A 60,948-nucleotide genomic window follows, 5' to 3' on the forward strand; every position below is an offset into this window, starting at 1 on the left:
CTTTCCTTAGAAAGCTATCAAAGATCACTGCTTGTTGATCCTCAGTTTGCTGGTGTTTTGTTGTAATGCTTGTTGTGTTCTTGCTTGTATTTTGCTGTGCGTTTGATGTTTGTGTTTCTTATTTTCTTTATGAACCAATATCTTGGTGCTTACGATGAGCCAATGCTTAGGAGCTTAAGCTAAGTGAGACGATCATCATCAGGTTGATCACTTATTGTGATTGTAATCGAGCCGACTACTAATCATATCAATTTGCTTATAGGGGCTAACTGGCGTACCAAGGAACCCAAAATTGCTGCTTGAGGTCCGCATAAATCAATATGGGGGCCACAAATTGTGTCGCTGAGGAAAGGGATCCAGCGCGCGTTGTACGCTCTGTCGCGACGCGACAAGCTTGTCGCAGCGCGACACGCTGTTATTTCGCGCTGGAGTTGGGTTTTCCGGATTTAAACCCCTTCTCCTTCATTTTGCTGTTCGTGCTTCTTTTATTTCGCATTTTGCTCGAAAATCTTCACTTGGCTCGTTCTGCTTCGTTTCTCAACAAAATGCGCTCAATTTTTTTGCAAATCGAAGCTTGTGATCTCTAGTTTGCCGATCTATGTAAGTACTGCTCAAAGTCACTCTGTTTTATGCGAATTTTGTGCATGTTTGCTCACGGTTTTCCGGAAAAACCGAGAATTATATTGCTCAATTTGCTTTGTTTGTCAAATTTTATGCCATGAATTCACTTGTTTATGTTTATATATCACCTTAAGAGTGTTTTGAGACTTGTTTGACTTAATTTGGTGAAGAAATGAGCGATTTTCCATTGTTGAACTCCTTGAGTTCGTGAGAACAATGTGACTTGTTCTTCATGTTTTTGCTAGCTATCATTTGTCACAATATTTGTCCTAGTATTGCAAGAAATTATTTGATTGCTTGAAAATGCTAATTATGCTCGAATTGAAATCATGCCCTGTTTTAGTCCTACGTACTCTGTTTTTAATGAACATCACTTCATACGGCTAGGTGAACCTTAGATACTATAGAACCTTTGATTTACTATTTGCTTGCATAATTAGCATCTCTCGACGACGTGGTTCTTGCTCATGCTCTCGTGGGGCTCACCGAGAGGACGAGCTCATTGATGCCAACGAGGGTAATTCCACCAGTCTGGGGGAGTTTCCCGAGTGGGATGGGTGTACCTTATACTTTGCGCCTTTGTTTCACATTTCGGAGCAAGTCCACCGTGAGATGATTGACGAGCGAATTCGTTGCCATGGCTCGGGCAATGATACTATCGGACAATTGTACGAGTCCTACTTCCTCAACAACGAGGAGTTGTGTGGGCTTTGGGAGTCTTTTAGTCTGACTCCACTGTTGCAGGCCACTCAGGCTCTCTATTCTTCGTCCTCGAGTCGTTTTCTGATTCGAGCTTTGGTGGAGTTCTTTTGGGAAACTGCCAACACTTTCCACTTTCCTTGGAGTGAGATGACTATCACTCCTGTTGACTTTAGTTTCATTACCGGACTCGGGTTCCAGACTGCTACGGTTCCATTTGGCAATGACATCACCGTTTTCTCTCCCAAGGTAGAGGAGCTACTCGGTCCTATTGCTATTCGATCTCGCGGCGAGGCTCGGCCGATGCAGATTAGTAGCCGATGTATTCAGCGGTCTATGCTTGTAGAGGCCTTTCGAGACGGTGCGACCACCCCGGAGCAGCGGGTGCACATCTTTGTTCTAATTCTTCTGTCATGGACTTTCTCTCCTGACAAGGGTAGCCGAGTGCTACTCTACTATTTGCCTGCTCTTCGCGACCTTTCGTATGGTCGGGACATATGATTGGGCCAGCTTGGCCTATGCTGACTTCCTGCTTGGATTGCGACTCGATTGTCGCTATCGTAAGTTTGAGGAGGAGGTCACTCTTTCTAGCTTCTGGAGGGTCGTAGAGGTATAACTTGTTTCTCTTTACTAAGGTTTACTTAGACATGTGTTAGCACTTTATAATGTTTCTCGGTCATTTATAGGTCTAGTTCTATGAGTACTTCCCGTCCCTTTCACCGGCGAGGCCCTCGCCTCGTTGGCTCCCCGTTGTTACTAGTTGGGGAGGTTGTTACAATGACCAGAATGCTATTGCCCATGTTTGAGAGTTAATTTTCTCCGTATGCCTTGCTTAACATTTTTACTTTTTGCTGTTTAGTGGGATCCTTTCTCATGGATGTTTATTTTATAGGGTTTTGAGGTCCAATTTCGGCCATGGGCCGATTTCAACTTTCCTGGACGGGATTTCCAGTATACAGCTCAGCGACGCTATTTCCGGGGGACGTATGACGTTGTGGTGTATTCGGGCGAGAGAGTTGCGATTCAGCACTCTACCGAGTCTTTTGTGGTTCCTGCTCATCCCCCACGGCATATGTTGGACTAAATGGACATGAGGGTCCATTTCGGTGGATCGCCAACAGGTACGGATTGGCAACGTCATATCCATTCGAGCCGGAGTTATGACGAGAGTCACATGCCGCGTTTGGCTCCACCTCCTTGTATATCGGAGGAGGCGCAGGTATATTTCGTGCCTTTAATTTGTTCTCTTGATAGTCCCCTAGCAGATTTTAATCGCCTAGATTTTGTTTTGACAGGCTACAGCAGCGGCTAGGGATTTTGTGCCTTCACCGGTGTCTATCACCTATCAGGGGTCTTTTAGCCCGGTCGAGGAGATGATTCCTCTGTCCCCTGAGCCCTGGAGCTTGATAGAGCAGTCGATACCTCGCTATTAGACCTCAGTAAGTCTTTCATCATTATTTTGTGTTTGCATAGATGTTTTGATTATTTCTGACTTCATTGCTTTGACTGTTTTCTCGCGAGGTGATGACGAGGATGGCGAGAGCTATGGACGCCTTTCATTATCAGCTCGTGAGATTGAGTCACCGAGCTAGGTGTCGTGGAGATGATGGCACGGAGGTATTTCTTTTGACCTTATTGCTTACTTGACTTACTTATTTTGCCATGCTTGACTTGATTTGTTCTTTCTATTTTAGCATGTTCCTCCGACACGCACTCCTACGAGACTTGAGACTCGAAGGGAGAGATCCGAATCTAGCTCGAGGCACAGCCGTACTTCGGCAGGGAGCCAGGGTGGTCGAGCGGAGTCGGACCACACTATAGTAGTAGAGGATTCCGGCTCTTCATCTAAGGGTGCTTCAAAGAGGACGACTGGCCAAGGAGGCACAACATCGGTTCCTTTAGCGGGTGGTGGGACGTATGAGGTTGGCTCATTGTCCCAGCAGCCACAACAGCCTCAGCAATTGGGAGTGTAGGCCCAGGGTAAGGCAGGATGGACTAGCCCCATTCTTTCGGTCCCGGCCACCAGCGATCCTAATGCTGGTGAGGGATTAACTCCACGGACTACACAGTTTTTTGATATGTTTAGAGTTCCTCCACATTTGCGTCCTCCGCCATCATAGTTGTACCTGTATATATTTTATTTTGACTTTGTAAGACTTTGCGTATTTTGACTTCACACTTATGTTGGACACTTCGTATATATCCTATGATTACTATGTCTATTTTATCTTTGCATTTTTATTTTTCATTTTGTGTGCATATAAGTGTGTGAAAAAATGTAACTAATTTTTGCGCTAAAATTTCCGTCATTTTTATTATTAATGGAGGGTATCTGACTTTCTCTCCCAAAAAAGAAAAAATGAAAAATAAAGGCGAATTTGAGCTTAAATTTAATTAAACTCAAAATAATCAAACACGGGATAAGTGTTTGGATAAGATTTGCAAAAAAATAATGTTTGGATAAGGCTTTGAAAATAATCAAAACCGTACAGTCAAAGTACAAATCCGAGTCAAAGTCGGATAACATATGGTCAGCGAAACGCGTAACGCTGGCGCGGAAAAGACAAATCTGTCGCCGCGCGACAGGCTTGTCGCAGCGTGCTGACCCTTGTCGCGGCGGGCTGGGTTTATTTTTATGAATTCTTTCGGGATTCGATTTGCGTCAGCTCTGTTAATAAATAGCCCCAAATTTGTCGATTTTCATACAATTCGAACTGAAAAAATAATCTCCTCTTTAATTTTCATCATGTCTAAGAGTTTTAGCGACTTTACTCGTGAGTGGTGCCAATCTTTGACTACTAAAGAGAGAAAAGAGCTTAACTTCTTTCACTTGCGGGGTTTGCTTGGCATTAAAGGGGTAGATCTTGACATAGACTTTATCCATACTTCCTTAGAGTATTGGGACCCAGACATCCATTGCTTTAGATTAGGTCATGATGAAATTTGCCCTTTACCGGAAGAATTTGGTGCCATCCTTGGCTTCCCGTCTTTAAATCTTGCTGTAATTCCTAAAGTTAATAAACATTTTTATAAAGATTTTGAGCGTTTCCTTAATCTTAGGGATAGGGACTTAAAAGATATTGTGCATGGAAATGTAGTTAATTTGAAAGAATTTGCACGCTTCTATTTTGATAGACTACGCTCGGAATCTTTTCATGTTTATAAGAGAAGAGATTTTCTCTTCTGCATGTTTAGCCAATATCTCCTCACTAGTGGTAATATTCGTGATGGTCAAGCAATACTAGTGTCTTTCATGGAGCAAGTTGAATCAGGGAGAAATCTAATGCCATTAATTGTTGGAGAAACAATGCTTAGCTTAGATGAGATAAAAAGAGATCCAAAAGCACCTCTTCGAGGTTCTCCAATTTTATTACAGGTAGAAAATTAATACTTTTAAGTACAGAAATCAAAAATATAATTTTGTATAGTAATACTAATTTTTGCATTGAATTTTTGCAGCTATGGCTAATGGAGAGACTTGAATAAATCAGTCCTCCTGACAATATTGAAAAATATACACCAAATTGCTTTGTAAGAAGGAAGAAATGGTTCTCCGTAAAGATGGGCTGCCGGGAGTGGAGTATAATCTTTGAAACCTGCGACTTTGCTATCAAGTGGGTTGTTCCTTGGTGGAAGATTGAGAAGATGGTTGGTGTCAATAGCCAACCTTTTTGTCATCTTCCTAGCTTATCCAAGTTAACCTTTTATTACCCTTCTAGAGTGAAGAGACAATACAGACTTGCTCAAACCATTCCCTCCAGAGATCTTCGTCACCCTTATGAATTTCCAGTATCACAAGACATAGAGAGGTTTGATGACTATTGGTGTGCTATACCTTTATGGGAAGTTGTTACCCAAAAGGTTCCTCCTTCTTTATCTAGGGATGTATAGCAATGGTTGATTGGTAGATCTCAAAAGGACAAGAACAAAGACCGAAAGTTGAGCAAGAGCAATGTGAAAGACCGCCTAGGGGATAAGAAAATTCCTCCTAAGGAGCAATTAGGTGAGAAAGTTGAATTCAAGACCCTTGTTATGCCTAAGAAGAAAAGTACTACAAAGGATAAGGAGAAAAGAAAGACTGACTCTGCAGAGAAGAAAATATGGGTTGAAAAGAAGCACGGTGTAATGGCTATTGGAGAAACTATTAACTCCAAGATTGTGTACAGGTCTTCTAAGGGGTCTTTATTGGTGAAAGAGATGGATGATGAAGAAGAAGCAGAGAAGAATTGGAAAAGGGCCAGAAAAGAGAAGACGGATTAGAGAATTGCCTTTACTATCAATTTATTAGCCAAATTTATTTTTAATTCAATTTTATTTTTAAGCCTTTGTTTTAATTCCATCAATAATGTAATTTTATTTTTATTAATGCAATTTTCAGCTTTTTAATTAAATTGACTTTATTACATTGAATTAATTATTAAAGCAATGAAAACGACTTGAATAAATTTCGAAAATTATTCGAGTACGGAAGTCGAAAATTCTCGAAATACACCGAAATTCGCCCAGATCTATGAAAAATTACTAGCGCTGGACTTTTGAACTTGTCGCAGCGCAACGGTCTTGTTGCAGTGCACTGGATCTGTTGTTGCGCGACAGATGTTGTCGTGCGGCGCTGATCCTGAATTCGGCGCGCCGTTTGTTCTGTGTTGACGCACTGATGCAGGGATGCAAGATTTGTAAAAATTAAAGTGGCCGCACACTATAAAGGGTTGCCTACGTATCCTTTCCTAAGGAATTAGGCCAAACGTAGCTCTCTTGAGTATGTTACTCAAGTTATCATGGGTAGAACTTCTTTAGTTGGTCAAGATTTGTCAAGTTTGAGAATTCATTACCATCCATATAAGTTAGTTTTGCGGCACCTCCTGATAGGATAGTTTTGACAATGTATTGACCGGACCAATTAGGCCTAATTTGCCTCTTGGGTCTAGAACATTTTTCCTTAATGCTTTTAACACTAAGTCTCCCACTTTTATGTTTCTTGCCTTGACCTTTTTGTTAAAGTGTCTAGCCATCCGAGTTTGATAGCATTGAGTATGATCTAGAGCTTCCAGTCGTTTTTCATCAAGTAGGATTAGCTCCTCATACGTTGCTCTAGTCCATTCGACTTCATCGAGTTTACTTTCCAACGCAATGCGTAGAGAAGGTATTTCTAGCTCTACAGGTTTTACGACATCCATTCCGTAGACTAGGGAGAATGGCGTATTTCTTGTGGATGAGCGAATTGACGTGCGATAACCCCAATGAGCAAAATGGAGTTTGTCAGGCCAATCCTTGTAATTTTCTGTCATTTTCTCGATGATAGTCTTTAAGTTCTTATTGGCTGCTTCTACTGCACCATTTGCTTGAGGGATACATGGGGAAGAATGATGGTGTTGAATACCATACTTTTGAAGCGATTCTTAACATTCTGCTTGAAAGTGAGTTCCATTGTAACTTATCATTTCATGTGGGACTCCATACCGACATATTATGTTTCTTTCGATAAAGTGTGCTACATATTTTGCGATGAGTTTCATATGTGATGCTGCTTCGACCCATTTTGTGAAGTAATCAATTGCCACTAAGATGTATTCATGACTTCCTGTCCCAGGAGGGGTGCTTTTTCCAATAATATCTATACCCCATGTTAAGAATGGCCATGGTGATGTATAGGTGTAAAGGAGTGATGGAGGAACATGTTGCAAGTTAGCATATATTTGGCATTTAGGGCATCTCTTTACATATTGATGGCAATCCCTGTTCATGGTAGGCCAATAGTATCCTTGACGCATTACTTTTTGGGCTAGCATTTTGCCATTCATATGAGTTCCACATACTCCTTCGTGAATTATTCTCATTTCTCTTTGAGCTTCCTTTTTGCCTACACATAGGAGAGCTCTACCTTTAGGTACCCTTTTATGAAGTTCATTGTTTATGAGTACATATTGGGAAGCCAAAAGCCCTAGAGCTCGCTTTGCTCTTTTGTTAGCGTGAAGTGGATATTAACCTTTGGTGACATAATTGAGGATGTCAGTATACCAAGGTTCTTCCTCTTTTTCTTGTTCCTGAACTACCTCTTCATCTTCTATAGCTTGGATGTAAGCTAGTTTGTGCCTTTTCTCTATTGTTAGAGGAATTTGCTCAATTTCCTTAGGAATTCTAACCATTGAGGCTAGTCTTGCCAAGGCATCAGCAAATTGATTTTCCTCTCTTGGTAGATATGTGTATTCCACCTTTTCGAGTTGATCAGTAAAAGTTTCCAAGTATGTTTGATAAGGGGCTAAGCTTTCACTCCTTACTTTCCATCTTTTGGAAATCTGATTGATGATTAAAGAGGAGTCTTCGAATATTCGAAGTTTCTTTAATCCTAATGCCAAAGCAATTTCAAGGCCTACCACACATGCTTCATATTTCGCAGCATTGTTAGTAACGTCGAAGTCTAGCATTATAGAGATTGGAACGTGTTCTTCTTTAGGTGATACTAATAATACCCCTATGCCACAACCCTTTTGGTTTAAAGCTCCATCGAAGTATAATGTCCAAGTATCATCTTCTGTAAGCATCAAGTCTTTGTCTGGAAAATCATTTTCCTGCATTGGCGTCGAATCTTCTATTAGGAAATCTGCTAAGAAGTCCGAGACCACTGATCCTTTGATAGCCTTTTAAGGCATAAACCTTACATCAAATTGGGCAAAGTTCACTATCCATCTTGATATTCGCCCATTAAGTGTACATTTCTCGAAAAGATACTTTAGTGGATCCATCCAAGATACCACATAGACTGTATGAACGAGCATGTAGTTTCTTAACTTGGTTGTGGCCCACACTAGTGCGAGGCACAATTTCTCAAGTGGTGTGTAGCCCACCTCATACTCAAGCATCTTTTTACTTAAGTAGTAGATGTCATTCTCTTTACCCTCTACTTCTTACGCAAGCATAGCTCCCATGGTCTCTTTAGTGACTGTTAGGTATAATCGAAGAGGAATTCCCAGAAGTGCTGGCGCTAATACGGGAGGATTAGTGAGATAGGCTTTGATCTTCTCAAAGGCTTTTTGGCACTCGTTGTCCCATATCACCGGTACATTCTTTTTGAGTTTCTTGAATATTAGTTCACATATTATGGTTAGCTTTGATATGAAACTACTTATGTATTGTAACCGGCCAATGAATCCTCGAATTTGCTTCTCAGTCTTGGGCGGTGGCATTGACATGATTGCTTTAATCTTGGTTGGGTTTATCTCTATTCCTCTAGAGCTAATGACATAGCCCAAGAGTTTTCCTGAGGTGACTCCAATAGCGCACTTAGATTGGTTTAGCCTCATATTGTATTTCCTTAGCCTTTCGAAGAATTTCCTTAAGGCTACTAGATGTCCTGGACGATCTTTTAATTTTACAATCATAGCATCCACATAGACTTCTACCGCTTTATGCATTATGTCATGGAGTAAAGCAGTCGCTGCTCTTTGGTAAGTGGCACCTGCGTTTTACAACTCGAATGGCATTACCGTGTAACAGTAAATGCCCCATGGTGTTATCAATGTAGTCTTTTCCATGTCTTCTTCTGCCATGAGAATCTGGTTGTACCCTGCATATCCATCCATAAATGAGAGAAGCGCGTGGTTCACTTTATTATCAACCAAAATGTCGATGTGTGGTAAAGGGAAGTCGTCCTTTGGACTTGTCTTATTTAGGTCTCTATAGTCGACACACATTCTTACCTTTTCATCTTTCTTGGGGACTGGTACCACATTCGCAACCCATTCGGGGTATTTGGATACCCTTATAAAACCTGCTGTTATTTGTTTTTGAACTTCTTCTTTTATTTTTAGAGCTACGTCGGGTTTCATTCGACGTAACTTTTGTTTTACAGGTTTCATTCCTGGGATTAGTGGTATTGTGTGTTGAGCTATTTCTCTATTTATGCCTGGCATACCCTCATATGACCAAGCAAACACATCTATTAATTCTTTTAATAGATTTATTAAATTGGTTCTTTCTTCTTTATTAAGAGTTAAACCAAATTTAATTTCTCTTTTAATGGTTGGATCTTTTGAGATATCAACCATTTTTATTCAGTATCTTCAATTACCGGTGTTTTATTCTCAAGTGTTTCCATTGCCTTAATTATTTCTTTGTCTTTTTCATTGTTAGCTAAGCAATGCTCATCATCTTGAGTAAGGGAATAGCACGAGGAGTAAGCGGAAGAAGACATATTATTAAACTCGGGAATCATTACATCAAATAAAGATATGTCCGTTGGGACTTGACCACTAACTATCCTAGGGGTAGACTTTGAAGTAGAAGGGAGAGAAGGAGATATTACTATAGAAGGTTTAGAAGACTCGATTAAAGAAGACTTGAATTCAGACTCAGACTCTAACTCAGACTCGTCGAACATTGGTCCTTGTCTAGTTGTAATGGAGATCCTTCTTCCACTTGGCGTAGTCACCTTCATGGTCTTTCTCCAACCTTGGACTAGTCCTTCTGCCGGAGTAATGAGCTTCGTAGGATCAAAGTCTTCGCTCTGTAAGACTGTCTGAATAAGCGCTGAATTGTCATCGGTGCGCTTAGGCCTGTTTTTTTTGTAGCCAAAGAGTTTCCCATGACATTAAAGTCAAAGCATGGAGGTTCTTTTTCTTTATTGATGGGAGTTGGGATATCATCCAAGAAGTTGCAACCTAAGAAGATCTCGAACCCAGGTTGTCTTATCCCATCCTTGACAAAGGGTTCAGGAAATTCGTAACAAGGAAAGTCCTCACCCTCTCTTATGAATTGTCCATTTAGAGTGAGAGGATATTGATTCATTGGGATTGCTTTCTTTTGGGTACGAGCATTCCTCAGTGCATTAATCTTTTCCTGGGCTTGCTTATAGTCCTTCGGAGTCGGTTCAAAACCAAGTCCAAAAGTATCTAATTTAGGAAGGCTAGGCGATCCCGTTTGTGTTGCTACTCCTTTCTTCTTTCGTAGAGTCATTCCAAGAAAGTGTCCGTGTTTTCGGAGTATACCATTAACTATCATGTTCAAATGGAGGTCGTAGTGAAGAGGGGTCTTCTCATCTTCGTCGATAATAGAGACCTCTTCTACATTAAAGCCCCATAAGTCTTCATCATTTTCATCGTGCTCCACATTTATAATTGGCTTATCAATTGCCTTAATTCTTATTGTAGAATCATCGATAGTGATAGGAATTCCTCCAACTATGGCCTTCACTTGTTGATGAAGGGATGTAGGGATGGCCTTAAGGTCATGAAGCCAAGGGCGCCCTAGCAATAAGTTGAAAGAATCTTTGATATCTACCACTTGAAAAGTAGCACCATTCTCAATAACACCTGCCGTAACATTCATAATGATAGTCCCAAGGGCTTGGCGACGAGTGTTTTCATAAGCCCTTATTCCTTGTGTAGATGGAGACAAATCTTCATCTTTTATCCCTAACATCCTTGCAGTTCGAAGTGGGCAAACATTGATTGTTGACCCATTGTCTACAAGAGTCATTGGGACATTCATTCTCTTGCAAATTACTGTGAGGTTTAAGGCCTTATTATGCTTATCACCTTCCGGAGGTAGATCCTTGTCAGAAAAGGTGATTAAGTTGATAGGAATTGGAAGATCACTCGTGAGAAAATTAGCTAACCACTCAGGAGTGGTTTTAGAATCTATCCCTACTTTGGCCAGAACATCCATTACTGCAATTATGTGCTCACGGGATGTGGCTAGTAGTTTCCATACGTTCATCTCGACCTTAGTATTCTTGAGTTGTTTCACAATATCATTATCTTCAATGATGGGTATGGGGATGTGTTGAGTAGTAGGAATAGGTTGTGTTGTAATGGGAGGTTGTATTCTCCCTGATCTTCTAAGGACATCTATGGGTGATTCTTCTTCATCCCAAATATCGTCTACGGGATAGATTGTGGAGAGTGGAGTTTCTTCCAAATCTTTGAGGTAGACATCCTCATCATCGCTTTCTCAAATTCCGTTGATACTAGAATTTTTTTCTGGGGTTATTTGGACTAATTTCTTACTAACAATTAATCCTTGGACTAGATCCTTGAACTTAAAGCAATGTTCAATGGTGTGTCCCCCAGATTGATGGTATAGACAATAGAATATGTCTGTCCTTTTTAGTGATTCAAAAGGTCTTGGCTCGAGAGGTTTAATCTTCCCATTCCCAAAGAGCTTTTGAAACATGTTTGCATAAAAGGTTCCAATTGGAGTATAAGACTTATTGCTCCTTTTGGGTTTTTCGACTACTTGGAGAGAAAATGGTTTTCTCTCACTAGTCTTAGCAATTGTTGTCTTTTCCACATCGCTCTCGTTTTGAACTCTTTTTAGACGGTCGAGGAGTTCGCGACATGTATCAATTGCCTCCCTCAGCGTGTTTATGAGGTGTCATACCTCTTCTTTATTGGCCGGCAATTCACCTATAGTGTGTTTCTTGGCATCGAAAAATATTTCCTCTTCTTCTTCGATGGCAAGGGTCTCTTTAACTGGTTTAATGAGGGTTGTTGGATCGACATAATCTTCCTCATCAGAAATAGCCAAGGAATCTGAGGAGAGCATTATTGATACTTGGCTTCTTGCTTGCAGGAGGCAATGGAAGCTTGTTGTTATCAATGAGGTCTTGAATGGCTTCCTTTAACTTCCAGTAGTTCTCAGTAGGATGGCCCCTGCCTTGATGGTACTTGCAATGTGCATTAGGGTTCCAACTAGCCGTTCTCTTTTCGACTGGTGGGTACCCAAATGGTCCAATGGGAGTTATAAGACCTTTTACATGTGAACGATCAAATGCGGTGTCATAACTCATGCCAATAGGTGTGAAATTTCTCCTAAATGGCTTCTTCTGTCCTTGGTTGTTCACAGCAAGGACCTCATTCAAATTAAAGGTGCTAATATTATTTGAGTGGGTAGTTTTGGAAGAAGAAGGATTGTCTCTCTTATTTCCTTTCTAGCCATTGTTGGAGTTGTTAGCAGCTTTTTGCTTTGCAAGGTCGTCTTTAATGTTGATTCCTACGTCATAGACGGCCTTGAAAGTATTCAAGTTGCTTTGATATTTGAGATACTTAGAGTACTTTTCTTGGAGATTCTTAATGAACATCCTTATAGATTCTTTCTCAGTGGGAACCTCAACCATTTTAGCGGAAGTTTCCTTCCAATTATTAAAGAAAGAAGTAAAGCCTTCATTCTCCTTTTGTTTCAACATCTCAAGCTCTCTATGGTCAGTTTTGACTTGGACGTTACACTTGTACCTATCTATGAAAGCGTTTACTATGTCATCCTAAGAAGAGGTTTTCTCCTTTTCAAGGGAGAAAAACCATTGTTGGCAAACTGTCTCTAAAGATAATGAGAACAGAGTTTGGAAAACTTTCCTGTCAATCCCCTTGATGTTCATTATGGTTTCAAAGGCCCTTAGATGAAAGTAGGGGTTGTCAATTGGTTTGAACTTAGGGATGTCATTGGCATTGAACTTCTGCGGAAGAAGTTCCTTGTCCACTAAGACCCCTTGTGAGCTAATCCCCTAAAACCTATAGTCATTGGAGAGCTTGGTCAAGATTTCCTCCAATCTCTCCATTTGTTGTTGTTTCGCAGGGTCATTGACTTGAAGAGCAAGGGTCTTCATCATCTCGGTCAAGTTAAGGAGGTTTTGCCTAAGCTCATCGACTTCTTGTTGTGTTGCCATTAGTATGAACCTTTTCTGTGCCTGATGGGCTTATCAAAAAGTAGAACTTGAACAAAGGTGTTGTCCTTGATTAATCGCCCCTCTCTTCTTGACCAAGTACTGTAAATTAAACCATATTTGTTTTAATGACTTGACTCAAATTGACTTTGACTTTATTGGTTTTGAAGACAAAATATGCAAAAATAGGGTGCAAAAATAGGGTGCATATTTTTGGGAATTAAGTATAGGGTTCAAACAACATGGTTAAGTTTGGAGGATTAATATCCGACTTACACCCCTAAAAAATGACGGAAAACACGCGCACACAAGACTCTCTAGACATGGCCAATGTGTAATATGTATATGAAGTGTGTGCTTTAGAAGTGAATGAAAGTGACATGATTTGACTCTTGTGTATTACCATGGGACTATGTGCTTAGACTCAATTAAGGACCCAATACGGTTTATATCATTAATAAATTGATTAAATAGACTTGGCATGAGGACTCAGGCAGAAAACTGGACCATCGCTAAAACGACGGAACTGTCGCGATGCGCCAGCTCTATCGCGGCGCGCCATTTCTGTCGCGTTGCACCAGAAACTAGTGTGTCGCTCCACAGACCAAACTTCAGCGTCATAACTGAAACGTCATTCTGGGTCTATTTCCAGTGTTCTATCTTAGAGGGAAAATCCTATAGACATACTAAGTCAGGTTCGATCAATTTATTTAAACTTTAAAAACTCATATTAAATGGTTAATTAATTAAGCAAAGTCCTTTAGTCATTAATTAGTTTATTTAGACTCAAACACAAGTTAAACAAATGGTTAGAGTAAATATGCACAAACAAGAGATGCACAAGCAGTCAAGTAAGCACAATATGATGCAATGAGTTTGCAACCTAACCATGGCTCTAGTTCTCTAAAGTTCAAGGATAAGGGTTAGTCAAAGAAGGTCCATGGTTATGAGTCCGGATGCACCGCGCGAAAGCCTTACCTTTGGAAGGGTTGGCGCATGTGGATGGGACCCCCGCAAGTTAAACTTGCTTCCATGGTTTGGTGAATTCACCAACTCGGATCTACACTTCATTGCCATAAGCATTCGATTGGGTAGATGGAGCGTGAATTATTAGAGGGTTACCGCCATATGTAGAACACATATGGGTTCAGAAAAGTGAGAAAAACTCAATCATGAAGTAGAATCGAGCAAACAGTACTAGAACTGGTCGAAACAAGAAGGTAGATTTCTGGTTCGGTATTGGAAGAACATAGCGCGAGACAACAGAGTCTGTCACGAGACGATGACTCTGTCGCTACGCGACATTTCTGTCGCACTGCGACAGGCTCTGTTTTCTCAGCGCCAGTTCCTACATGCCTCAGCAGCTTTCTTTTCATTGAATTTTCCAGTTTTTCGTAGCGTTATTTTGATCCTAGTTGTGAAAGATATTTCCCAAATTTCTTACGTGTAAAAATCCTATGTTTTTTTACGCATTACGGATGGTCTATCCAATGCGGACCTTTTTTATGCTTATGCCAATAATGTCAATCAAAATTATGCACATGAATACTTAGAATGTTTCGAGTCTCATCTACTCATTCTAAATTATTGCCAAAATAAATTTTAGGAATTAAAATAGAAATCCTTCCTAGTGGAGTCGCCAAAAAACTGTAGGGAATATTTCAAGCATCCCACACTTGAGCCCCACTGTGATCATACACTTAAGCATGGTGGCGTCCAAAGGGAAGGAAGCTAGAGTAAAAGAGTCGCCAACAAGTTTTAGGAACTTGTAAACCGTTCATAGAGTGAAGGTTACACCCATTCACGATCCATGAGATCGCTAACTCCATAGTGGTCTGGAACCATGACTGGATATTCGAGGATGAAGGTACAAATCTAACCTAAAAGAGATTGAACCTACCCTAAAAATAGGCCTCTACTTTATTCTTCTGATATTCATGTGCGCATTTTCTGACTAACATACAATCACTACATTAATCCTAAACCTGTTTAATCTATGTTGGTTGAATATTAATGCACAAACAAATCTATTATTGGCGATCACTTGAATTAAAATCATATTAGCCTATACAAGATTATTAATTATCTTATTAAGCGTGATTACAAGTACATATTCCCTTTAAACCTGCAAGAGAGGGCGTGATCAAGAAATAACAATAATAATATCAAGCAATAATAATATTATTCAACAAATCATCATAATAATCTCAATCTCAAAGCAATAATAATATTGCAAGATCCTAGACATGATACTAACAAGATTAATAACAAATCCTAGCATGTCACTAAACAATAAAGATCAAAGCTTTATCCCTAACATGATACTAACACGATATAAGAAATAGGAAGTAACCTAAACACGATACTAGAAAGCAATAAAAACATCCTAACATGATACTAGGAATTAAAATAATCTAAGCATGATTTTTATATCAAAAGAATAGTTAAGCAATTAAATTACTCACTTTGATGCTTCGTATCTCTTTCTATCGAAACAATACACACGTTAGTAACTTCAAGGAAAATATTATATCAAACAATTAATTTAAATAATTGAAATAGGGATTTAGGACCAAACCCTCAAAAATTATCAACCTTTCACGTCTAAGGCGAATGCAACTTCGAGCTTGGCTAGGTGTGTCTAGAACTCGTGAATGCGATATTTTTCTAAAAAGGGAAGGCTTAGAAAGAGGGAGAAAGAAAAGCTATTAGCTTGAGAGAGAAGAGAATAGAAGATTGATGATGATTATTGATAAATAAAAACAGGGAAATACGACCCTACTTATAAGAAAATAGCCCGGAAACGATCAGAAAAAGACCGAATCCTATTAGGAATAAAAATGCCTCTGTCGCAGAACGACAGAGTCCAGCGTGATGCGACATCCCTATCGTTGTGCGACAGGCTTGTTGTTCAGCGCCAACTTTGTCATTCCGCGCTGATTCACGCGTTTTCTAAAAACTCGTACGGAATCCTTAATCTAATTAAATTCAATTAACAACGTCTGTACTTATCTTTGAAAATCAGATTTAATCTTTTTTAAAAACACTTGTTTTAATCCAAATAGAATTCTTATCTTCATAAAAGGTATATTTATTATTCTTAATCTCATTAGAACTCAAAATAATCTTCTAGAGTATTCTAGAAGATTAAAATCAATCCTAATAAATTTAGGAATATTAATTAATGAGCCCTCCACTAGATCATTGGGCCATATAAAACCATTTTAGGCCCAGTTTAGTATTTTGGCCATAACTTCCTCATTATTCATCGGAATTGGGCTTTTAATATGTCGCTGGAAATCTCTTTTCGAGCCCAATTCAACTAAAACATTATTGGACCTTTATTAAGGACCAAAATAAATTGGAATGGACATTTTCATAAATAGAGTTCTTTTTCGAAAACAGAAAGAAGAGTTATTTTTATTAAAACCACCGCATCACAAGACTTTCCACACTTTCACCTCATTCAATAATCAAATGACGTGAAAGGTACTCATCACTGGGTTTGGTTTTGGGGAGACACAATTAGGTGTCTACACCTTCTCTTTGGCTTTGAACATATGACTTCCCACCTCACTCTTTTTTCCTCATATTCCTTCATTTGCCTTAGAGAAATTCTCAAAATTCTTTCAATTTTCTCCCAAATTTCTTGAGAGTTTGAGTGTTTCAAGTCACATCGCTCGGATTCATCAAAGTTCATCAAGATCTTTAAGAGGTATGTGAAAATTTCTAACTTTTGATTCATCCTTTGTAAATCCGAAAGCATGTTCGAGGTTTATGTACTTGCAATTTCTTGAATTTGCGTTTAAATTTCGGGTAGGCAGGCCCGAATTTATGAATTACTGCCTAGTCGAGGGATTTTTTCATTATTTTTATTTGTTTGATTTTCGGGTAAGGTGATTTGAATTTCGGATTTTTGTGTTTGAATTCGTGTTTGAACATAGCTACGCTGAATTTGGTGTTTAGGCATAGCTGAGATAAGTAGGAAATTATGCTAGGCGTAGCTGGGGTATGATAGGGTAAGCTGCTGAGAGAGAGCCGAGAGAGTAGCCGAGCGCTCGGATTGTGGATGAGGAGTATGCCGACACCCGAGAGGGTAGCAAGACAAGCCTAGCTAAGGGGATAGATGCTTTCCCGAGTTTAGTTAGGTCATGTGAGTGGAAGATGCGGGGCGGAGCGGAAGGATTGATTGAATGCGCCCTCAGGGCAGGTGCAGCTAGGCGCATGGCTTGCCAAGAGGGGCAATGCCGAGGGGGTATGTTGGGGTGCTGGTGCACCGAGGGATGTGCTATGTCATGCTGAGGGCCTCGTTGGGCCGAATGCTAGGCTATGCCGAGGAGGTAGATTGGAGTGGGTGAGGCTAAGGGATGTGCTTGCTTGATCCAAGCGTTTAGGACATTACTCATAGATGCTGAGTTCTACGGGCTAGAGTATTTTCATACTTATCTCTCAGCCTTGAACGCTTTAATAAAACAAGGCATGGGCTCGGCCTTTTATTTTTTGCCGAGGGCCTGCTACCCTAAGCTACGAGGTTCGACTTATGATGCCTTGCAGATCACTCGTGGGGAGTGAAAGCCGAGAGCTTGCCGAGTTTATTTGGTCGAGCGCTCAGCATAAATGTGTATATACTTGACTGGATTTTTATTGTTTGAGCCGAGTTGCGAGTAAGATATGAGAGTTTAGCATAAACTTGACGATGTGACTATGTTAGGCTGAGTGATGCGCGACTTGATGATGAGGGTTGCTGCTAGGCTGGGCGGGGGGAGTGAGAGCCTAGCCCTCAGATCTAGGTACTCAACCCAAATTTTTAAATTTTTAATTTGTTTTGTTTGTTTGTTTTTTTTTTTTTTTGAAATGCTGGAATGCCGAAGGGGTTACAGCAGTAGTGGGCCAAGGGGATAGCTGGGCGAAAAGCTCAGCTGTGCCGAGGGACTAGTTAGGCCGGCTGTTTGTTGCCGCACAGGGCCGAAGGCCTATCATTGTGCCGAGGGCCAGATTAATACTTTCGAAGGTTTAGCTTGCTAGCTGGGGATGCCCGGCCATGCCGAAGGGATTGGAAAGCGTGGTGTGAGGCCTAGCCGAGGGAGTAGCTGGCCAAGAAGGTGAAAAGGAAGAGCTGGTAGCTTGGTGCGAGACAAGGCTAGCTGAGCGCTCAGCCATGCTAAGAACGCGCTAGGTCGAGGACTTATCTGATGGCCGAAGGCCTTCTTGTCAGGCCGAGGGATCGGCAAGTAGAGTTTTTATTTTGAGTTGTGACTCGATGAGGGACCGGCTTGTATGAGAGTCTTGCACATGTAAGTTATCTCCACTAGGCTTGATTTTTGAGATTTTTCTAACACTTTGCATTTTGTTGATGTTGTTGGAGTACCTCAGCTCAAGGTGCACTTGATTTGCTTACAAGAAATTCTTCCGGCCTCTCTAACCACTTGGTGAGCGTTTGATACATAGTTTTTTTAAATCCTAAGCATCATATCTTCATGTTTAGTAATTATTTGCCATTTTTTCCTTGTATGCTTGAATGTTCCTTGGCTGCGCTATTGATGTTGTTTAGCCATAGAGGTACGCTTGTTGTGTCTTTGTATGTACATTAAGCATTCTTCGGGGTAATCTTAAGTTGTGTTATGCATGTGTTATGAACAACCAAGCGACTCAAGATTATCCAGATCCTCTTCCTGGCCCTGCATCTTATGACTTGTCAAAGGAAATCTGGTCGGAGTGAAGACTTGTAGTAAATGTGATTGGTAGTAGTGTTGATACATCTATTCCTTTGGGTGTGCAATCTTCTTGTGTGTCGTCCCCTTCCCCTGAGTATGATTTAGGCTTTAATTATTATTTGCCTCCTTCCCCTTGGGAAGTTTCTCTTGCATGTAAACCGACTACTAGGGGTTGTTTGAACAGATTGCTTGTTGATGATATGGTGACTATGTCAAGTGAGGATGGTACATCTACTTCTTCTCTTGGGGCATCGGTGCCTTTTAAACCACCTATTAGGGGGATTAGTCCCTCTACGTGTCACCCCTCCCCTGCTTGGCTTAGATCTTTTTCGGAGGGCACTAGACACATGCAAACCCAATATCATATTAGGGAACCTTTTCTCATTTCTTCTCCTGGGGGTGATAGCACTGTAGTTAACCCTCTGCCTGGGTGTATAGTTGTATATAAAGATTGTCTGGATAATGGGTTCAGGTTTCCGTTGCACCCCTTTTGTTGAGGAATTGTTGATAGATTATAATTTGAGTATCACCCAGCTTGTTCCTAACTCCTGGCTGACAATAAAAGCCTACATAGCCACTTGAAGTTTACTAGGCAAACCTTGTACCGTAACCGCTTTAAGGAACACCCGTAGGCTTCAGGAGATTCCGGGTAATGTAGATAGCCATGGGTGGTATGCTTTCCATGATAGGGAGTTCTACCTCACCACACGTACAAAGCCCTCGAGCTAAAAGGGATTCTGCCATGCTTTTCTTATCATTTTCCATGCTGGGTGTTAGAGGATACCTCGGGATCATAGCGGCTTGCCTAGTATCGGTTTGAACTACAATGTCCCTACCATGAGTGTTGATGAAGTCGTGGGGCCTATTTGGTTACAATCCTTTAAGGGAAAAGGATCGAAAGAAAAGCATCCGACCATGTGAATTCTAAAGGATAGGCACTTCAAGAATGAGCGTTTTTTTAGTGTCGTGGGCCTGAGTCAAGCTTATGATAGGGGTAGGAGTTCCTTTTGTTTGTTTAAAAGTTTTTTAAATCTTTACATGTTTCTCCCCGGGTTTTGTGACTAACGTGTTTACTTGTAGGTGTTACATATAGCCAGCTGAAAGGCAAGCTTCAAAGAAAGATATCAGGAGTAAACTTCTGTGCTGGGAAGATTAAGGCCTCATTGAACAAGGGAGATATGAACATTCCACCTCCTCCCCGGTATGCCCCTTTTCATAGAGGTGATTCTTTTAAGTGATTGTTTGTTTTTCTTGATAACTTATTCAATTTGCACTTTGACTTTTCAGAATCCGAAATTCATGAAGAAAAAAGCGGAGAGGGTTGAAAGATCCTCTCAAGCTACGACCATGGAGGTGAAGGATCAGGGGTCACTCCACGTCTCTCCAGCGTTATCCCAGCATATTGAGGGTTTTGAAGCTGAGGGTAGCAGGTATCAGGGAAAACGTCCTCGCATGAACAGCGCGGGTGTGGATAAGGATGGTAGTGGCCGTGAGGGTAAGGGTCCCCAGCCCTTGTTCCCTGAGTCTTTATTGTCTTTGACTCAGCCGGGGCGCAAATCCATGGTGACTGATCTCTTGAAACGCTTCTCTAACTTGGAGGATGTAAGGGCCGTGAAAAACAACCCGACTAATTTTCTCAATTCTTCTTTTGATGGCATTATGAAGGTACTTTTTGTATTATGTAATTGTTTTCCCTGTCCTTGGGGACTTACACTAATCGTTCATCTTTTATGCAGGTCGACGTAACTATGAGTGTGCTGGCTGAGGAATTTAAGAAGAATGCTCTGCTAGATGTTGAAAGGTTGTAGACAGAGCTATCCGAGGCTTGTACTCAAATTCATGAGCAAAAAGTGGAGCGTGACTCGGCCAAAGATGCACTGGGGAAGGCCCAGCGGGAGCTTACTGATGCTAAAGAGGCTGGTAGTACTCCCATCTAAGAGCTTGAGACCAAAGTCGCTGAAGCCAACGAGGAGAAAAAGAAGATGGGCGAGCTGCTGAAGCAAAAGAGGAATGAGCTGACGGCGATGAAGAAGGATTTAGCCGAGGCTCGGAAAAGAGCTGAGCGGACCCAGGAGGAGGTGATAGCTGAGTAGAAGCAGTCTCCGGCTTTTACTGATATACAGGCTAAGGTAGGGTACGAGGCCTTCGAGGCAGGCATTGCTGATGTTCAGGGCCATATGGAGGAGGTCATTGCTGTTTTTGGCTTGCAGGAGTCTTATCCCCAAGTGCAGGATAAGGTTAGGGATCTTATTACTGCCGCCGAGGGGAGGAACGAAGGAAGGTCTTAGCTGAACAGGGTTAGCAGAATGAGACCAATGAGTAGTTATTTTAGCTTGGCTTTTGTATTTGACTTGCTTTAGTTATTTTCCTAGGTTGTACTTAAACTTGCAGCATTTTGTTTCTGACTTGGTGAACAATCTGACTTTTAACTTCATTTTATCGACGTATGGCCTTGCTTGCATGTTTATCTTCACCTTTCTTTTGTTGAGTTAATTCACTTTTCTTGATGATTTCTCATGAACTTTATAACTCTAGGGGCTAAAAAGCCCCAAGTAATTGACTTATTGACTTTAGCATGCCATTCTTGCTTTTCTAAGTATGTTGAGGGCTAAACGAGCCCTATGTTATTGGTTTATGAGAAGGGGTGTTGCTTTGGTTTTTATTTTGCGTTTTTAACACACGCTGAGGGGCTAAACGAGCCCTTAGTTATAAATATTATATTGATAGACTATTCGATAATAACGATAGGCTAGGGGCTAAAACGAGCCCCTAGCCCTAAGTTGGGATTTGTATGAGAGCTGGGCTATTCCAACTCTTGGAATATGTAGAGGACTAAACAAGCCCTAAGTTATTAAGAGTCTGAGAACTGAGCTTGCCTCTCCTTTGGGGTAGGCTAAGGCCTAAACAAGCCCTAAGTTATGTGTAACGAATTAGCCAGGACTCTATCTCAAATGTTTAAGTATAGGCTAGAATCTTTCCCAACAAACGTGTTATTACTAACTCAGCAAACCGGAATGCCCTATATCGGGCATGCAGTGCTATTAACTGTTTGTCAGCTATGCTAATAAGCGATATAAAAGACAAAAATTAAATTTCAAGTAAGAAAATAACAAAGAATGCAAAACATAAGGGGAAAACATCCCAACTGAGAGGGGGTTTTTTCATTATATTAACATAAAGCAAAAGTATTACAATGATGCATAATAAAAAATTAATCTCCTCGTATCGGCTCTTATTGCCCCTAGGGCATCATTGTAAGGGAATGACATGCTTACACATAGAACCTGCGTAGGTTGTCCGCATTCCATGGCCGGGGGAGGTCCTTGCCATTAGGAGTCTACAAGCGAAAGGTCCCCAGGCGAATGACTTCTAAGGCCTTTCCCAATTTGGGCTCAACTTTCCCAATGCGGGGGGCTTGCCAGCAGCTTCACATTTTCTAAGCACCCAATCTCCCTCAACTAGGGGTTTAGCCTTGACCCTATTATTGTAGTCACGAGTTACCCTTTGTTTGTATGCTATGGAGCGAAGCAAGGCATCTCCTCTTATCTCTGGGAGTAGGTTTAAGGCCAAGGGCTTCAATTCAACATTTTGGGCGAAGTCATAGAAGGTGACCTAGGAAGATGGAATTCCGAGTTCTACTAGGAGCACAGCATTGCTTCCATACACTAAGGCAAAAGTAGTCTGCCCTGTAACCTCTTTGGTAGTGGTATGAATGGACCACAAAATCCCAGGATAGTCATCCACCCAAGAGCCTTTCGTACCCTCCAGCATTGTTTTTAGCCCCTTCAAGATTGTTTTGTTTGTTGCTTTGGCTTTCCCATTTGGTTGGGGTCAGCATACAGCCGAGAACCTTGTTTGAATTCCAAATCGCCCACAATACTCCTTGCTTGGCCTAGTGTTGAACTGACGGCCATTGTCTGAGATCAAGATGCGGGGCACCCTAAAGCGGGTGATGATGTTTATCCATATGAACTTCTGGATTTGCTTATCAGTGATTGTTGCCACCGGCTTGGCCTCGACCCACTTGGTAAAGTAGTCAACAGCCACTATCAGAAACTTTCTTTGTCCCAAAGCCACAAGGAAAGGCCCATGTATATCTATGCCCCACCGATCAAAGGGTTGACTGATTGAATGCTTGTGAGTGCATTGGCTAGGAGATGAGGGAAGTCAGGGAACATCTGACATCTTTCACACTTCTTTACATGTTTCATGGCATCATGCCTTAGGGTTGGCCAATAAAACCCGGCCCTTAGTGTCTTTCCTGCTATGGTTCTTCCACCCTGCTTCATGAATTTCTCTAAGGACGTAATTTCCCTCCTCCGAGGTGATGCACTTCAGCAATGGGTGAGTAAAGGATTTCTTGTAAAGGATCCCCTCATGCAGCATGAACCATTCAGCACGTTTCTTGATTGTCTAATAGCCGGGGGTGTCAGTTGGCAGTTCCCCTTTCAAGCAAAGAATGATTTGGTTCATCCAAGTATCCCCTCTATCGATTTCCATGATGACGGGTTCATGAGTACTTGGTTTTTTTAGGACCTCCCACATGATGTTTCGAGGGGCTATCCCCTCGGCTTGCTGATTCTCCAAGTGGGGGATATGCTTGATCTCAAAGTTTTCAAATGCTTTTGCCAACCTCTCGGCCTTCTCAAAGTAGGCCTTCATGTTTTCTTCTTTCACTTCAAATTCTTTTGTCATTTGCCTCACAATAAGCTGGGAGTCTGAGCATACTTTGAGTGACTTGATCTTCATGAATTGACACAAGTTTAGCCCCAAGATAAGAGCTTCATACTCAGTTTCATTGTTTGATGCATGGAAAGCGAACTTGACAGCATATTCAAACTTCTCTTCCTCCGGGGAGGTGATGACTAGCCTAGCCCCACTTCCAGCCTTACTAGATGACCCATCCACATAAAGGGCCCAGGGGGCGGAGGTGTCCATTGGAGTAGGCCTGTAGGCACATTTGACTATGAAGTTAGCTAAGGCTTGTGCTTTTATGGCTTTGCGAGGCTCAAATTCAATTCCAAAATCAGCCAATTAATTTGACCAATCTGTCATCCGGGAGGAGTAATTTTTGCTTTCTAGCACCTTTTTAATGGGTTTGCTGGTGAGAACTTTGATTGGGTGTGCTTGAAAGTATGGTTTCAACTTCCTGCTAACCATCACTAAAGCGTACACCACTTTCTCAATGAGAGTATATCGTGTCTCAGCCCCCCTTAGGGCATGGCTGACAAAATAGACGGGAATTTGATCTTCATCCCTCTCAGCAACAAGAACCGCACTCAGGGCATAATCGGATATGGCTAAGTACACATACAATATCTCCTCGGCCAGGGGGTTAACCAGCTTTGGGGTATTCATCAAGTGCTCTTTCAATTGATAGAAGGCTTTCTTAGCTTCCTCATCCCACATGAACTTAGGTTGCTTGAGGGCCTTGAAAAAGAATAAGCTTTTATCAGCTGATCGAGATAAAAACCGTCCAAGCGCAGCTAAGCAACCTATAAGGCATTGTACTTCTTTCACATTTAGGGGTGACTCCATGTCAAGGATTGCTTGAATTTTGTCCGGGTTGGCGTCAATGCTACGCTGATCCACCATAAAGCCGAGTGACTTTCCCCCTTATATCCCGAAGACACACTTGCTTGGATTGAGCTTCATTTTATATTTTCTAAGGGTGGTGAATGTTTCCTTTAGGTCTGCTATATGGTCTAAGCTCTCTTTGCTTTTAACGATCATGTCATCAACGTAAGCCTTAATGTTTCGGCCCAACTTCCCTTCAAAGATTTTGTTCATCAAGCGCTGGTATGTAGCCCAGCATTCTTCAAGCCGAATGGCATAACATTATAGTTGTATACCCCTTGGCTAGTGATGAAGGCGTTGTGGGCTTGATCTTTTTCTGACATGGGTATTTGATGGTACCCAACATTGGCATCCATGAAGCTTAGGAGGGCATGACCAGCGGTTGAATCTACCAACCTATCAATTTTTGGCAAAGGATAATCATCCTTTGGACCGGCTTTGTTCAAATCTGTAAAGTCCACACACATACGCCAATGGCCGTATGGATTTTTTACTAACATAACATTGGATAACCACTCGGTGTATTGGCATTCTTAAATGAAACCCGCTTCGAGAAGCTTTTTAACCTCTAATGTTGCTGCTTTGTTTCTCTCCAGCCCGGCATGCCTGAGTTTTTACTTGACAAGCTTGTAGCCTTCCCTGATATTTAACTCGTGCATCTTGACATCGGGGTCTATGCCCAACATTTCATCTGATGTAAAAGCGAAGATATCTTTAAATTTTCTAAGTACTTCGATGATTTTTCCTTGAGCTGGGGGTCTAAGTTCTTTCCTACTCTCACAGTCCGAGCGGGGTCATCCCCCGGGGGTATTCTTTCATCCTCTTCAATAGGCTTAGGCCTACCATATTGCTTGGGATTCTTATCCATGTAGATGTTCATTACAGGGAGCTGGGGTTCATCTACGTCCATTACCTTCCTCTTGGACCCCTTATCCTCTTGATTTACCGAGGATTCGAGTTACTTCAAGCTGTCTACATAGCATTTCCTCCCCTCAAACTGATCTCCATATAACTTCCCCACGGAGCCATCATCAGTCTCGAATTGAAGGAGTAGATGATAAGTTGAGATTGCAGCTTTGACCTTGTTGAGTAAGGGTCGACCAATGATCATGTTTTATGGCAGAGGGGTGTCCACGACTAAGAATGTGAATACTAATCTTCTCCCCTTCTTATTCTCCCCCAGGCGGATTGGTAGCTTGATCGTTCCCAGGGGTAAACATGTTGCCCTCCGAAGCCGACTAATGGCTTGTCTAGGGATGTGAGGTCTCCTCTGTTGAAACGCATCTGTTCAAGGCAGTTCCAAGTAATTATGTCAGCTGAAATCACACTATCCACCAAGATCTTTTTGACATTGGCATTGACCACCTTCATGTGGATCACTAGAGGGTCATCATGGGGCCTCTAGATCTTCTTTGCAGCGTCATCACCGAAGACCATGAGAGGGTCCCTCGAGGTGGATGAGAGAGTTCCAATATCGTAGATAGGCTCCTCAAGCGACCGCAAATGACTTTTACGTGCTCTGTTAGACAAGCCCCTGGAGGTATATCCCCCGGCTATGACATAAATACTCATGTTGGTGTCAGCTGAGCTATGAGCTTCTTGCACCACTCTAGAAGCCTTGATCCTTTGTTTGTCTTGTGGGGGGGCTTTGAGGTATCGGTTAAGCTTGCCTTCATCCGCTAGCTTATCAAGCGCTCTCTTGAGTTCCCGACAATTCCGGGTGGTATAGCCACACTCCCGATGGTACTCACACCAGAGTTTTTTGTTCCTTTACTCTATCGATGTGTTCATTGGATTCGTCTTGGGAAGGAGAGCCTTGTTTTTTATGTCCACGTAGATCTCGTGCCTATCAGCATTGTATTCAAGTCCTTCAGCGTCACTGTTAGCCTTCCTCGGCTTTCTGTTCCTATTCTCAAGGTAGTTATCTTCGTGCTTTCTTTTCCCCTTGTCCTTAGCCAAAGGTGCCTTGCACACCTCGCTTGCCTCAATGATTCTTTCAGCTCTTTCTATGGCTTCGAAGAAGGTAGTGACTTTATCAAGCACAAGCTCAAATTTCATCTTGTTAGACTTGAGCCCGAAGAAAAGGCTGGGAAAGCAACGTTATCCTGGAAGTCAAGGATAAGTTGAGACTCAGTGTGAACCTCTTGATATAGTTTTTAAGACTTTCATTCTCTCCTTGCTTCACAGTCATCAAGTGAACTCTAGTCTTTGTTTGCCTACTCCCAGCGATGAAATGCTTTTTGAATTAGCTGGCTAGCATGTCAAATGTTCTGATGCTTCCTGGGGTAAGGTTGTTAAACCATGTCTTGGCCATTCCCTTGAGAGTGGTGGGGAAGAATCTACACCAAGAGGCTTCGCACCTGGTTTGGACTCCCATTTGTGCCTTGTAAGCGTTCAAATGGTCTGTTTGGTATGTCTTTCCATCATATGGATCTAATGTAGGGATTTTAACCTTCGGGGGAATGGGTGTGTTCATTATCTCCTGGGGGGAAAGGGGTGATATTCTTGACAATCCCAAGCCTCCTCGGCCCGGGGGAGAGAGGACGCTCGGGGCTTCTACTTGTTGGGCGAGTGCACTGAGGAAAGGTCCTTCTTCTTTGTCTTAAAGTAGCTGAGTTAACCAAGCTATCCCGGTATCTTGTTGATCCATGCTGAGAGGGAACTCTAGTTCGACTTCTCTGGGGTAGATCATTTTCTTCATTTGAGTTCTCCCGCCTTGAGTTGATTATCTGACGGGCATCTAAAGTTCCCTTCCTCAGCCTTCGGTCATTAATTATTTCACTAGCATCTCTTGGTCGGCTTGGCTGGCTTGACTCCCGCTGGGAGTTGGGAGATTGATGTGGTTGTGAACGACGGGACTCCGGGCGCTGAGGCCGGGAGGAGACTTGATGGAGGTGGGAAAAGTGAGGCTAAGGGTTAAGCAGTGGAGCATTCCCCAACCTACCTTGCCCCCCGCCCTGATTGACAATTGACATTAGGCTTTCCTCAAGATTTTTGTTGATTTGGGCTGCCAGCTGATCTAAATCCCGGCGGGTGACTACCTGAGGTCTATTCACCTCTCCCGCAGGGTTGCTTCGAGCATGGGGTACTATTTCCTCGACTATATGGGGATTCTTAGCCGAGAGAATCGGAGCCTCTCCAACAAGATCTTGATATGTGTTGTGGGGACGCCTAGTGTTCACCATGGCTTTTTGTTAGTAATCTCCATAGACGACGCCACCTGTTTCTGAAAACAGAATGCTCCTGGAAGTCTTAGTGTAATAAGGTATATCAACATGTCCTAGAGCTTGTCCGATTGTCTAAGTGTCCTTCGGCTCCGCCTAGCAAAGGGATGTCTGAGAGCTCCGCTTGCTCGTCCAAAAGCTCAGCCTGCAAAACAAGGAAAGTTAACTGCCCCGGGGGTGTCACCTTGGAAGCCCCTCCAATGCTTAAGTCAGCAACTAGATAAAGAAAGTAGAGAGAGAAAGTAGAGAGAGAAGGAGAGAGAATTGGAAAAAAGTTACCATCATTAATAATTGGAGAGCTATTTATAGTTGTACTTTTAGGTGGCAAAAGTTGTACTTAATTGGACATATTAAGGGTAAATATGTACTTTGCAATGATTAATGATGGGCTGGATCATTGATCCAAGATCAAGCAACCCACTTAGAAGCTCCATGGATCAAGAATCGGTTGCCCTTGTTCTAGAAACTCTTGAATTTAGCCCATTTGCTCTCAAGCCCGAATTTGTCACTTTGCTCACTTGGGAGATCACTTGAAGCCCACAAAGGAGTGTTATCTATGTGAGCATGACCTATTTACTACTTTGGGCTATATAATTAAGTTTGATTTAACTTTTATTTAAGTTGTAATAAGGCTTAGAGGAGTTATACTAACTTCCTCTCTTATTAAGCCGTAAGTTTATGTGTGATTAGGAGTTATTGTAATTCTTAATTGCTATTTTGTAGCTACCCATTCAAATAGGTGTTACAAAGAAGTGAATTAAGAGTTAGAGTTTCATTTAGTTTTTGTAACCGTTGAATTAATGTCACGGTTTTAGGAGATGTTAACTGGTAACTTTTTAGTTACCTTGCTGCCCATATTTCCTATAAATAGGGAGCTAATAAGAAGAAAATGACAGCTTTTGATTATTGATAAAAACCGAGTGTTTTAGCATTTTGCTTTGAGTTTATCTCGAGTTAAAGTGTTTCCTTATAACTTTGAGTTTGTTCTTGTGTTATAAGATTAGGGTGAACTTTGAGTGTTTCTTGAGTTCTTGCTTAAGATCCCAGAACTTTGAGTGTGTTCTTGAGTTTTGGTTGTCTATCCCGTTTCGTGAGTATTCTAGTGTAATTCGAGAGTAACCCGTTTTAAAAAGCTTAATCCATCAACCTATGTTCGGGTGGGTGTATTTAGACTTACATCATCTGGTATCAGAGCCTTGGTGATGTCTTATTGAAGAAAAACGAGTTTTTGGTGGTTTAGAAAAACGCTAGAATTCGATCAGTTTTTTCTGTCAACTTTGTGTGACGATATCTTGGTCGTCTGGAAGCCAAATTGAGTAATTCTTTTTTTTAATTTGGATATTTTTCTTTTTAGAATACTCACATAAAATTTCAGAATTTTTGGAAATGTTTTTATATTAAACTGGGCAGATTTCCTAAGACAGCGCAGAAAGGAAGCCGTTTCAGCACATCAGATTTCAATCAAGGATTTCTCCTTCATCCGGAAAGCTTTTGAGGACTTTCTTTTTTTCAAATTGATTGCTTTAATCTGAATTTTCTGAATCTTTAAGCCTTTGAGAGTCTTAAGGAATTTCCGTATTTTTTTTTCTTTCTGTTTTCAGCAATATTTCGCATTTGTAATTGTAATAGTCTAGCAAAATACTGAAAAAAAAAATAAATAAATAAAATAATTGACTGGTGGAGAGGAGCTTGCTAGAATGTTTCAAGCAATCACTGAAAAATTGGAGAATTTAGAGAAAAAAACAGAAGAAAATGAGGAAGAAAAGGCTAGGCAAAACACAAGGATGAATACTATGTCTGACATGCTTTTACAAGCCAATAGAAAATTGAATGAGTTGGAAAATGAGGATGTGGGTGGTAACAATCTTAGGCAGTTTGATGAAGATAGGGGACTTAAGATTGACTTGCCTGAATTTGATGGGGAGCACGATAGCGAGGCCTTTCTTGATTGGGTTACGCAAATTGAAACCGCATTTGAGTATAAGGGCTTCGATGATAACAAAAGATTCAAAATTAAACTTGCTGCCCTATGGTATGAGGGAAAAGAAAAAATTGACTCATGGGAGAAGTTGAAAAAGAAAACGAGGGATAAATGGGTAAATAAGGAGTATGAACAAGAACAATACCTAAAATTGACCCATCTTTCCCAAGAAGACATGAGCGTAGAAGATTACATTAAGGAGTTTGAGAAGTTGTGTTTAGTTTGTGACTTGCAAGAGAAGGAGACCTTTACAATCGCTCGTTTTGTAAAAGGTCTTTCGAAGAGTATTAGTCAAAAGGTGGAAGTGACTCACTACACCACCTTTAGTGATGTTTGCAAATTGGCTTTCCGTTACGAAACTCAATTAAAAGAAGAGAGGCCCAAAACCTCTTCTTTCAAAAGCCCTATGAAATTTACTCCTACTTACTCAAAGGGGAGTACGTTTCAAAATAAAACAGGTGGTTCCTTTCAAAATAAGTCTTCTTCTTCTGGTTCTAAGTTTGATAAGGGGAAAGAAAAGGTTGTAATCACACCTAGTGAACTTGCTACTAGGAGAAAGTGTTTCAAATGTCATGGTAGAGGACATATAGCTTCCGAGTGTCCAAGCAAAAATGTGTTGACTGCCTCACAATGTGCAATATTTGACGAAGATGAAAATTCTATAATTTTGTTGCACAAGAGGAAAATGAAGAGTTTGATGAAAAGTATGATAGATGAGGATATACCTCCGGAGAATGAAACGAATATGATGATGGTTCGAAAGATTTTGTTTAGTGAGCCTGAAATCGATGAAAGGCAATGAAACAACTTGTTCCATACTAGATGCAAGATAGGTGAGAAGACTTGTAATGTGATTGTTGATGGAGGTGCACAAACCGATGTAATCTCTTCCGAAGCCGTATACTACTAGAAAATCCGTCCTTTTATGAAGCTTTTTAAGCTTTTTAAGATAGGAAGTGAAAATAAGATAGATTCAATGGGTAGTCTAGAGATAGTTTAACAATCCAATCAACCAATTACTTTAGTCCTGCTATGGTTTACTACTTGGCAAAAAAATAAATAAATAAATAAATAAAAATAAAATAGAAACATTAACATTTCAATTTGCTAATTATGGTTCCAACTCAAGAAAAATGAATTAACCTACCCAAAAATTAGTGGGTATTATCAAATGAATTTTGCAGGTGAGGCCTTTACCTGACGACAAAATTTGAGTTCTATTGTAAATTTTATAAATTAAATTAACAAAAAAATTCTCAATTCACCAAAACAAACAGAATTAAACCAAAATGAATGGAATTCAGGTTTTACATTCTCAAATAATAGAAAAAATATGTATACAAGAAGTAAATTAGATGCGAGAAATTACTCGAAAGTAAAGGCGAAGATGAGCAACCTTTGGGTCCGTGTGTGAACAATTGAAACTTCACAATCACAGCTTTCTTTATCACTTCTTCCTCCATGGTAAATTAAGAAAAATATATCAGGAAAAAAAATCGAAATCGAAAAAAAAGCATTAAAACAAAAACCATTAAAATCAAAATCTAAAGAGAAAGGGGAGAAAACCGAAAAACATTTAAAATACATACCAACCAAATAAGATGAAATCAAACATCCTTAAGTTTAATTTGTTAATGGGTTTGCAATTTGGAGAGCGGTGAATTGATGAGAGAATTTTAGTGGAAGGCTAGGGTTTATTTATTGGAGAGTACAGGAACGGTTTTGATATTTTCCCCAAATTTTGTTTGAGTTTGCAAGTAGGAAACATGTACTTAGCACGTGATTATTATTCTGGACGCTTTTTTAAGTCCACAATAATTTAGGACGCTGAAAAGCGTCGTGAAAATACGGAAACCCAATTTTACATAGACGCCCTATTGGCAGCGTCGAAGGCATAGCGTCGAAAATCAGTGGGTTTTGTAGTAGTGGTAAGTAAGTTGAAGCTTACTACTAGATATCATGATGAGCCTTACAAGTTGAATTGGTTGAATGATGGCACAGGAATAAGAGTGAAGAAGCAAGCTTTGGTGACCTATTCCATCGGCGGCTTTGAAGACGAGAGATGATGTGACATATTGCCAATGGATGCTTGCCATTTGTTTTTTGGAAGACCATGGCAATTTGATCATAATTCGAAGCATAAAGGTATATCTTATAATGTGTATATTGTTATTACTAGAGATGGTAAAAAAAGTTAGATTATTTCCTTTACCTCCTAAAGTTGCTAAGAAAGAAAAGGAGAAAAGAAACTATCTTGTAACTTGTAATGAATTTGAGAAAATAGTGGAAAAGAATGGGGGAGGGTATGCTTTGGTTGTGAGAACCAAAGATGATTTTGGTACTACTTGTAATAACTTATCCGCACTAAAGGAGTTATTAGAAGAGTACAAAGATGTGTTTCCCGATGACTTGCCTAATGGCCTCCCACCTATAAGGGGAATTGAGCACGCCATTGACTTAATTCTAGGAGAACCTTTGACCAACAAGGCTGCCTATAGGTGTAATCCGGAGGAGAGTAAGGAATTTGAGAGGCAAGTGAATGATTAACTGAGAGAGGCTATGTGAGGGAGAGCCTTAGTCCTTACGTCGTCCCGGCACTCTTAGTACCAAAGAAAGATGGTATTTGGAGAATGTGTGTTGATAGTCGTTCCATTAATAACATAACGGTCAAATACCGTTTCCCTTTGCCTTGTTTGCAAGATAAGCTAGATGAGTTGAGCGGTCCCTTAGAATTTTCCAAAATTGACTTAAGGAGTGGCTACCATCAAATGAGAATTCGAGAGGGGGATGAGTGGAAAACGGCTTTCAAAACAAAGCAAGGGTTGTATGAGTGGTTGGTGATGCCATTTGGGCTTTGCAATGCCCCAAGCTCCTTCTTGAGATTGATGAATGAAGTCCTCCGTCCTTTTCTTAATGATTTTATTGTTGTTTACTTTGATGATATTCTTATATATAGTAAAAACAATGAAGATCATGTAGTTCATTTGAGGAGGTTGTTTGAAAAATTAAGGGAGGTGAAGTTGTATGCACTACTAAAATTCGGCTAAATTGCGACCGTTTTTCTACGACCGTCTGGAAAACGGTCGCAAATTATGAAATTTGCGACCGTTTTTTATGCGGTTGTAATATTACGACTACTTTGACAACGGTCGTAAATTTGCGACCGTTTTTAGCCTTTTAGACGGTCGCTAGGATGTTTGAACAATTAAAAATAATTCTAAATTAAATTAAATCGTTTGCGACCGTCTGTAAATGTCATAATCTGCAACCGTCAAAGAGACGGTCGTAAATGACATAATCTGCGACCGGCAAAGACGGTCGTAAATGTCATAATCTGCGACCGTCAAAGAGACGGTCGTAAATGTCATAATCTGCAATCGCCTCTAAAACGGTCGCAGATTTCTAATTTGGCGACCGTTTTAGCAGTCGTAATTTTTTTTTTTAATTTTTAAAATAGGGTATAAAAGGGATTCCAACTTCCAACTCACACTAACCCTAATTTTTTTACACAGCCGCTACTCTTCCTTCATTTTCCTTATCTCCTCTCTTTCCTTCTCTTCCTTCTCACGTTCCTCCTCTCTCTAATTCATTCTCCTCTTTCACTCTCATCTCCTATTTTCTGACTTTCATTGCCAAGAAATCAAACAAAGCAAACTTGTTCTCTTTCTCTAAATTTCCTCCTATTCTCCCCCTCGTACTCTTTCCTCTTCTCCTTCTCGTTCTCTTTCCTTAGGATTTTCGCTCCATCTTTGTTTCTTTGTTTTTTCTTCATTTTATCTTTTTCTTAGGATTTCTGTCAACTAATGAATTGTGGTGTTGTATTTTCGTCAAAGTTTGGTATTAATGGTCAAATTCAACCATAAAAATTCCAGATCTAGAGTTTTTATGGTCGAATTTGACCATATAAACCTAAAGAGGAAGAAGTTTTGTGAAAGGTATGTGTTTCTTCTCTGAATTTTTATTATATTTTTGTTTATTTTAATTTTTGCTGTTTTATTTTGTTCTCTAATTTCCATGATTGTTCAATTTTTTTTCGATTTTTGTTTGTGTTTTTTTTTTTAGTTTTGGTTCGATTTTTGTGTGTTTTTGTTTGAGTTTTGGTTCGAATTTTTGTTGATTTTGTTCGAATAGTGGTTCAATTTTTGTCGAAATTGTGTGATTGTTGTTCGAATTTTTGTGGGTTTTTTTGAGTTGAGTTTTTGTTCAAATTTTGCTTAGTGTTTGTGGGTTTGATTTATGTTCGTATTTTTTGTTGATTTTTTATTTAATTTTTGTGCATTTTATTTGTGGGTTAAATTGTTTTGATTAATTTATGTTGCTTTTTTTTCGATTTTTTGTTTGATTTTTGTAAATTTGTTCGAAATTATATGGGTTGTTTTTGTTGGTTCAATCGGATGTTTTTTTTCGTTAAATTTCTAGGTTAATTTTTTTTGATAAATTTATGTTTTCTGGGTTAAGGGTGGGTGGGTGGTGGTGGGTATTGGTGGTTGAAGGTGGGCGAAGGTGATGGTGGGTAGAAGGCGGCGGCTAGTGGTTGTTTAGGGTGGGCAGTGGTGGTGGTTTGGGTGGGATCTAGTTTCGGTGGATCTGGGTCAAGGGTGGGTGGGTGATGGGTCTGTTTTCTTTTTTTTTTTTGTTTTTTTTAAAACTTTTAGCGACCGCTTATGACGGTCGCTAATTTCAAGATTTGCGACCGTTTCATAAAGCGGTCGCAATTATTGATATTTGCGACCGTTTTCTTAACGATCGTTGAAAATAGTAAAAGCAGTCGCAAAAAATCTGCGACCGTCAAACGGTCGTAATTTTTTTTTTTTGCAACCAAGAGAAAAACGACCGCCATGTTACGACCGTTGACGGTCGCAATTATGTTTTGCGACCGTTTTTGCTATTTTCTGCGACCGTTTGAGGCAGTCGCAATTTGGCCGAATTTTAGTAGTGATGGTAAGCTTGAGAAATGTGTATTCATGACTCCTAGTGTCGTATTCTTAGGGTACATTGTAACTGGAGAGGGGGTACATGTAGATCCGAAAAAGGTGCACGCGGTTCAATCTTGGTTAACTCCAACCAATGTTCACGAAGTTAGGAGTTTTCATGGCCTAGCCTCATTCTATAGTCGGTTCATAAAAAAATTCTCAACCATCATGGCTCCTATTACAGAATTGACAAAGAAAGGTGATTTTGAGTGGAATGAAGTGGCACAAAAGGCCTTTGAGAAGGTCAAATATCTTCTTTGCAATGCTCCTGTACTTGTGCTACCAGATTTCAACAAAGTGTTTGAGGTGGAGTGTGATGCAAGTGGGATTGAGATAGGTGTTGTTTTGATCAAGAGAAGAAGCCTATGAGTTACTTTAGTGAGAAGTTGAATGGGGCAAAGTTGAATTATTCAACTTATGACCGTGAGTTCTATGCCATAGTTAGAGCACTTGATCATTGGTCTCACTACCTTAGACCAAAGCCAGTCGTTCTTCATTCCAATCACGAGGCTCTAAGTTTCATACATGGACAACAAAAGCTCAACAAACGACATGCTAAATGGGTGGAGTTTCTCCAATCATTTACTTTCAATTCCAAATATAAAGATGGCAAGAGTAATATGGTGGCTGATGCATTGTCTTGTCGAAACTACTTGCTTTCCATGGTAGATGCTAAGATTTTGGGTTTTGAACAACTCAAGGACTGTTACAAGGATGATCCCAACTTTGCTAGTGAGATAGAGAGTCTTACCAAGGATTTTGTGTGGCAAAATGGTTACCTCTTTAAATGTTGCAAGTTGTGTGTTCCGGAGAATGGAGTACAAGAGTTGTTGGTGCGGGAAGTCCAAAGTGGGGGTTTGGCCGGACAGTTTGGGATTCAAAAAACTATTGATATTTTATGCGAACACTTTTATTGTCCTAGAATGATCAAGGATGTTACTCATGTGGTTGAGAGATGTGCTACTTGTCAAAAGGCTAAAGGACACTTCACTAAAGGTCTCTACACTCCATTGCCGATCCCAGGTGCTCCATGGGAAATTGTTAGTATGGATTTCATTGTGGGGTTGCCACAAACACAAAGGGGAATGGATAGCTTCATGGTAGTAGTAGATAGATTCTCTAAGATGGCACATTTTGTAGCTTGTAATAAAACCAATGATGCAGTGAAAGTGGCCATACTAACTTCAAGGAAATTGTCAAACTCCATGGCATTCCTCGAAGTATAGTATCTGATAGGGACTCCAAATTCCTTAGTCACTTTTGGAAAACCCTATGGAAGCTTGTGGGTATGAAGTTGCAATTTAGTACCTCTCATCATCCCCAAACTGATGGGAAAACGGAGGTTACTAATAGAACTTTGTGTACATTGTTGCGTGGTCTTGTGAGAAAAACGCAAAAAGATTGGGACATTAAACTAGCTTGTGCAGAGTTTGCTTACAATAGGGCTCATTCATTAACTACTTCACGTTCTCCTTTCGAAGTAGTTTATGGCATGAATCCTTTTCCTCCTATTGATCTCATTCCTTTGCCTAAGGGGGAAATAATGGAGAAAGATGCTAAGAAAAGTGGAAACTTTTCAAAAAATTTGTGAGCAAGTGAAGAAAAGAATTGAGGAGATGAATAAGAAATACCAAGAGCGAGCCAATATGAACCACAAACAACCTATTTTTCAACCAGGGGACTTGGTGTGGTTACATTTAAGGAAAGAAAGATTTCCTAAGTTACGCAAAAACAAGCTCATGCCTCGTTCTGATGGTCCTTACAAAGTTCTTGAGAGGATCAATGATAGTGCTTATAAAATTGAGCTTCCTAATGAGCTGATGGGTGTGAGTGCTACTTTCAATGTTAGGGACTTATCTCCTTACTTGGATGATGCAAGTTTGAGGTCAAACTTTTCTCTAGAAGAGGAGAATGATCCAAGATCAAGCAACCCACTTAGAAGCTCCATGGATCAAGAACCGGTTGCCCTTGTTCTAGTAACACTTGGATTTAGCCCATTTGCTCTCAAGCCCAAATTTGTCACTTTGCTCACTTGGGAGATCACTTGAAGCCTACAAAGGAGTGTTATCTATGAGTGCATGACCCATTTACTACTTTGGGCTATATAATTAAGTTTGATTTAACTTTTATTTAAGTTGTAATAAGGCTTAGAGGAGTTATACTAACTTCCTCTCTTATTAAGCCGTAAGTTTATGTGTGATTAGGAGTTATTGTAATTCTTAATTGCTGTTTTGTAACTACCCATTCAAATAGGTGTTACAAAGAAGTGTTTAAGAGTTAGAGTTTCATTTAGTTTTTGTAACCGTTGAATTAATGTCACGGTTTTAGGAGATGTTAAGTGGTAACTTTTTAGTCGAGTGTTTTAGCATTTTGCTTTGAGTTTGTCTCGAGTTAAAGTGTTTCCTTATAAATTTGAGTTTGTTCTTGAGTTATAAGATTAGGGTGAACTTTGAGTGTGTCTTGAGTTCTTTCCTAAGATCCCAGAACTTTGAGTGTGTTCTTGAGTTTTGGTTGTCTATCCCGTTTCGTGAGTATTCTAGTGTAATTCGAGAGTAACCCGTTTTAAAAAGTTTGAATCCATCAACCTATATTTGGGTGGGTATATTTAGCCTTACATCAATCATGGAGGGGTATTTTCGTAATTCCAGGTCAGTGAGCTTAGGATAATGGACTTGCCCTAAACAAATATGAATATCCAATTCAATAGAATTTTACTTCTATACAAATAACCACGTAATTATAATTATAAATATGGTCATATATCATTAATTATAGTACATTCTCTAAATAAAAACCGGTCTCGCACCTAGGTCACGAGACAACGACACTTGACATTCTAATTTTTCACCAAGTGACGCTCCATGTAAGCCACAGGTATTATTGTGATTAGATTAGATTAGATTGGATAGGTTTATTTAGGATTAAGAGTATAATTTATAATTTATTTGAAAAAATATATCTTTTTATTGACAATAGAATTTTACTTATAACAACACACCATATATTATAAATAATATCAATATCCAATTCAATTGAATTTTACTTTTATACGAATAACCACGTAATTATTAATTATAAATATGGTCATATATCATTAATTTTAGTACAGTCTCTAAAATGGGTATCCGGGGCAATGCCCAGGGGCACGTACTAGTATATATATATATAAAGGAGAGTTTTTTCCCAAGTTTTTAGGGAGCCACATAGGATTTAAGTTTCTTAGCCCGCCATGTATGATTATAAATTTCAGTTGTAGCCAATTAAATAAGAGATTATTAAAGACCCGTATTCGATCCCCCGCAACAACAATTGGGAGGGACTGGAACCTAAGCACCCATAACTGATCCCCGAATCCGGATTAGCCTGAAGGATGAACTGGGTGGAACACCGAAAGAAAATTATTAATTTCTTTTAGAATTAAATAATTCAAAGGCCACATAAGTAAAATTGGCGAATGAGATTTTTAAGTTTAAATTAATTAAATATAAAATATTATCTTTTGATATTAGAAAATTTATCTAAATATATAACAAATTTTAGCACATAAAAAATAAATAAAAAATAAATAAAAGAATTCAAACAAATTGTGTATTGCACGGGTTAATCTAGTATTTTTGTATATTGCTCCTCAATCCTCACTAGTGAACCTCTCCTATTTTTAATATTTTTTTTATATTTTCTTTCTTCCCACTTTTAAACATTTTTGTTTTTTTCAAAATTTTAATTCCATCAACCTACCCCACTTACGGAGGGAATATTAAAAAAAAAAAAATGTTTGAAGATGAAAATCCATTACCATGGGAATTGCAATGTTAATTTCCTTACTAATTACATTTAAAATTTACTCCTTTACCACCATTTATTACCGACTATCAAATGGATAAGAGTAATGAGTATTTAGTGTAAAAGGAGACACTTGAGTATTTTCACGCAAAACATTATAATATTTGTGGAACTCTTAAATTGATAACGTCGGGGGAAGTATTAGTATATGTCATGAACATTGTACGATATAAGTATCAAGAAAATGTGCAATAAATGAGTTGGCAAGTCCCTGAACATACGAAACTTTTAGCCATTGTCCATTTTGTCCTCTTTAATTCTGAACATAAGTACAAAATCTGTTCAAACTGCAAACCACAGACCCAACTTACAAGCTACAACTACACCAGCTGATTCCAAAAACTGGCTCCAATCAATAACAGTCTGCAAGAAAGTAGGATTTAGCTAGCTTGGTCTATGAACTACTTATCTCTAAACAAACAAGAGGACGAAGATTCCTAGGATTACACAAAAATATTGCTAAAATTTCAGAACAGTCTCATCTGCCCCAGCATTGTAGCCATTGCTCATCTTCTCCATGTCTTCCTGCGATAAAAGGGTTCTCTTACCAGTGGCGCCAGTCTTATCATATGGCTGAGCCATCTTTCGGAGAAACTGCAACACACAAAAAATTCTCTTATCCACATAAGATATTGCAAGGATTGTGGCAATAATTTTTGAGATTATGTTAGTTACTCCATACAACATATGTAAGTAATCAATCAAAATGGCACCTCTCTTGCTATGTGTAAAGCCATATCAGTGCTCAAATTAAGGTAGGCATCACGTAGGTGAGATAATATCCATCCAGGCAGCTTGGAGCGCTTATCATGCCGACTATATCTGCAGAAGAAACCAACAAAGAATTAATTATTTTAAGACTCAGAAAAATTTTAATCATTTTGGCACACATCCTAGACAGCATACAACACCTACAACCACATCACACTAGAAAACATTAACACCTTGTTTGGATAGAAGGAAATGAAAGGAAAAGGGAAGAGAAAAGGAGGGGGACAAACTCTTTTGTTTGGATAAGGATTGGGGAAAGGAGAGGGAGGGATCCATTTTCCCTCTCTCTTTAATAAGCATAATCCCTCCAAAATTGGAGGGATTTGGAGGGAAAATGGAGCTCACCTCTCCCTCCTTTTCTTTTCCCTTCCCTTCCCTCCCTCATCTTTCCCTCCCTCATCTTTCCCTCCCCATCCTTTCCTTCCTTATTTCCTATCCAAACAAACCGTAAATCACAATTAACAATGCACTGTTGTCAACAGCTGCTTAATGGATTTTAAATCTGCAAGATTATGGAACATACTCGTTTTGATCTAAGGTGAAGATTGCTTTGAAAAAAAATATAGACAATTTGAATGCTGTAATTTTGATGTCAGAGAGCCATTGTATTTAATTTTTTGATTCCAAGCATAAATTTCATGTAGCCAACCCCACTAATGGGATTAAGGCTTTGATTGATTGATTCCAAGCACAAAATTAGGTTAACAACATTATGACTGTATTTTCCTTTGAACAGACCATATAGGATTTTAGGTATCTGCTGATCTTCAACAAAACAAAACAAACCAAATGTCTAATTGTTAGTACAGTAGCAAACCTTTTGTCAGCGAATATCATCATTCCATAATCAGCCTTTGAACGAATTACTCTGCCCACACATTGAGCAGCTTGTCTCTGATAAAGAACAATTGAATTAGTCCAACAGCTAAAAGCAATCAATACACATTGTAATAATTAAAAACAATAATTCACGAGGCAATAGCAGTACCAAAGCATCAAAAGTCAAAAAATCCCCTTCTTTTATCTGAAAAGTGTCCCGCAAATATTCCAGTCGAGCAAGCAATATCCTGCAATATAAAGATCCAACAAGCTCAGATTATTTGACCTCAATTGAGGACTATCAATGCTACAAAGATGACATGATCCCACAACATGAAATTGGTAATTGCAACTGTGAAAACAATTCCAGCTACTCAGATATTGTTTGGTTCTCTCAAAGGTAAGGAAAAACCCGAGATAGAAAAGTACGAGAAAAGAAATAAAGAAAGGTAATGTGATTAGTTTGCTTGATTGGAATGAATTCATTCCCTTCTATGCCAGCAAAGTTCAAAATCATGTATAAAATATGAATTTCAGCATAAAATACATGGATTTAGGAAAACTTAGATGCCAGGCTTGTTTGGGTTTGCAAGCAATAGAATTCAAATCCCTAACGCCCAATCATTTTTGTCAGAAAATAAAAAAAAGAATAAAAAATATCCTCATTCTCACTCCAATTCCCTCAATCTTTCGTGTTCTAATATCCCTCATCCCACGTAAAAGCCAGTGTGTAAACCAACACCAACTTCATCCATCGCCAGGACCGTCTCACAACATGTAGCACCGACCTTTTTCTGCTCACCCCCTCTCTTCCTTCTTTTCCATTTCTTTTTTTCTGGCACCAACCCTCCACGTTCCTGCATCTACTCCTACTTCAAGCTTATATTATTTGACGGTCGATTTTCACACAAAAGTTACAGATTTATGACTTCCATGGCCATAACGATAGCTAACATTTTAAATCTATTACAGATTATTTTAGAGAATTGATGGCTGCTATATGCAGTGGTGATGTCGGTTGTTTTGAATATTGGTTGGTTCTGATGGTTTGTTTTGCGGTGAGGTAAGGGCAAGTGATGGCATGGGAGAGGACATGAGTAAACAAGGAAGGTGATGGGGGGAACAAAAGGTGGATGATGGGGCTAGCACAGGCAAGAGCTAGTTGTGGCGGTGTGTCATGGCGTACAAGTATATAAGAATTAAAATAATAAATACCAAATTCAAATTCCCATGGAGTTAGGTTCAAATCTTAGGGCCTAAGGGGTTTAGATGCTGGGCCTCACACTTTACAAGCCTTGCATATTTGCAAAACAAATCACACAATGATCTCAAACACAAGTAAAATAAAAAACTTTGGAGCCAAATGCCCCCTTAAAATGTTACGCAGTAGTTCCCAACATGAAAGACAATAAATAAGTTCCTTGGTATTTTCTCTATTATCTCTCTCATCATCTCTTCTATTTTTCCAATCATCCAAAAATTAGTCCATCTCTATTTGTTAATCACACTTTTATGAAATTAAAAAGTAGAGAAGAAAAATGATTGTAGGAGAGGGTGGGCTCAATAACACTAGGAGAAGAAAAAGAAAAGGAAAAAAATGGAAACTAATAATCCCACCTTTGCTACTTCTGCTCAAAACATTCCCATCACTACTACATAAACTAGCAAAAGCAATGGTCAAACGCAACGGTTATAGCTAACGCAACGGTCCAATGCAACGGGTAAAGCTAAATGCAACGGAATTTTTTCCTATTGCAACGATTTTAAGATAACCGTTGCAGTAGCTCTTCATATGCAACGAATTTTCTGCCTATTGCAACGGCTTTGTAATGGTTGTTGCATTAATTCCTCCGTATAACTTATTAGCATGTGCGACTGTGCGTGCCTTTCTTAATCAAGCAAAATTAGTGTACCCAAAATTTCGTGAAAAGCTCACTATCTCTCCTTTGAAGCTTTCACTCTTCATTATCTCTGTACTTCCTTCTCATATCTCTGTCCTTCTCTCTCACCCTCAACCTCTCATTTCTTAATTCTCATCAAACACCCCCATTGCATGCTTTCTCCTTCATCATTCACCGGGTAAACTCAAATATCCTAAAATCAATTTTTAGGGTTTCGAATTTGCTTAAAATTGAAGCAGCTTTATAGAGTTTCGCTCCTCGTCCCTCTCGCCTCCTTCACCAGGTCACACGCCTAAGCTTCGTTGTTGGTGTTTTGTAATCTCCTCCTCTTTCAAGGGTAATTTCTAGATCCGAACTTCTAAATTTCGCATAATCTCGCTTTTAATTGCTAATATTTATGCTGATTTTGGTAGTAATTCGTTTAATTATCAATTATTGTTAGATTTAGGGTTTCGGATTTCAAATTCAAATTCGTTGTTATCTTGTGAATTGCTATTTTGTGTGCTGTTTCGATTGTAATTTGTTTGATTATTGACGTATGTTAGATTTTAGGGTTTTCGGTTTTCACCAACTATTTCCTTATCATCTTCTTTGGAATCATCATTCTATGCATATTTGATAGTGATGCATGTATTAATAGCTGCACATGCTAATTGATTTTAGGTTTGTTTTATAGGCTGCTTTATGGGTACTTACTCGTGCTTTGTTGCCTGTTTTACAGTGAGTCAATGTTGTTACTTCTTTCACCCAATCATGAGATTTACTTTTTGATAGTTATGTGTGTTTTATATTTGGCTAGTTAATCTGAGGAAGAACAGAAAGAAAGTGTTGTAGTATGAGCTCGGGAGAATTTGAATGACTTGAATAGAATTTGAAGTGTGCAGTTCCAGTTTGTAATGGTGAAATTCATCATATGTTTGTTTAGGGACCAAGCAATTTGAACAAATGCTGTTTGCCGAGATTAGAGGACAAATAAAGAAGGATGACACCTTTACGGAAAGGTAACTACTACTACGAAGAGAATGTTAAGGCTAAGAAGTATGCATACTATTGCATTGATGCTTTTAAGGTAAGCTTGCATCTTCTCACACCTCTACCACTATTAGTTTTGGTTTCTGACCTCATTTTTTGGGGTATTATATTCTTGGTTCCTAACAAGAAGCTGATTGCATATGCGGAAGATAGTAAAGGATATGAGATTTATACCATTCACGTCACTGATTCTGAGACTCTTGAACCCACTGAAAAGCCTCTGTGACATGTGATTATGAGTGAGCAGGTGATGGAGCTTTGCTGTACATTACAATGGAGCTGGCCTGGCAAGGTTAAAGATGTTACTGCCCTGCCGAGGCTGCTATTGCAGCTGACCTGGCAAGGCTAAGGCTGCTGCTGGCCTGCCGAGCCTGCTGCTACAGCTGGCCTGGCAAGACTGCAGCTGGTCTGGCATGGCAAGACTGCAGCTGCAGCTGGCCTGGCAAGGCTGCAGCTGATGCTGCCCTGCCGAGGCTGCTGCTGCAGATGGCCTTGGCAAGCCTGTTTAGGCTGCTGCTGCAGCTGGCCTTGGCAAGCCTGCCGAGGCTGCTACTAATGGATAACATATTTACTTTTTTATTTATGGATTTGGCTGCTATGATTACATGAAGTAATGAATTTTGAGTTTTTTTTTTATGTTCAAGTATAATCACCATTTGGTTGATTGCTTGGATGCTTTCAACTACCAAAATCTAATTGATTATTCTTGTTGTGTGCTTGAATTTAAGGTAGTTTCTTTGAAGTTTTGATCTGCACTCGTGCACTTGGCATTTGAATACGTGAAATGTGACCAACTTTGCAGTATTCACAGTGATTTGCTGCGATTAGTTCTATTGATGGCTTATAAATTGTGGATGCCATTGTTTCGGGTAAAAAAAATAAGCCATTGCTGCTGGTGCTATTTCTGCTCTGCCGGAGCTGTTGTTGCGGCTGCTGTTTCTGCTCTGCTGGAGCTGTTGTTGCTGCCGCTATTTCTGCTCTTCCAGAGCTGTTGCTGCCTGCCTGCTACTGCCAGCTGTTGCTACTTCTGCTGTTCCGGAGCTGCTACTACTTGAATTGAATTTTTATATTCTTTTTTTTTTTTTAAAGTGTAAAGTTACAAGTTATTAGAGAAATTATACAAGTTTTACGTATTTTGGCTTAGGAATTGTTTCGGTGAAGCAGTAATTGCATAATCATACTATGTAAATTAAATACAAGATTTTTTTAATCAAAATGAAATGATTGTTATTCAATTTTGTTTACCTCATTTGAAAATTATTGAAATTGTAATAAGCATATAATAATAATAATTATTATTATAATGAGCAAATGCAACGGTCCCAACATAGGCAATATGTGTTGCATTTGATCTATATATGCATTGCATCAGCTCTACTGCAACGGTCTATGAGATTTTATAATGACCGTTGCATTAGGTTTATAAGGTCGTTGCATTAGGTCCTAATGCAACGGTCCATGAGAGATATTATGTGACCGTTACATTAGGTCAAAAGAACCGTTACATTAGACCTACTGCAACGGCTTCAAATGCCACGGTCCAATAACCATTGCAATAGGTCTATAGCAACGATTTTTGCCCTATTGCAACTTTAGGGATTGCATTTGCTAATTTATGTAGTAGTGCATCTTTTCGAAATCTAAAACAATCCCACCTTTACCTCTCATTTGCTCAAAACGATCCTTTTTACTTGTAACCTACTCTCTCCGTCCCTTAATACAAAGCCTCTTTTGGTTTTTACTCGGGAATTAAGAAAGTTGTAAATTCTTTAAAACTAATGATTAAAAGTATATATGTGCATGTGGGGTTAGAGAGAGATAGAGAAAGAAAAAGTAGTTTGGAATAATTGAAGAGATAGAGAAAGCGTTGGAAATTAATATTAAAAGTACAAAAAAGTAAAGGAAAAAAGATGACAACTCATCAAAAAAGAGGGTAATAATGTCAAAACATACAACATTTAAATAGAAAGAGACATTGTGTTTTGGTTTACCTAAAAAGGAAATGAGGTTTTGTATTCAGGGACGGAGGGAGTATTTAACAATTTAATTTTTTTAATTTTTATTTTAATTTCTATTTCTTTTATATCTCTTCTTATCTCCCACCTCCCCAACCCATTTCAATGGTAACCCACTATAGTCACCACCACGGACCTCCATAACCACTGCCATTACAACCGCACCTCCAAAAGAAAACAAATATAAGTATATGACCAAATAAGGAAATAGAACAAAGGCATGAGGTTAGTATGAGGGTAAGGCTAGCAATTTATCAAATAACCATCACCCTCTCCCCCTCCCCCTCCCCCTCCCCCCAAATAAAGAAAAAAAATCCATCAATTATGATCTTCAAGTACTATCTAACCTGTTAGTAAGGGGTTAAGGTTAGCAATTTACCACCTTGGGGTAAAAAATAACAATCTGCTGGTATAGTTGCTGTCTTTGTTTCGTGCGTGGTGGGGTGGGGAAGCTGGTAACACTAATCTCCAAACCCATTTGTGAGCATAAAAACCCTAGTTTTCTCTTCTGTTTCTCTTGTTTGTTACACCTTTTTTTTTTCTTAATACCAAAAGATCTTAGGTAAAAAAAGATGATTGGGGACAAATCTTGCTACCACTAGAAAGCTTATTTAAAGGACAGTAGTCATACTTGTTGACTTTCTTGGAAGGTTGTGCTGTTTGGATGAATAACAAGAGTCGCGTATGGATTTCATAAACTTCTAGAATTACCCTCAGTAAATGAAGTGCCGAAGTAAAATAGGCCACTATGAACTTATGAAGTAATATCAATGTACCTTTTGTTCATATCCTAATGCACCAGTTCTCTATTGAAAGTAAAACTTTAAAATCTTGGACCATAAATTCTCATTAATAGATAAGAGAAAACATAGTCAAGAGTGAATTAGAAACCTCTAATATGTCTTTTCCAAGAAATCAGCTTTATATAATTTTGTTAATGCTTAATTAAAGATGTTTATGGTAAAATTAGTGTCCAAGACAGTGAAAAAGCAAATGGTGCAACTGTTTTGAAATGGGGAAAGTGGTTAGTTTTGACAGTGTGAAAGACTAAAAGCTCTGGGGTTTTGCCTAGTAATTTTAGCACGGAGAAAAGGTGGAGGTTATGATTAGTCAAGTGGGAAATGTCTAGGACACATGTTGGACAGCTGAGATAGATGGGTTGTTATTGGCTGGTTTTGGTGATAGGAGGTGGTGATGTAGCAGAAGAGTTTAACCTGAATTTTGTAGAACTGATATTATTTTTGTTGAAATAAAGAGCATGTTCTTTTCACCTTACTTTAGCTGAATTGAATTTATTTTTTCTGAAATTAAATATATTTACTTAACTTCTATTATTTTTATTAAATAAAACTCATTTCACTATTCTCTATTATATTTATTCTTTTTAATTACTAATTTTTATTTATTAAAAATTATTTTTGCAATTACTTTGTCTAAATATTATTTGAATAAGGGCCTTAATTATTTTTGCTACACTTAAAATAATTTTTACTAAACCTAAACTATAAATACCAATTAGAACTTGTAATTACTGATTCACTATCATAATTGTTCCTTTAAAGTTGTTGATTCTAAAAAACTTTTTTAAATGAACTAAGTTTAATTTTGCTGAACTTAACTTAGTTTTGCTGAACTAAACTTATTTTTGAACAACCCATCCATCTCAGCTGTCCAACATGCAAGTAAAACTTACTACTTGACTAATCTTAACACGTGAGTAAAAATTAAGAACGTCTGATTAAAACATATTGATAAAACTTAGAACATGTGAATACGAGTAAAAATTTAGAACATATAATTAAAAATCTTGAACACAAGATATGAAATTTAGAACAATTAATTCAAATTTAGAACATGTGAGTAATAATTAAGAACATTTGATTTAACTCATTTAAGATTTAGAACATGTGAATAAAAAATTATGACATACGAGTGAAAATTTAGAACATAAGAGAGTAATCTCTCATACAAAAGTGTTATCTAGTAGAGGGATTCTCACGAGAGTCTTCCCCTATAAATATATTGAGGGATTCTCGCAATAGCCTTCCCTAGTAAAGAAAATATATGCAATCTGTGCTGTTGATGCATGCAAGGGGAAAAGCTTTAAATGCAATAGGTAGTAAGACTAGTAAAAAGTTAAAACACAGAAGGGAACAAAGCCACTCACTTGCTCAATGTGTACTGGAAAGGAACCCCATACATGATCACTAATCTGCCATAATGTCGATCAAAATCTATACCTTCAGCTACCTTTCCCCTGCAATAAAAGTGAAGTATGCAATAAACATCTCAAATTTTATAATAACAACTCAGGTCATTGTAAACTTCTCAACCTCTTGACTCTGCAACAGGACATACATTAAACAATATTTTGAAAATTTTCTGATACAATACCTTCCATAAGTAATTTATATTCAAAAGTATTCCCTACGTTCTTTTTTGTTCGACTAACTTGCAATTTGTTTGGCCTCCAAAGCAGGTGTTTGACCAATAATATCTTTAATTATGTAATAATGCAAATTATGAAAATAAAATTTGGAAACTATTCATTGAAAAAGACTCACAAGATCACACAAGATAATTTTTAATTTGTACAAAAAAAGCCATAGACGGTCAAAGTTTTTTTAGTTTGTCCACATGAATAGTAAGTGAGTAGAACAAAAAAGAACAGAGGTAGTACAAAATCAAAGGTGATTAATGACAATCTTTCCAAATAAATTTTAACAGGCAACATTTTTCTTCTCTGTCATATATTCTACATGTAAGCAAAAAAAAAACATGACAGAACAAAAGCCACACGCGCACGCTCACACACAATCAGGATTCAGTAAGCCTGTGCAATTTCCTATGCAAACTGCCAAATGGATGCATGAGTTTGACGCAAGATTTCTTAGTCAATGTGTACGAACTCGTTAATATTTATGGTCATCCCCGATCTGAACTTGCTAAACAACCCAATAAAAAAGCCCTGACCCTCTTCCCCAGCCATAAGCAAAATTTTCAAAGTATCTGATATAAGATGGAACAAAAATATTGATCCTGCACCACTGTAATGATGTTACGAAAATGCAACAAACAGCAATTCCAAATAAAGCCAGAGGATGAAAATCATGAAATATATATGCCTTACCATGATGGACATTTAATATTATGATTGTTTAATAAGAAGAAAAAATTATTAGAGTTAGAAAATCATCAAGCACATCTTACCTTGCAACAGAGAAAAAGACAGCACCTCTCCCACAATCACAAGCCTTGCGGTAGTTGTCTAGAGCCAATGTAGTTTCAACAACATCTTGAGTTTCAATGAATACAAGTTTATGCTGCATTATATCCTGCAATAACAAGGGTTTGAGAATCATTTCTTTCATAACCAAAATTTTGAATCCAGAAGACAGTGAAAAGGAGCAAATATAAATACCCTCAAACACAATGTAACACACTAACACAATACTGACATTTCAGATATAGGCCACCCAGTATCAACAAATCAATTCACAAATCAAATCAGCAGAATAACTAGATTGAGAAAGAAATATGATTATGCGATGTATATTACAAAATTCGATGCTCGGACATCATCTATACCTTTAGAATACCGGTTTCATTCCAAGTATTAACAATGGCATCCATGTATGAATAACTGACAAAAAAACACACAATTCCATCAGGAACAACAGAAACCATTTCTAGTAATAGCCTTCCATAGTTCCTTGCAACACCTGGATCACTTCTCATATCATACTTCGTGCTGACTGGAAGTTGATCACTGAAACAAACATACAAGCCATATATGTCAATAGCAAAAAAGGCATCTACATGTTAACCAGACTTATATAATGATAACTCAAAATTTTAACTGAGGGTACAAGGTCTTTAAACTTCACACAACATTCAATCAGAAACTTAAATACGAAAATAAAATGAAAATCCAAGATTAAACTTTCACCTTCCACGTGTTAGGACCATTGGACATATGCAGTCCCTTGTCAAGGACATAGTAAAACTTCGACTGACTACAGGATTAAAATTCAGAAGGCGTGGGTACAGATCTATAGGGCTCAGAGTTCCAGAGGTGATTACAACTGTTTGGAAGCGTTCAAATACAGGCCTAATAGCAAGTGAAGCATCATGACAACTCAGCTGAAAATTCAATTTCAAAGCACAAACACGTATTATAATGAGCAATTGATGAGAAATTAATATAATAAAATCTAAAAGTAATAATGATACAAAAGGTAAGCAAATATATATTAAAAAGAAACAGCAGACAAAAATTTGGGTTGTCAAACAATAACAGAAGCAAAGAGAGGGGAAAGAAAAAGTCTTTTTACTGTTTATAACAAGCTGTTAGCTATATATCATATCAGAGTATGTCAGTCTAAACCAACCTGCAGTATGGGGTCAGGGATATGAGGCATTCTCTCATCATAGGGTTCAATAATAATTGAGAAGCCTCTGGCATATGTGCCCACTAACGTTGCAAAATCACAAATTGTCTGAATACTTAAGAACTCATCTGTATCGGTTATTTCAAGGGTCATCATAAGGGAATGTAGGCGATCATAACAAAATTTCAAGGTTTTTTGGTCAAGTCCCACTTGTTGATTTAGGGACGCTACAAAAGACACAGGCGACTCCTTTTCAAAATTCTCACTTTGCAACCGCCCTTTGATATATTGCACCAACCTACGCAAAACAGATAGAAAATGCTCAGCTCGGCGAATATTCCCTGGTACCGCTTCTTTCAAAATATCCTCAGGCAGAGCTGGGTTGGAAAGCCAAGTATCGCCAACTGTAAAAGAATTTGCAGAAGATGCATAATGAATTTAACGAAACTTAAGAAACTGCCAACTCTAAGCAGAAAAATTCAAAATAGATGCCTATATAGCACAGACATACTTTGTAAATTTCCCCTTTGGGCCAACCCTTCAACAAGGCGATTGTATTCTGCACGTAGTTTCCCAGCATCTGTGGCCTTGAACCTACCTACCACATCAAATGAGTTAATATTAACTTATAAGAAATCAATCACGATGCAAAACTTTTTCAATGGACACCATCAAATGCAAACATGCAATTTCAACAAAGGAACCTACAAGGAAATTTAATAGAAAAACATTTGTTTATTCAAATATTACCAATATAACAACCACTTACCAATATAATGGTAATGGTTTTTGCAATACGTTTTCAAATTCATTTTAGGATATTGACGCTATGTTGTTTAACATGCCAATTTATAAAAAATTTGCCTGATTGTTGCCTAGATGGAAGCGTAAACCAATGTCTGGGAGTCAATTTTCTAATTTGGGTACATGAAGTGAAATTAAGAATACCTAGCAGATATTTTCAATAACCTTTCGAGGGATATATCACGAAAAAAAAAATCAAAGAAAATGAAGCAGATATAAAAGTACCTTTCGATCTCTTGAGACATCCTAGAAATATTTCTGGTCGCACCTTCAAGAGTTTGCCTTCTGACACTAACACTAAGAGCCTCAATACACACATTGTCAATGTTATGAGCCTCATCAAATACAACCACAGACTCCCGCTGCATCTCTTTTGAAATAATCCCAGCAACTTTTGGATCAAGTAGATACTGGTAACTGTAAACCACAACATTTGCAAATTGCACCATATGGCGTGCCAGGAAATACGGGCACCATCCTTTCTGCTTGCCAAATGCTCTCAGGTCCTGTAAAGTATATACACCTGGGGTCAAAATTGCCTCTGAACCCGACTTCTCGTAATCCTCAAAAAATGAGCAAGTAGGGATATTAGGATTTTCTACAGCTAGAGCTCTAGCCCAGCTTGCTGTAAGCTTCCTACAGCCGGCATCAACAGAGTCTCTATTTTCAGCAGAGACAACAGCTGGATTAATACAAAGATTCTTACGGGAAGAAAGCCCAAGAGCAAGGAGCCGAGCTGAGGGACCCAAGTGGCAAACCTGATAGTCATGGAGTACCTTTAGCTCAGCCAGTGTTTTTTCCATTTCATGAACCGTACGAGTGCAGTAGATGAGTTTAATAGGATTTGAGGGTTTTGAAAGAGCATAACTGGTAATGAGAGATAAAAGTGCAATAGTTTTCCCAGTGCCAGTGGGCATCTCCAGCAAACAGTGGCCCTTCGTATCAAGGACTCGTTTGAGTTCAACCATGTAGGAATACTGTTCCGGATAAATGTTATCATACGGGAAGTAGACTGTAATGTCTTCTATTTGGAACTTCATGCTACCCTATGAAAGCAGTGGCAGCTCCAACGTTAGTTCCACGGGGTTCTACTGAACCCCAAATCCCAAATCTGATAATTAAATTAATTTGAATCTGAAATAGGTAAGCAATAAAAGAATATAAGACAAAGATTATTTATATGACTAGTGATTGTGTTTGAAGTCAAGAAAAAGTTTGGAGGGATGAAGTGACAATAGTAGTCAACGGCCGGAAAAAAAAACGACAGAAATAAACTGACTGCGAATAGGAAAAACAACATACATTTTATCATTGTTCCACAATAATAATAATAATAATAATAATAATAATAATAATAATAATAATAATAGAAAATCACTTCCAACAAACAAGAAATAAGACCCCCTCTGCTGTTTTTAAGTGACACACTTCCCCTTATTGGTAACATTCTACAATATCTTTTTTTTTTCTTCTCAAAAAAAATGTGTTGTTTGCTAACTAAAGACTTAAAAGAGACTTAGTTTCAACCAGCTAAAATTAGATTGAAGATGGATGTTTTCCCTGACTCTTCATATCACTACGATGAGTCAGTCGAGCAAAACTTTTGGCACACTGCGCAACATGATCAATCATATCCCAGGATCTTTAAGTTGTCTATCAAGTTACAATGGGAAATTTACATTATACACTACAACTTGCAAACATAATCCCCATTTCAACAACCTATTAAAGGTACCAAGTAATTGAGTTTTAAGAGTATGGTTGTATATTAACTGGCACAGGGCGGCCACCCTAGGCCCAGGGAAAAGAGATTTAATTTTATATTCAATTATCTCGAAAAATACATAATTTTAGGGATAATTGATTCAAATTACGGTCATAATTTTCTTTTCTTTTGGTTATGATGTTTCATAATCTAAGAATTTACGAACCCTAAACTTAAAGCACTGATAATTAAATTAGATTAGATCAAATATAAACCCTAGATTGTGAAATTGATATGATGATGACAACAACAAACAACTTACCTTAGAGGCTGCTTCAATGGTAGATACAAGAATAAGATTCAACGGAGAACGCTTCAATGGAGAACGTTGAGTGTGCTTCAATGAAATAACAGCAGAGAGGTAGGAAATAGGAATGTAGGCCTTTAAAGCCATGACCCGCCATAATTATAATATGGGTTAGATCCGTCTGATAAATAAATGGGGCAGGTCTTTATACGATCGTCTAATTATAAGACATGTGGGCTTTATAAAGGTTTTAAGTAAAAACAAAAAAAAGTAAACCTGCTTTAAATATTGGAAAAATTGATAACTTTATTTTATATAGTATTTTACCCCCTTCCCTTGGTCATAATTAGTAGTGCTTTTGGCTCTTTAGAGCCACTTTTATTACTAATATGTGTTTTCTAGTGTTTTCGTAGTTTTGGTTGAGTTTTATAGGAAATTACACTCTTGGAGCATTTTTCCGGGATTTTATTAAGCGGCTACGAGCATTAGAGGAGCACGACCATCTTTCATAGCCCAAGATCGGTTAGAGTCATCGAACCGGTGATTAAGGGCTCGACTTATGAGAAGATGAGGCACTTGACCGAATGATTAAAGCCCCAAGGAGGATATTTGGTTTGGGCCGAGTTACAAGCCTAAACAAGGAGTCCAAGTAGCCCGAAGGGTCTCCGCCCGATCGGGCGCGAGAAGAGAAGCTCACGAAGGAAAAAAAGGCGAGCCCGATCGGGCGGTGCCTCGCCCGATCGGGCGCGTGTTTCTGAGGAGAAGTTTAAGCGTCGTTTAAGTTGTTTTAATTTAGGATTTTCGAGCTTAGTTTGAAATACACTTTTGTTAAGCAAGTTTAGTATTCTTTTTTCTCCCTTCCCTTACTCTCTCTCTCTTTCTCTCTCTAACTTTTATCTCTCTCTCTCCTCTTAAACTTTAGTATTATTTTCTCTCTCTGCAACTCTTTGTTTAATTCCATCTCTTGTTTCCTTCAACTTTGGTAACGATTTCTTCTCCTTTAATCTCAGCTATTTATTTTATTTCTTCCATCATGACTTATTTAATTGCTTTGTTTAGTTTATGTTCGATTATGTCTGAGTAGTTTTCTTTCTAGGGTTTATGGGGATCCATAAATAATATGAAGGGGTAATTTATTGTTGTTGATTGTCAAAGCTTGATTAATTTCCTATTGATTGATTTAATGCTCTGTGACTAGATTAGGTCTGGTCTTTTATGCATGAGTTTGACAATATTGATTCGAGATTCGAGAGATGAGAATTGAAGTTTAGGTCTAGTTTCAATAGGCAGGTTAATTTATAAATGGTTCGAGATTCGAGAGATGAGATTTAATGCCGTTAGATTAATTCTGTGATTGTAATACGTAGCGAAGCCCTTTATGATCTGATTAATTGATGCATTGATGATTGATTATTATGTTTTACCCTGGAATATTATTTATTGGTGAACCTATGCCCTACGTCTTTTATTCCTTGATTTTCCTCCTACTTTTATTCCTTTCCACTTTTACTCCTAGTAGTTTAGTTCTCCTTTATAATAACAAATTGGTTACTTGATAATCTAGATTATATAGATTTATTAGGAATAAATTGACTTGTTTCCCTGTGGTTCAACCCTTCTTCCCTTTCTACATAGTTAGTGGATTTAGGTATTATTTTTTATTAGGTGATTACGACTTTAGCCTATCAAAAATACACTTTAATAATCTCAACTATAGGTGATTTAGTTCTAATAATCCCAACTAAGGTTTATTTTTTAATAATCCTAACTATGCCTTGAGTTTTCCTCCAACAATCCCAACCAGTCAACATAAAGTCAACGATCTGTTATAACAGGTACCATGACACGTGTAAACACGTGATTGATCCAAAATTTTAAAAAAAAAATTAAAAAAACAAAAAAAATATTAAAAAAAACCCCTAAAAATTCCCAACCATCTTCTCCCAACGCGAAACCCTAGACGAGCACCTAACCTCGCCTGCAGAAACTCGCCAGCCGACCCCCTTACCCACCGGACATCGCCGACCTGACCTCTACTACCCCAACTGACCCAACCCAGACCCCCGAAACCACCTACCTAGCCACCCCGATGGACTTTTGTTGGACTTGTTGGTGGTTTTGGGAATCGGGGTGGCTGGGAAGGTGGTTTCGAGGTGCAGGATAGGTCACATGGGGTCGTAAAGGGTCGGAAGGCTAGTTTCGGTGGTTATTGGGGACCTACGGCCAATTTCCGGCGAGGGATTAGGGTTTCGCGATGGGGGGGAGGTGGTTGGGTGGTTTTGGGGGTTGGGAGGGCCTATCGACCATTTTCAGGGTGGGGGAAGGTGGCAAGGTGGTTTTGGGGGTTGGTCGGCCGGTTTCCCGGTTAGCTGGGGGTTGGTTGGCGGTTTCCGGTGGGCTGGGGTGGTTGGGATGGATTTTGTTTAATTTTTTCCTTTTTTTAATTTTTTTTAATATTAAGCCAATCATATGCTAACATGTGGCGTTTTTAAAAAAAATTACTCTTTCAGTAGGTAACCGGTTTTTGGGACCGTTGGAGAAAAACTCAAGGCATATTTAGGATTATTAAAAAATAAACCTTAGTTGGGATTATTAAAAGTAAATCGACAATAGTTGGGATTATTAAAGTGTATTTTTCCTTAAATATTCTCATACACCAAAGGTTGTATCAATTCTTTGCAAGTTTTTTACATTTTTTTTAAAAAAAAAAACATCTGAAATTACATTAATTAAACTGGGTTTACAACAAATGAAAGAACAGTAAAGTAACATAAGTTACTATTGGCATTAGAATCCCTTACATAATACCAATTAAGATCATTAACAACACTTACCTTTAAGCTATTACAACAAGTAAGGACAACGCATTTAACGCTTACCAATATACATTTAAACATGCGATGGGACTATTAATAGAACGAGGGAAGTTGGTGATGATGTTTCGTGTTGTGCAAGGTATTATCTAACATACAATTAAAAGTCTATGAATGTTGCTGAAATGATGGAGACAACCCAAAATCAGTATGTCTTACCCTAAGGGACCCCAATAATTCAAATGGATAAAATTTTCTTGAGATCTATGCTTCATACATGTCAATCACATTGTGTTTTTTTCACAGTATTTAAGAAATGAGAAGTAGAAAAAAGCTAGACAAAAATTAGACAAAAGTACAAGGCAGGTGGATAATTTAAGGGGAAAAAAGTGAAAAGTACAATTATAGAGTATAGACAAAAGTTAGAGAGAGAAAGTGAAAAAAATACAATGCAAGTGGATAAGTTAAGAATAAATTTGGAAGTTCAATGAATAAAGTAAAAAAAATAATGGTATAAAGGTCTTTACATACCATTCAAAAATAGAAACAGGAATAATATTTTGGGTCTCTAAAATAGGAAAATAGAAACTATATTGTGGGACGGAGGGAGTATATATTCTCATACAAGGTCATGATGTTGTAATGACTTTTACCATCATCACATACAAATGGGTTTAATAGCACCTACTACCATCCTCCTTCAACAAGAGTTTATGTAAATCTGAAATTGAAATTTTGCTACATCTCCCAACAAACATAAGTAGCACCACTTCCATTAAAGGAACACATTTTTATTAAAACTAAAGAGAGTAAAAAGGGCAATTACAAGAGTCAAACGACTCTATTTCATCCTCCAATTCGACTTGTCTTCACTTTTAAATCTATTATATTGGGTGTTTCCAAAATCTAAGTTTTATTTTTAGAAAAATTCACTTTAAATTATTAATCCGAACTTTTAGCGATTTACTCTCAAAGTCTCAATAATCCCAACTTACATTTATTCAGGAGCACTATGAACTTTTGGGTTGAATTTCTTCTACTTTGTCGATTTACCAATAACTTAAACAAAAGGTGATTTTTATTTTGTAAAAGCCATGTGTGATGTGTCGCAACATAATTGGTCCAATTTTTTTTGTAAAAAAAGAAAAAAAAAATTAAAAACCCTTCCCAGCCAGCCACCATCCTTCCTCCCCGTAGCCGCTTGACCGAAATTTAACCGCCCGGCTCCCCTAACAACCGATAACAGCCGGTCGGCCCATCCCTACCTCTAAAACCACTCGGGCGACCCACCTACACCATCAAGATAACCCCCCTTCCCCCATCCCCAAAATAGCCCCTCCCTTCTCAGGTCGATGAAGCCGCCCCTCCTTGTAAGAGTTTATAGGTACTATAAGCGGAATTTCATGAATCATATTCATAAGCACCTAAAACAAGATTACATACATAACACACAAGACACATAATTATACCTTTGAAGCGCGATCTCCATATAGCTATTTAATCGGCAAATCAGGGAGATAATAGAGCCCAAGTGTTGCTCCTCTACTTAGCCCGCGGGATTCGAACGAGCCGTCCACCAATACTAGATTGGTCGAGTGAAGGAGAAAACCACAATCACCACCTTTGTGGACAACCGGACCACCACGCGAACCACCACTACCACGAGCACACCACTAGTGCCGAGAGAGGAGGAGGAGGAGGAGGAGGAGGAGGAGGAGGAGAGAGAGAGAGAGAGTTTGAGAGGCTTGGTCTTGTGTTTTCTAATTAAGGTTTTAACTTAACAGCAAAATAGTTATGTACAATTACCTAGGCACCTAGTCTACTTATAATCATATTATAATTAGACTAGGTTAGGAAGCCCAAAACCCTCCGAACTCCTCATAATGGCAGGTCACCTAGGGGATGAGGCCCATCATGGGCCTCGTCCTCTAATGCTCGATCTAAGCCCTTTATGTGACCTTATAGGATCCGTCCAATTGGGCTTTGGTCTATTTTACTAGCTTGAAGATCGTTAGTACCTCTAGCTGTGATATAATGACGACCCAAATGTATGAACTTAATTATCTCCATAATTTGATCCATTTATATATCTAGTAATTGCACTTGACGAAGACATAAATCCTTCAATCTCCCACTTGTTCGAGACAAGTGTGCAATATTCAAATTCCTTAACTCAATATGTGTCAATTTGATAATATGATTGCATCACATGTCGAGATCATATTAATCTACAAATCGTTTCTTGAAATCTGAGTTAGAATTACACAACCAAATGATTACTCAGTAATACATTTGAACGCGGCCACGTATTTTCTGAATTCTCCCACTTTAAGCGGCCATGACACATTCCCTAAGTTAATAGGTAGATTTAATCCAACCTTGTGGCAAACAAGGCTCCCACTCAACTTTGGAAGTAACCAGGAAACACCCTTTATAATCTCCATTTACGAGAAGACGTTTGAATGTACCATAGTTAAATCAATCATTGAACAAAATCAATGTTCCACTCATGTCAAAGGAATCCATTAATATATTCGAAAGTTCTATACTTGAATTTCAAAGCAGGTCAATAGTTCGATCATGCATCATTCATGCATATCCGTGTGATTGACCGAGCATCATTATGCCCCTATAGCCCATGAAACTACGCTTCCAATCAATCTTACATGCTAGCCCATATATTGAAATCATTAATGTCCAATTTAATGATTTCGAACTAGGAACTTAAATAATATATGAATTTAGTTCACCTGTGGGGTTTCATTCACCAGATCATCAACCTGATGAGCCCATCAATTTGTAATTATTTTGGACATTTTATTTAATTTCCAAAACCATAATTAAATAAGAGAAATAATAATTTTTGTTTAAACATAATTCTGCAAATTGATGTATTACTTATGTAATGTGTTTTCTCAAAACATACACAACTTAAATTACATAACTTGCTTCAATCCTAGACCTTAATATGACTCTCATACCTTAGTCTATGGAAGGGTTTAGTGATATTCTTGCTCACAATAAAACTATGCAGATCATGACATCCCGTTGGTCAATGATCTCATAAACAAGGTGATATCTCATATCTATTTGTTTGAATTTGTGATGTGACCCTAGCTCCTTTGTTTTAACAAAGGCACCCTTTCAGTCACAGGACAATTTAATCCAAACCTCATCTCTAACTGCTTTTACTGCAACTAAACATTCATATTCTGAATTTGAGTATGCAACAGTGCTCTGCTTTGAACTCTTCAAGCTCACTGCCCTTCTCCATTCAAACATAAAATGTATCCAGATCAACATCTAAAGTCATCTCGTCTGTTTGGAAAACTTGCATGCGTATAACCTTTTTGATAACTAATTCACTTTTGCCACCATAAACTAGAAACATTCCTTTAGTCCTTCTCAAGTACTTAAGGATTGGTTCTTAGTAGCTTTTAATATGCTTATCCTATATTTGCTTGAAACCTGCTACATATGCACAAGTCATATGTAACATCTTTCTTTGTACATACCATGGCACATACAATGGACCCTTTTGCAAAAGCATGAGGTACATTATCCATACGACTCAACTCTATTGGCTTTTGAAGGCATTGAGTTTTATTGAGTGTAATTCCATGAGACATGAGAATATATCCTTTCTTAGAGTCTTGCATCTTGAATATGTCAAGAACCTTATCAACATAAGTCTCTTGATTAAATCCAATCATTCTTCAAGATCTATCATATGGATCTTGTTTCCCAATATGTACTCAATATCTCCTAAGTCTTTCATATAGAAATAACACTTCACCAAATACTGGTGTGTCGTTCTTTATAAGTTGTATGTCATCTACATACAAGATTAAGAAGACCAATTGCCCCCACTAAAATTCTTGTCTACACAAGTTCCTTTTTCATTCTTTAAGGAGATCAAACTGTTTGATTGCCTCATCGAAACTAATGTTCCAACTCCCTGATGCTTACTTCAATGCATAAATGGATTTCTAAAGTTTGCAAAACTTTCTAGAAATTTCCGGATCTTATACATATCCTCCATCAAGAACATTTCAAGAAGGTGATGAGTGTCATAAATGGCACTCATTTGATGAGTTTTTAGGTTGTTTTTACCTTCTTTTAATAGCTTTCTTTCTTAATAAATGCTAAGTTTTATGCATTTTCTCTTTAATTTCCCTTTTCTCTCTTATTTTGTGTTTTTATGGTTTTTCTAGTGTTTTCTCTTTTATTTGTTCTCTTTTCGTGTTTATAGGTATTGTACGAGATTCAGGTCTTGATATTGGTGGCTTACTAAGTTGGAAGATGCCTTTGGAGCAAGCTTATAGCATAGAGGAAGCTCAAGATGTGAGAAAGTGGCATGCTTCAAGTTCTAGCTCTTGCACTCTCAAGCCGCGCTCTTATGAGATCATGGTGTTGAACCCACCGTCAAGTCCATTTGAATCTGCCATGCTTAGTGACTATCATGAAGACCTTGCAAACACATACGAAGACTCATTAGCGAGCGCACGAAGCTACGAGGGCACGAAGAAACCCAGACGAGCGTGGGCGCGCAGTCCCCATACGCGGGCCCGCAGCCCATGCGCGGCAGCGTCTCCCTGGTTTCTGGACTTTCTTGGCTTCGTTTTCCCGCCTCTTATAAATACCCTTTTTGTAACTGATTATAAGAAAAAGGAGTTTTTTAGACATTATTTTCCTCATAATTTTAGCTTAGTTAAGAGTTTCTCTCTCTAGTTTTAGGGTTAGTTTAGGAGTAGATTTAGAGAGATAAAGTGAGAGATTTCATTGGTGATTTGAGAGATTGAAGATTCAAGGTGACAATTGTATTGAAGATCTCCATAATCAATCAATGAGGATTTCTAACTCTAACTCATTTTCACTAGTAGAAAAGCACATTTTAGCACCGAGTTAATGGCACCGGTTCTTAAAAACCGATGGGAAAAAAATTAGGCGGGATTAAGGCCTTGTTCTTTAGAGCTGCTCTACTCTGCTCTGCTCTGTTGAGCCCTGCTCTGCTTTGCTCTGCTCAGATCAAATCTCTCTGCTCCGCTCTGCTCTATTTTCAAATAATAATTAATAATAACAATAATAATAAATATTCAATAATAATAATTAATATTGTATTGATGATAATAATTAATTATTTTAAATAATTATAATAATTATTAATATTAAAAATAATTATTAATATTAATAATAATTAATATTTATTAATCATATTAATAATTATCAATAATAATATTTAATAATTCAAACTATTAAGAATTAATATTTAATAATATTATTAATTAATAATTTCTAATAATTATAACAATTCTTTCAAATAAATAAATAATAATAATAACAATTAATAACAATTTCTTTTTATAAACATTTGATATTAGAATCACAATGTATAGAAACATTTTATGTGGGTATTGATTGTTAGTTCATTGAGTTGAATTATTTTTCATATCTTTCCATACAATTTAAGAATTAAAAAAAAGAGGTTGTTTTCAAGTATTACTTTGTATATCATTATTATTTTGAGGGTTAAAAATATATGATTAAGACATATTTATAAGTAAAATCATTATTACTCATTAAATCATTTTATTTTAAAATTTTTGTGAAATGAATATAAGTAAACTGTTGTCTTTTATCTTTATACTATTAACATATGTTAAATACGGTACACATTTATTTATATTTTCACTCACCTAAATTAATGGTATATGCACTTAATAATAATTATTTCGGGTGTTTTTGTGTCCCTTGGGAGAGTTACAACTCAAAGACTGGATTCGACAATGGTGCCTGTACCTGCAAAATGAACGGAGTTTCGGATGGTCTGAGGTCCGCCTCCGAAGATTAAGTTAGTACGGATTCGGAGTAAAACGTGCGAAAAGTAAGTATCTTCTCGGATTCCGAGATCAGGTGTTCTCTGTTTTCGAGAGCAATAAATGATGTAATGATCAAGACGTTGCCCCAATTATGGGGGGAATTTCCCTATTTATAGGGTCCTAGAAAAGTGTGCCCTTTCCTAGGGTTTGATGACCTAACAATTAGGGCAGCGCCGTTTTGCGGCTACATTGGGATTTGGGCCTTGAAGGCCGCCATTTCCCA

The 60,948-nt window shown here is 38.5% G+C and overlaps 2 protein-coding genes across 4 annotated transcripts; both read right to left on the reverse strand.

Moving 5' to 3' along the window:
• Positions 1–23,103: 23,103 nt before the first annotated feature.
• Positions 23,104–23,628, reverse strand: LOC145566483 (uncharacterized). Its single transcript, XM_081625891.1, has one exon. It carries the CDS (start codon positions 23,626–23,628, stop codon positions 23,104–23,106), a length of 525 nt encoding a protein of 174 aa, XP_081482017.1.
• Positions 23,629–38,484: 14,856 nt separating this feature from the next.
• LOC145568756 (general transcription and DNA repair factor IIH helicase subunit XPD-like) lies at positions 38,485–52,174 on the reverse strand. 3 transcript variants are annotated; one of them, XM_081628170.1, is made up of 13 exons: positions 52,049–52,174; positions 50,780–51,155; positions 50,247–50,527; positions 49,729–49,811; positions 49,218–49,621; positions 48,776–48,969; positions 48,415–48,595; positions 48,037–48,161; positions 46,994–47,083; positions 40,048–40,126; positions 39,877–39,953; positions 39,002–39,110; positions 38,486–38,882 (listed from the first exon to the last, which is right to left on the reverse strand). In XM_081628170.1, exons 2-13 carry the CDS (start codon positions 51,059–51,061, stop codon positions 38,748–38,750), a joined length of 2,040 nt encoding a protein of 679 aa, XP_081484296.1. In that variant the 5' UTR covers positions 51,062–51,155; positions 52,049–52,174; the 3' UTR covers positions 38,486–38,747. The 3 variants fall into 3 exon arrangements, with proteins under 3 accessions (XP_081484294.1, XP_081484295.1, XP_081484296.1); XM_081628168.1 differs by having other exon boundaries at positions 38,485–38,882; positions 50,247–51,155; XM_081628169.1 differs by having other exon boundaries at positions 38,485–38,882; positions 50,247–51,067; positions 52,049–52,170.
• Between the last annotated feature and the right edge of the window lie 8,774 nt (positions 52,175–60,948).

This window comes from Chenopodium album, chromosome 11 (genome assembly GCF_948465745.1).
Source record: "Chenopodium album chromosome 11, dcCheAlbu1.1, whole genome shotgun sequence".
Classification (NCBI taxonomy): Eukaryota; Viridiplantae; Streptophyta; class Magnoliopsida; order Caryophyllales; family Amaranthaceae; genus Chenopodium; species Chenopodium album.

Coding starts and splice junctions, on each gene's coding strand:
- LOC145566483 (XM_081625891.1), bottom strand. CDS start 23,628: ATGGACACCTCCGCCCCCTGGGCCCTTTATGTGGATGGGTCATCTAGT.
- LOC145568756 (XM_081628168.1), bottom strand. CDS start 51,061: ATGAAGTTCCAAATAGAAGACATTACAGTCTACTTCCCGTATGATAAC. Junction 49,622..49,728: donor CCAAAGGGGAAATTTACAAA/GTATGTCTGTGC, acceptor ATTCTTTTACAG/TTGGCGATACTTGGCTTTCC. Junction 39,111..39,876: donor ATGATATTCGCTGACAAAAG/GTTTGCTACTGT, acceptor TTTCTTCTGCAG/ATATAGTCGGCATGATAAGC.